Source organism: Gorilla gorilla, chromosome 21 (assembly GCF_029281585.2).
Source record: "Gorilla gorilla gorilla isolate KB3781 chromosome 21, NHGRI_mGorGor1-v2.1_pri, whole genome shotgun sequence".
In the NCBI taxonomy this organism is placed as follows: Eukaryota; Metazoa; Chordata; class Mammalia; order Primates; family Hominidae; genus Gorilla; species Gorilla gorilla.
The window spans coordinates 15,326,155-15,398,243 of NC_073245.2; the positions used below are offsets into that span (position 1 = coordinate 15,326,155).

Below are 72,089 nucleotides of genomic sequence, written 5' to 3' on the forward strand. Positions count from 1 at the left end.
TAAAACAACCACTTTTTAAAACTTTTGATATTAAAAAAATTGTTTGGACAGATGAAGACTCATTAGTTATGTATCTCTATGGGAAAGAAATTGAGCCAAAAGCATTGGTTTGAACCATCCTGGAGTTCTGCCTTTTGAGATTGACTAGATACTCAAGCATGTCCCTTTCTCCTTGCGCCAGGCCAAAGCAGCAGGGATAATGCAACCCCAAAGCCTATCTGCAGCACAGGAGGCAAGGGAGGAGACGTTTGCTTGCTATTGGTTTTGTTTGAAAAGAGAAAAATTCCTCTATCAATTAGAACCCTGCCAACTTACATTTATCTTACTGAATACAGAGAGGTCAGAGGCTTGTAGGTCCTAGAATAGGAACAAAGTCAAGCCATCCTCTGCCCACATCCTTTCCTCCCATATGAGCATCTTTTTACAGGGCATAGAAGACTCGGCAAGAGTTAAAGGATCTTCACTCCAGCATTGAGGGCCAAGGGTCCTCATTGCTCTGGGTATGGTTCAAATTTTTTGCAAGGCCAGTCCCATCCTAGCCATCGCTTTGGCCTCTCTGGCCACTCCTAGCCACTGGTGGGACACAACGGCTCCCCAATTATGGGATTCTTGGCTTAGAAAATCAAAGTAGTGGAATCTCTAAACCTGACCAAACAAACTCTAAAACCCAGACAGTGGTGTCCTCTGTTCTTATGGAGTCTCCCCACTCAACCCCGCCACCCCAAGACAGAACTGCCTTAGATAATAGGCCATTCTCCCAATCAAAAATACTTAATTCCGTAGCTTACCTCCTAAGTTTTATTTCTGAATGTTTTGATCAGAATAACTGCTCAGCATGACAGTGATAATCAGGATCACTGATTATGACTTTTGTGGGCCCTAGGCACTTTTGCCTTCATAGGTCCCTTCCTTAATAAAAAGACACATAGATAGATAGATAGATAGATAGATAGATAGATAGATAGATAGATAGATGGATAGATAGATTTTATGACCATATTAGTATAAAGACAAATACACTCCAAGCTGGATTTACTTTTTCTTCTAAATTAAATTGAAAACATTTTCATGGCCCTGAAAACTCTTGCGAGCCATAGATACTGTGCCTCCTATGCCTAATACATAAGTTGACCCCAGTAGCAATAAAATGTCTAAACAGTGGAATGGGTTAGCAAGGCAGATATTGGACTTTCACAGACAAGATTAGTGTTAGCTGAAGACCAGAAAGCTCTGGGGAGTTGAAGATGTTAAAGTACATATCTTGAGGTCCATCGTAGACCTACTGAATCAGAAAGTTTGGGAATTGTGGAAGACTGTGTCCCAATTCTCCTCTCCCTATGGTAGAATTTTACAGTCACACCCCTGTTGGCTTAATGTGGCTCAGCCATGAGACTTGCTTTGGCCAATAGGAAGTGAGCAAACATGTCACAGACAGAGCTTGCAATGTGCCTGTAGGGTTGGCCTCGCACCTTACATGGTGCTTCTGTCATCACCATGAGAAAACCCTGCCCTACATACGTGCTGCTCCCCCAGGCCAGGTCCCAGAATAAAAGTGACCTGCAGCCTATAACCATGCCCATCTGAACCCTACTGAGATCAGCAAACCCCGACAGACCCCTGGACTTGTGAGAAAAATAAGTATTTGTTGCAAGCCACCAAGATTTTGAGATTGTTATGCAGCATTATTACAACAATAGCTAACTGATACAGGATTGGGGGCAGGGCATGGATATATTTTTAAACTCCTCTGAGTAAAGCTGATATACTGCCCAATTTGGGAAACAGGAAGCCAGAACTTGCTGTACTTACAAAGTAATATCAAATAAATACTAGGGTTTTTTTTTTGCAGTATTGGTATTCTATATACATCTTCTCCCTATAAGAAAATGGTGTGTAAAGGTAAAATTTTTGTTATTCACTCCCATAAGCATAAACAGAGGATCACATCATTAATCAGATAGTTTGGATAGTCCCTTACTGGCAGTATTCTGACTTTGATTTTTATTTCATTGCATAAATCAAGTTTATTCTGGAAAAGATTCCCCAAAACATATTTTATTCAGTGCTCAGATGATCCAGAAAACATCTAAAAAATTTTTTTCTTGACACAGTTCTTGAAAACCAATAAGCACGGGAAGTCTTCCCCAGGTTCAGTAGGGCTTCATTATGGAGCCTCTTCTACTTTCTTTCAGGTTCAGTTTGGCTGATTTCACACATCAGAACTCCATCATTCTCTGAATCTTTTGATTTCTGCTTGGTGGGTAAAGTGGGGCCTTTCGAAACTGCGAATAACCATCTGTCTGCCATTACAGTGCATGAGGGTGATCAGCTTTTTCTGGGACTAAATGGCTCATGCTATACTATTTCTGAAATACCAGCATGTGTTAGGGTCAGTGGACTGCTCTGGCAGCCAAGAGATTAGGTGTTAGCCTTGACTGTGCCCTAAGCAGCTGGGGTGGACTGTTCTATGGCTGCTTTACATGCATATTCCGCCTTATTTTGGTTAATACTGGAGTCTGGTGAGACCAATAATCAAGGGACCTCACTCTTCACAGGGCAGGGGCAGCAACCTGACCTAAATTAGGACCCTGAGATGCTCCTTCCATGAAATGTTAATCTTTAAAGAATGAAAATTATTGGGGCACATCTTTCTAGCAATGCCCCGGCAAGACTACCGACTAGCTCTTTTTACATAGCTTCCCTGGAGCTTGCTGTCCCCCGTTAACTGCTCTGTGGCCTCCTAATAAGTTTCTTGGAGTTAGCCAGAGTCAGTTTCTATTGCTTGCAACCAAAAACCTGTAACTGGTTCACTAGCTATTTAGAAACCTGAGTGGTTATATGGCCAATTTGGTGAAATGCCCATTTTATACTTTGGAAAACCAAAGTGCAGAGCAGTAGAGTGACCCAATCAAGGTCATGCGGTCAGTTAGTTGCAGTGAAGAGGTGGAAGCCCAGGTGTTTTGTTTCCCACAGAACTATCAAAGAGAAATCTTGCAAAGCTGTATTCTAGACTCTGGCCACCCACCCATACCACCTCCCATAGCACCTGCCAGAATAATTACTGATGAGGAGCAAAACTCCTGCCAACCAATCAGTGAGAAGCAAGAGTTTTAAAAACAGAAAGTAAAAAACATTGAATATGATCATGAGGTTAACAAAGTCAAGCATACTGGGATGCTGGCCAGTGCTCTCTTTAATTCCCCATCTGGATAAAATATGATAACTCTTTTCTAGCCACAATGAGACATTGCTCCACAATCAGAAAATATGATCTAAGGTCAAGGCAAGTGGATGGCTTGAGCTCAGGAGTTCAAGACCAGCCTGGGAAACATGGCAAAACCCCATCTCTACAAAAAATACAAAAATTAGTCAGGCATGGTAGCATGTGCCAGCTACTCAGGAGGCTGAAATGGGAGGACGACTTGAGACCAGAAGGTGGAGGTTGCAATGAGCTGAGATTGTGTCACTGTACTCCAGCCTGAACAACAGAGCCAGAGTGTCACATGCACACAAACACACATACACACATACACACCACACAAATACATATATATGCAAATACATATATTTAAATATCTAGATTCAATTATCCCAAGTAAGTAAAAAAGAGAGGAGAGAGGATATTTGCCAATAACTGCCACAGACTAGAGAACTTGAAGTCTGTTGCTGTGAAAAGCATACTAGGCATCCAGTCATCCTCAAAGCAGGAAATGTAACATCTGGAGAAAGGAGGCCTTGAAGAATCCAGTAGCATTACATATTAAGTCATTTGGCCTCACCTAAAGAGAGCTCTGGTGTTAATACTGGCTCCTGGGAGGGACCCTCTAAACCCATGGAATTCCCCAAGTGATAGGAGCATCTTTGTTATTCAGGGTGGGCTGTTGGACCACTCCTGAGTTTATGCTAAAGTGAGGATTCAGGGTGGGGGCTGACCAGCCAGAAAGACCAACTAGGTGATTACAGAGTTGGGCCTTTGGCCCACTGGAAATGATTTGGATTTCTGGGGAGGTGGGAGGCTAGAAATTGAATTCAACTATGTGGACAGTAACTCAATCAATTCTGCCTACCTAATGAAGCTTCAACAAAAACTCTAGACACAGATGTTCACGTGCACTTCTTGGGTGGCAATAGTTTACATGCATAATGCCATGCATCAGTGTCAGGGGGATCATGCATCCCTGAGGACATGGAAACTTCACATTTGGAACCCTTTCAGATCAGAATTCTCCCTATGCATCTCTTCCTTTGCCTGCTTCTGATTTGCACCCTTTTGCTGTAATAAAACTGTAACAGTGAGTATTGTGCTTTCCTGAGTCCTAAGACTCATTGTAATGAATTATCAAATGTAAAGGCATCTATGGGGACCTCTAACTTTGTATCCAGCTGGTCTGAAGTAAGGGGGCTCTGTGGCTGCCATCAGAATTCTTGGGCTGACTTGGCGGTCTGGAGGACTGTGCCCTTAGCCTCAAGTTTGGTTAACTCCTCATAGGGATCTTTTCAGCATGCCAATCTGATTTCACTAAAAACACTTTGTTGGTGTCTGGTGGCTCACAGGAAAAAGGCCCAATTTCCTAACCCAGTCTTCAGTTTCCAACTAGCCTGTCCTACAAGCCTGTCCCCTTGGCCTTGTTTCACACTACCCTCGCCAGTGTTCTCTGCATTCTGGCTGTTGGGGGTCTTCTTCTGGTTCTTTGAATATACTATGACCCTGCCCAGTGCAGGAACTGTGCACATGCTGTTCCCTCACCTGGGATGCTGTTCCCCACCCTCTCCACTGATTATGTTATATTCATTTTTCAGATCTAAACTCAAATGTCATTTTACCCTGTTAATGTTGCCAGAGCACTACGGGTCTCTCCTTCATAGCATTTATCACAGCTGTAATAATTTCTTCATGTTCATGGTTATTTGTGAACGACTAGACTGTTATCTCTGTGAGGGCAGGGACCACATCTTGTTTGGGCTTAGCTTTGTATTGTGCAGTCAGAAACAGGGATTCTGTGGTCACACTACCTGCATTAGAATATGGCTCAGCACTCTCTGACTCAGATTCCTCATTTATAAAATGAGGGGAACGACAGTATCTGCTTCATATGGGAGTTTTGAGGATTTGATGAGTTAATCCAGGAAAAGGGCTTAGAGCAGAGACTAGCACAGAGTAAACTCTGTGGTTTTTTTTTTGTTTGTTTGTTTTTTTGAGATGGAGTCTTGCTCTGTCACCCAGGCTGGAGTACAGTGGCGCAATTTCGGCTCACTGCAACCTCCGCCTCCTGGGTTCAAGTCATTCTCCTGGCTCAGCTGCCCCAGTAGCTGGGATTACAGGTGTGCACCACCATGCCCAGCAAATTTTTGTATTTTTAGTAGAGACGGAGTTTCACCATGTTGGCCAGGCTGGTCTCAAACTCCTGACCTTGTGATCTGCCTGCCTCTAACTCTTAACAAATGTCAGATGTTATTATTGCTACTACTACTACTACTGTTTAGCTCAGTGCCTGGCACACAGGAAGCACAGGCACAGGAAACACTGAAAAAATATGTGTTGAATGAATGAGAACACATATTACATGGGCCTTATAGGTATAAGGACCCCCAAAGGAAGGGAAAGAACAGAACAGGAGGAGCTGGAGACAGATCACCACGTCACTAGGTTTACCCTAAGACTGCTTTGGGTACAAGCTCAGCTCACTAAACTTTCTGTCTTTTCCACTTTCCCCAGGAGTCTCCTGGCCCCTCCAACAAAACTCTGAGTTTCCAGCTAACTTATTTTTATCTCCAGGTGTAGAGTCACTGTCTCAGGACTTTGGGCCTCCCCCAGTGCTTCTGCCCTTTGGGTCATGTTGTGATTCTACAGCTACCCATCCCAGGAACAAAGATGGCCAGTGTAATCCCCACTGGCAAGAAGTTGGAAAGGCCCTGCCAGGGTCGAGTGTCCCACAGAGCTTGCTTGGGAAGATATCATTGCATAGGAATACTATCAGGAAGAGGCATAAAATGGGCCATCTTGTCTTCTTGAATAAAGGAGGGGAAATTTGGTGCTGCTAATCGCCACCTAGGTGCCAGGTATCTGAAAGGAGCCCAGACACCAGAACTATGCCAACAGCATCGTTTTACTTATGACTGGGGAGGACGTCCTTTTCTTCCTAAATGACTTTCTACCATACCAACTTCATCATATAAAAGTGCTAGTGGGCCGGGCATGGTGGCTCACACCTCGAATCCCAGTGTTTTTGGGGGGGCAGAGACAGGAGGATTATTTGAGGCCAGAAGTTTAAGACCAGCCTGGACAACATAGCAAAACCCCACTCCTAAAAATAAAAAATAAAATAAAATAAAATAAAGGTGCTAGCCATGTAGTTTTAAAAAAATCTATTCAGGTTGCATCATTCACATTTGGGGTGGGGGGTTGGGAGAAGTGGGAATGGAAAACAATGGACCAATGTCCCAGTGGTCAAGAAATCTCAATGTGGTAGCTGCTGAAATGCCCTAGACTCGTGCTTTGGCAACATTCAGCATAGAAGATGCACAAAGCAAATTTCATGGAAACTCTTAAGAAGTTACCATGTTCCATAATTGAAATTGCTACAGATCCACCAGGACACAATAAAATAGCCTAATCAGAATCAGTTATCAAATGTTTGCTCAGCACCGTCTCAGTGCCACTGAGTACTGGGAGTGGAGCCGTGAGTCGATGTCCTCTGCCTCATGGAGCTGACCACCCTGCAAATCTTTATTCCTGTCCCTGAACACCTTCTCCTATGGGAAGTGCTCAAATGATGGGTGGCAACTATAATTAGGTTATGTCTCCTAGACCTTCCTGGACTCTGGGGAATCAGCGTTGGTGGCCAGGGCCATTCCACCCCCAACCTCTTTACCACTAAAGAAAGAATCTCAGTGAATTGAAAGTTGGTGACTTTTTCTAACGATCACTCTTTTTAAAATGAAAGATAGTATTCCATGGTGTATATGTGCCACATTTTCTTAATCCAGTCTATTATACTTTAAGTTTTAGGGTACATGTGCACAACGTAACAAACCTGCACCTTGTGCACAAGTACCCTAAAACTTAAAGTATAATAAAAACAAAAGAAAGATAACTACGTAGTGTTGCTGCTTGATAAGTAGCTGATGATCACCTGAAGAAAACATCTGAACCAGACATGAAAATCTACACTTAATATGCAAAATGCTAGCTTCATAAACACTCACTATGTACTTCATCATAGTAAGGCTACAGATTACAAGAAAATCTATAAAAACCCAAAATACCTGGTGTCCTGCAAGAGAGTTAATGGTCTTTCCATGATGGCATCTTAACTTATGTAGAAAGAGGAACTCACAGGAGATCTCTGGCCCAACCCAATAACAAAAGGCAACAGAGACTAGTCATTCCTTGACTATCAGAAAGTAGGGCCGGGCGCGGTGGCTCACGCCTGTAATCCCAGCACTTTGGGAGGCCGAGGTGGGCGGATCATGAGGTCAGGAGATCAAGACCATCCTGGCTAACACGGTGAAACCCCGTCTCTACTAAAAAAAATACAAAAAATTAGCAGGGCGTGGTGGCGGGCGCCTGTAGTCCCAGCTACTCGGAAGGCAGGAGAATGGCGTGAACCCGGGAGGCGGAGCTTGCAGTGAGCCGAGATCACGCCACTGCGCTCCAGCCTGGGAGAGACTCCGTCTCAAGAAAAAAAAAAAAAAAAGTAATTCAAATTGATTTTCATAAACATATTCTGCCCGAATGGACCAAAGTGTTGATAAAACAGAAAAATTTCACCAAATGTTTGCAATCAGAGCTAAAAAGCCATTTCCAAGAAACTCTGAGAGGATACTCCTATGACTATCCTCACATCTCTACCTGGATAAAGTCTCTGCTTAGCAAACTATACCCTTCGCCCAACACAGCACTTCTCATTTATTTAAAATGTCACAGTCACCATTAGTTAGAGTGCTAGATGATAGCTGCCTCAACTTGAAGGTGATTTTTTAATTAAAGATTTCAGCAGACAGCCAAACTAAAGGGAGGCAGCATGAGAAACTGATGCAAACTAAAAAAAGGAGAAACTGAGGAATTAGCTTAATAGTTTGAAAAAGAATTCAACTGCTTGCCTAAAAGAGCCCAGCGAGGTGCTTGAAGCAGGATTAATACTGCACAATTTTAGAAAAGGTGACAGTTTGGGTACAGTGCACCTGTCTCATCTCCTTTCTTCTCTAATTCTCACCTCGGAGAAACAGACAGACAGACCCTCTGAAGCTCATGGACACTCACAATTTAAGTATATTATTCTCCTTGTAGTAGTCCCATCCCATGTCCTCCATGTAAGTTCATTTTAACGAAAAGGAAAACGAACTGTCCAGAAATTTCAAGAATACACAACTTATTAGCATCCATTACCAATCCCATTTTGCTGGTTTTGCTGATTTTCTTCTGAAGCATTTAAAAATCTAGTGGTGAGGTTACTTCTTGCAATGGGAAATAGTGTTTTTAACTTTTACTATTTCAAAAACTATTTCCCACTTTGATTTTTCGTTCCTCATAAGGACACAAACATGAAATGTCTTCCTCTGGAGGCAAGTAATTTCACATATAAAGTTAAAAATTCACCTTGCCAAAATAGACACCTTCCATCTTTAAAGATGCATTAACTACTGGAGATTTTTAGTTTATTTTTCTTAACTTATCCCCAGAAAAATTTTATTTCCCCTAAAATGCAGTGAAGTAACAAAGGTACTGTCATGGTCTGTAAGTTTCCATCCTTCATGACCAAATAATTGTAATAGTAGAAGTAATGTCCGTTTATCTGCCATATGTGCCCAAGTGGAAAATGTTACAAGAGCAATACTTTGTAAATTGCCAAGTTGAGCCACTTGTCTCTGATGCTGCCAAGGAAATAGGACTGTGTGTGGTGAGATTTGCTGTTCCCAGAAATTGTGGGGTAGGGGTGTGAAAAGCATCATAATTAACTTCATGAGCACTTAGGGGACCAGAAAGAGATCATTTATGTGTACAAAGCATTCCATTTCAGTCCACCCGAGAAGAAGAAATTGGTCTCTCCAAATCTGGCCTGTCTTTCATGACCAAATTGGGTTCCCAATAAATTCCTCCAGCCATATTTATCTTTCCCATCTCTGAATTCCACAAACTCTTTGGTTCACCGATCATGGGCTCCTCAAGCTGGAAGCATTTGAGAAAACATTGCTTTTACTAGGCCCAAAGCTCCTGAAGAACCAAATGTACCATTACCCATCTTTGGACCTCCAGGATCCACATGATTTAGTCTTGACTCTCAGCTAAAAGAACATAGTCAAAGCAACCAAAACAAATACTCAAATTTTTTTCTCTCTTTTTTTTTTTATTATACTTTAAGTTCTAGGGTATGTGTGCACAATGTGCAGGTTTGTTACATATGTATACATGTGCCATGTTGGTGTGCTGCACCCATTAACTCATCATTTGAATGAGGTATATCTCCTAATGCTATCCCTCCCCCCTCCCCCCTCCCCCTCCCCTCACCCCACAACAGGCCCCAGTGTGCGATGTTCCCCTTCCTGTGTCCATGTGTTCTCATTGTTCAATTCCCACCTATGAGTGAGAACATCTGGTGTTTGGTTTTTTGTCCTTGCGATATTTTGCTGAGAATGATGGTTTCCAGCTTCATCCATGTCCCTACAAAGGACATGAACTCATCCTTTTTTATGGCTGCATAGTACAAATACTCAAATATTTAAGTGCTCCCCTGGTGAACACATAAAAGAGATTGAAGTATTCAGCAGTTCTTCTTCCAATCTCTTTTCTCCCTCCTGTGGGCTGCCCCTCTGCATATGGCAGCTACTGATACTCTATTTAACAACACTCTCCCAAATAGGTGGTCCTGCTTTCACTCCCATAGTCCCCCTACTTCCTCCTCTCCTTGCCTACCCTCATCTTCAAAACCAGTCGGCCAACCCTTGGAGGATGGGGTTGAAGGAGAGGAAAAATAAGCTTTTTTTCAACCCCCATAAATTCTTATTTGGGGCTGGGCACAGTGGTTCACACTTTTAATTCCAGCATGCTGGGAGGCCAAGGCTGAAGGATTGCTTGAGCCCGGGAGTTTGAGACCAGCCTGGGAAACACAGTGATACCCTACTCTACAAAAAAATAAAAAAGAATTAGCCAGGTGTGGTGGCAAGCAGCTATGATAGTTCCAGCTACTGGTGGTGGGGGCAGGGGTGGGGGTGTGCTGACATGGGAGGATCACTTGACCCCAAGAGGTTGAGGCTGCAGTGGGCCGTGATCACATCATTGCCCTCCAGCGTGGGCAACAGAGCTGAGTGTTTATTTGATGAATAAAAATAAATAAATAAATAATTATTTGGAGCTAACCCTGTAATAAAAGACAGATTAGTAAGAGAAAAACAAACAGAAGTTCATCATCATGTATATTTCATATATACATGGGAGAAACCCAAGGTATAAGTAATACTCAAAAAAGTGATTTTGTGTTTTTTTTCTTTTTTTTTTAAATTATACTTTAAGTTCTAGGGTACATGTGCACATCATGCAGGTTTGTTTCATATGTATACATGTACCATGTATACATATGTGCTGCACCCATTAACTCATCATTTACATTAGGTATATCTCCTAATGCTATCCCTCCCCACTCCCTTCACCCCACGACAGGCCCCGGTGTGTGATGTTCCTCACCCTGTGTCCAAATGTTCTCATTGTTCAATTCCCACTTATGAGTGAGAACATGCGGTGTTTGGTTTTCTGTCCTTGTGATAGTTTGCTGAGAATGATGGTTTTCAGCTTCATCCATGTCCCTAGGACATGAACACATCCTTTTTTATGGCTGCATAGTATTCCATGGTGTATATGTGCCACATTTTCTTAATGCAGTCTATCATTGATGGACATTTGGGTTGCTTCCAGGTCTTTGCTATTGCGAATAGTGCCACAATAAACATACGTGTGCATGTGTCTTTATAGTAGCATGATTTATAATCCTTTGGGTATATACCCAGTAATGGGATCACTGGGTCAAATGGTATTTCTAGTTCTAGATCCTTGAGGAATTGCCACACTGTCTTCCACAATGGTTGAACTAGTTTACAGTCCCACCAACAGTGTAAAAGTGTTCCTATTTCTCCACATCCTCTCCAGCACCTGTTGTTTCCTGACTTTTTAATGATTGCCATTCTAACTGGTGTGAGATGGTATCTCATTGTGGTTTTGATTTGCATTTCTCTGATGGCCAGTGATGATGAGCATTTTTTCATGTGTCTGTTGGCTGCATAAATGTCTTCTTTTGAGAAGCGTTTGTTCATATCCTTTGCCCACTTTTTGATGGGGTTGTTAGATTTTTTCTTGTAAATTTGTTTAAGTTCTTTGTAGATTCTGGATATTAGCCCTTTGTCAGGTGGGTAGATGGCAAAAATTTTCTCCCATTCTGTAGGATGCCTGTTCACTCTGATGGTAGTTTCTTTTGCTGTGCAGAAGCTCTTTAGTTTAATTAGATCCCATTTGTCTATTTTGGCTTTTGTTGCCCTTGCTTTTGGTGTTTTAGTCATGAAGTCTTTGCCCATGCCTATATCCTGAATGGTATTGCCTAGGTTTTCTTCTAGGGTTTTTATGATTTTAGGTCTAATATTTAAGTCTTTAATCCATCTTGAATTAATTTTTGTACGAGATGTAAGGAAGGGATCCAGTTTCAGGTTTCTACGTATGGCTAGCCAGTTTTCCCAGCACCATTTATTCAATAGGGAATCCTTTCGTTATTTCTTGTTTTTGTCAGATTTTTCAAAGATCAGATGGTTGTAGATGTGTGGTATTATTTCTGAGGGCTCTGTTCTGTTCCATTGGTCTATATCTCTGTTTTGGTACCAGTACCATGCTATTTTGGTTACTGTAGCCTTGTAGTATAGTCTGAAGTCAGGTAGCATGATGCCTCCAGCTTTGTTCTTTTGGCTTAGGATTGTCTTGGCAATGTGGGCTCTTTTTTTGGTTCCATATGTACTTTAAAGTACTTTTTTCCAATTCTGTGAAGAAAGTCATTGGTAGCTTGATGGGGATGGCATCGAATCTATAAATTACCTTGGGCAGTATGGCCATTTTCACCATATTGATTCTTCCTATCCATGAGCATGGAATGTTCTTCCATTTGTTTGTGTCCTCTTTTATTTCGTTGAGCAGTGGTTTGTAGTTCTCCTTGAAGAGGTCCCTCACATCCCTTGTAAGATGGATTCCTAGGTATCTTATTCTCTGTGAAGCAATTGTGAGTGAGAGTTCACTCATAATTTGGCTCTCTGTTTGTCTGTTATTGGTGTATAGGAATGCTTGTGATTTCTGCACACCGATTTTGTATCCTGAGACTTTGCTGAAGTTGCTTATCAGCTTAAGGAGATTTTGGGCTGAGACGATGGGGTTTTCTAAATATACAACCATGTCATCTGCAAACAGGGACAATTTGACTTCCTCTTTTCCTAATTGAATACCCGAAAAGGTGACTTTGAATTCCAGCTTATGTAGCGTCTTCAACAAGGAATAGTCAATTTTTAGGGAAGAGACAAGACAAAAGAAAGACTTTAAGTCTCTAGGAGCTGCAAATTGTAGAAAGGCAAACAAATAGCAGATAAAGGCCAGTTGGTAAAGCTTGTTAGTGTAGATTCCTATGGTACCATCTCCAGACCAGTAAGTGTCTAAAGTTGTCTTCAGCAGTTAACCTCGTTTTCCCTGGTAAAGAGGGGGTGAGTGGTGAAGTATCTTCTGTCTTTGTAAATCTATATCTGGCTTTAGGAAACTAGAGGAAGGCCGGAGAGCTTTCGTTTATCTTCTTCTTCTTTTTTTTGTTTTTGAGGTGGAGTCTCGCTCTGTCACCCAGGCTGGAGTGCAGTGGCGCGATCTCGGCTCACTACAACCTCCGCCTCTTGGGCTCAGATGATTCTCCTGCCTCAGCCTCCTGAGTGGCTGGGAGTACAGGTGTGTGCCACCATGCCTGGCTAATTTCCGTGTGTGTTTTTAGTAGAGATGGGGTTTCACCATGTTGGTTAGGCTGGTCTCAAACTCCTGACATCAGGTGATCTGCTCGTCTTGGCTTCCCAAAGTGCTGGGATTACAGGCATGAGCCACAGTGCCTGGACTTATCTGCTTCTTCTTAATTGCCTGCAGCTCAACAATTCTTATGCAAAATAGGCACATTTTAGAGTGACATATTCTAGTTTTCCACAGGGGGAGGAATAGACCTAATGGACCAAGCCAGAATTCCGTTTAGCAGACAAAAGCAGGGAGAAGCTGGAACATTCTGTCATTAATATTGAAATCTGCCAAAATTATAACATCCAAAACATAGTAGGAAGCTCAAAAAGGATCTGTTGAATGAATAAATGATCTAGTGAATCAGGGAATGGCTCTGGTTCCAACCCCTCATTTCTGGATGAGGCCCAGAGAAGTGAAGGGACTCATCCAAAGTCTCCCCGGGTTGGTGGCCAAGTTAGAACAGCAGCCCTGTCTCCTGATACAGGATCTTTCCACCATGGTTCACTCTGAGCTGTTAAGAACTGTTTCCCATAGATGCAGGGTGAACACACAATTTATTATTCAGTCCTGGGTGCTTTTAAGAGAGAAAGAGAATGCTATTAATAATTGTGTCAGATACAGACCAATGGAACAGAATAGAGAATCCAGAAATAAAGCCAAAATGTGTACAGCCAACCAGTCTTCAACAAAGCATGCAAAAACATAAATTGAGAGGAATGGACATACTATTTATTTTTATTTTATTTTATTTTTTATTTTTTCTGGGATGGAATTTCACTCTTGTTGCCCAGGCTGGAGTGCAATGGGGCGATCTTGGCTCACCGCAAACTCTGCCTCCTGGGTTCAAGTGATTCTCCTGCCTCAGCCTCCTGACTAGCTGGGATTACAGGCATGTACCACCATGCCCAGCTAACTTTGTATTTTTAGTAGAGATGGGGTTTCTCCATGTTGATCAGGCTGGTCTTGAACTCCTGACCTCAGGTGACCCACCTGCCTTGGCCTCCCAAAGTGCTGGGATTACAGGCATGAGACACCGTGCCCAGCCTGGACATGCTATTTAATAAATGGTGTGGAAAAATTGGCAAGCCACATGTAGAAGAATAAAACTGAGTCCTTATCTCTCACCTTATACAAAAATCAACTCAAGATGGATCAAAGACTTAAATACAAGACCTGACACTAAAAATTCTAGAAGAGAACATAGGGAAAACTTTTCCAGACATCAACCTAGGCAAAGAATTCATGACTAAGACCCCAAAAGCAAATGCAACAAGAAGAAAAATAAACAGATGGGACCTAATTAAACTAAAAAGTATCTGCACAGCAAAAGAAATAATCAGCAGAGTAAACAGACAACCCATAGAATGGGAGAAAATATTTACAAACTATACATCTGACAAAGGACTAGTATCCAGAATCTACAAGGAACTCAAACAAATCAGCAAGAAAAAAAAATCCCATTAAAAAGTAGACAAAGGCCATGAATAGACATTTCTCAAAAGAAGATACACAGATGGTCAACAAACCTGAAAAAATGCTCAGCATCACTAATCATCAAAGAAATGCAAATTAAACCCACAATGAGATATCAACTTACTCCTGCAAGAATGGCCATTATTAAAAAGTCAAAAAACAATAGATGTTAGAGTGGCTGTGAGGAAAAAGGAATGCTTATACACTGCTAGCAGGAGTGTAAATTAGTACAACCTCTATGGAAAACAGTGTAGAAATTCCTCAAAGAGCTAAAAAGTAGATCTACCGTTCGATCCAGTGACACCACTACTGGATATGTACCCAAAGGAAAAGAAGTTATTATAGAGGAAGACACTGGTACATGTACTTTTGTAGCAGTACAATTCACAATTGCAAAGCTGTGGAACCAACCTAAGCCCCCATCAATTAATGAATGGATAAAGAAAATGTGGCATATATACACCCTGGAATACTACTCAGTCATCAAAAAGGAATGAAATATGTCTTTTGCAGCAACTTGAATGGAGCTGGATACCATTATTCTAAGTAAAGTAACACAGGAGTGGAAAACCAAAAAACATATGTTCTCACTTATAACTGGGAGCTAAGCTACGAGTACATAAAGGCATACAGAGTGATATGATGGACTTTAGAGACTCAGAAGCTGGAGGGTGGAAGGAGGGGCTAGGGATTAAAAAAACAACCTACACATTAGGTACAATGTACACTATTTGGGTGATGGGGGCACTAAAATCTCAGAATTCACCACTACGTAATTCATTCATGTAACAAAATAACTATTTGTACCCCAAAAGCTATTGAAATAAAAAATTTTTTAAAAATTGTACCACAGCAACAGGTGAAAACTAGCACTGCTGTGGGCAAATTGGAATGTGTGATCACCCTATTTGTAAGTCTTGGCTTATTGGACAGTGTTATGGGCTGAATTGTGACTCCCCCAAATCCTTATGTATGTTGAAACACCAATCTCAGTAACTCAGAATATGATTGTATTTAGAGGCAGGACCTTCAAAGAGGTAATTAAGTTAAAACCTTCAAAGAGGTAATTAAGTTAAAACAAGGGTGTTAGAGCTGACCCTAATCAAACCTGACTGACATCTTTATAAGATGAGGACATTCAGGATAGGGTGTGGTGGCTCATACCTGTAATCCCAGCACATTGGGAGGCCAAGTGGGTGAATTGCTTGAGCTCAGCCTGGGCAAAATGGCAAAACCCCATCTCTATAAAAAATACAAAAATTAGCTGAGCATGCTGGCCCATACTGTGGTCCCAGCTACTCAGGAGGCTGAAGTGGGAGGATTGCTTGTGCCTGGGAGGTCAAAGCTGCAAGGGAGCCATGATCACACCTCTGCACTACAGCTTGGGTGACACAGCTAGACCCTGTTTCAAAAAATAAGTAAATAAATAAAAGAAGAGGGCATTTAGACACACAGAGAGACATCAGAAACATACATAAAGGGACGACCATATGAAGACACAGCAAGAAGGCAGCCATCTGCAAGCCAAGGAGAGAGGCCCCAGAGAAACCAAACCTGCTGACACCTTGATCATGGACTTCCAGCCTCCAGAACTGTGAGGAAACAGATTTCTGTTGTTTAAGCCACCCAGTCTTTGGCATTTTGTTGTGGCAGCCGAGCAAACTAATACAGATGACAAGTGACAGTTTGAAAACAGAGGTCCTGTCTTAACTTCTTTCATGCTCTCCAGAACATGGAAGAACGGTTGCTGAGTACCACACTGCATCATGCTGAGAAGAATCCTGTACACAGGATGGGTAGATCTGGATTGTGTCAACCTAACCTAGCTGGAAGTAGGTTTTCCAGAATTACCTTCCTTGCACAGGTGTAAGTGAGCATGGCCACAGGAGATGTGCTGAGAGATTTGGAAGATGGAAGTGAAATGGCAGCCATATTCCCAGTACTCTTAGGGGATCAGTGTGCTGTTGCTGCTTGTGCACGGCATCACTCATCTGCTGGCTCACCTGTCCATAAGCTCAGCCTCCTGGTTGTGGCTGCTGCAGCTCCTGCTGGGTCACCCCTCAGCATCTCTGACTCCCAGACCAGCTGCATGTGCAGCTGTTTGGCAATGGACCTCAGTTTCTCAGGTTGGGCCCCTCATCATGGAAGGTGGAGGTTTAGGGCAGTGGGAGAGCAAGGGGTCAGTAGGGCTGTGTTCTTTCTAGTGGCTCTAAAAGATAATCCATTTTCTCACCTTTTCCAGCCTCTGGATGCTGCCTGCATTCCTTGGCTCTTCACTCCATTTTCAAAGTGTGTTACTCCAGTCTCTGATTCTGTCATCACATCTCCTCTGACTCTCTTGCCTCCCCCTTTTCCTTGGTCCTATAAAGATCCCACAAGGACCCTTGTGATTACATGGGACCTACCCAGATAACACAAGATAATCTCCCCATCTCCAGATCCTTAATTTAATGACATTTGCAAAGTCCCTTTTGCCAAGTAAGATAACATACTCACAGGTTCCAGGGACTGGGGCATGGACCACTTGCGGGGGTAAGTATTCTGCTTACCATGATAATTTAAACTCTGGTCTTCTTGACTCCAAAAGCCATGCTCATCCAAGGACATACACCCTGCTCCTGCAGCCTACATTTAAAGCATGGGACACGTGTACACAGAAAGCATTCCTTAGGTACAACTGACATACCAAGCCTCCTTTGAGTTATGCATGCAAACTACTGATCATAGCGACAGTGATAGGTCAGTGATAGGCCTTGGTGTACCAGCCCTAAGGCCTCTGCATGTCCGTAAGAGTTGAGGGGTTTTCTCTCTGGAGAAGGTGTCTATATCAGCAAGGGTCTTGATATCCCACTCAAAAAGATGATTACAACCACTTTTCTGAAGCTACCTAAGAAAGGAAATGCTTTCACAGTACACTGAGAACTTTGCCATAAACAATATTTTTCAAATCATAATAACATAAATATTGACAAATAATTTAAAAGAGGGTATTAATATAACTACCTTGAGAAGAAGGGATTGGGGGATTTATAAAGTTAACTCCTCACCTGGCATAGCAGGGAGCTAATAGACTTTAGCATGGATAAATCATAAAATTATGACTCAATTATGTTATTTTTTAAATGCGGGAAACAACCAGAAGAAATGATGAAAAAAGTTAAAAGTAAATGTTTCTGGGGAGCAGAACTTGGAGGCAGGAGACTGTGGTTTTTTATTATAAGCCTTTCAGGATATTTTAATTTAAAGCCAGACCTTAAGAAAAGTAAGATCCAGATCTATTCTTAGTATAGAATTGTGGAAATATGATGACTGGAAATTGGAAAGATCATTTAAGAGCTTCCTTCGCATCATTTGCAACTTGTTTGCAAAAGATGGGAAAGGAAAAAAAGAAGACAAATCCCAACCTTTTATTGTAATATGTAGAGACTAAAATCATATGCAGATGAAAATCCAAATTTTATTTCCCCTGCAATCCAGACTCAGCACAAATAACCAATTAAACCCACCTTCAAAGGCAGACAAAAATCATATCACTCTTTTATGCTTCTACCAGCATTTGAACCACCTCCATATAGACATAATTAGTTAGAAAAAGTCCGGTTAATATTTTTGTCAGTGTCTCTGTGTGTGTGTATTCAATAAGTTTGCAAATATACCTTTGGCTCCTGTTAAGGAGACCCAAACTATAATCCTGCTAAATGTCCAAGTTTCCTGTTTATGACTATGTAAAATCAGAGGCTACAGATGCCCTAAATACCCTCCTATGCCAAAATATCTCCACCATCACCCCTGCCTAGGCTGTCAGTTCCCAAACTGGAATTTCCCGCTTCACTCATTTTTCTGGGTTAAAGTCCAGCCTCCAGGAAGGCCCAAGTAAAATACCAGATTAATCTGAAAAGGACCAACTTGTTAATAACTCACTAACCCCTTGACATGCATTCATTCATCTCTTACAGAGAGTTGGGTCCTAAAGAATGGGACAGTAGAAAGATGGGTTTTCCTAGAGAGGGTCTGAAGTATGGGAAAGAGTAGGGGTAGGGGTCATGGAATCATCTTGGATGAGGATGGAAGGGCAGCATGGGGCTCTGGGAGATGTTTTGAGTGGCAAAGAGAAAGGAAAGTGTTTTCCTTGGTCAGGAATCCATGTTGGCACTGCCCAAAACAACACAGACTGCACCCTGGAGATGTGCAGCATGGCATTGGGGGTTGCAAATGGATGTCAGTCTTGCCTGTGTTACTGGGGAAATGAAGAGTCAAATGAACCAAAGCAGTGGTCCCCAATCTTTTTGGCACCAGGGACTGATTTTGTGGAAGACAGTTTTTCCATGGACTGGGATGGGGGTAGGAGGGATGGTTTGGGGATGAAATTGTTCCACCTCCGATCATCAGGCATTATTTAGGTTATCATAAGGAGCGTGCAACCTAGATCCCTCGCGTGCTCAGTTCACCATAGGGTTCGTGCTTCTGTGGGAATCTAATGCTGCTGCTGATCTGACAGGAGGAGGAGCTCAGGTGGTAATGCTTGCTCACCCACCACTCACATCCTGCTGTGTGGCCCAGTTCCTAACAGGCTACAGACCAGTACTGGTCCACAGCATGGGGGATGGGGAACCCTGAACTAATGGAAACCACTTTGACAGGTACAACGTAGGTAAAATAGAAGCCTCCGCGACCCACTGTGGTTTCCTGAAATGTTGGTTTTTCATTCAAATGCTTTGGCAGCCACAGAGTGTGGAGTGTTAATAGTTTATCTATAACTGGCTATCAGAAGACAAATGGAGTAGGACACAGGGCTGAGATGAAAGGTAAAGAGACATTAACAGCAGCTCTCCCCTACAACTTCCAGTGAAACACACCTATGGAGAGAAATGTTGGGATGTATCTATATCACCATCTATTTAGAAGCTACAAAAAGCTCTTACGGGCAAAGGCCTGCTCATCCTTAAAGACTTCCCTTGAAAAGTCTTTTCAGATGTTCCTAGATAAAGTATCCTCCCATAGCCCCTTTGTCATATTTCAGAACAGCATTTGTCACTTGGTCTTGTAATGATGAGTTAATACACTTGTTTATACCATCCAACTGTGAACTCCTAGACTGAGGAATATCTTTGGACTGAGGACATATCCCCACATGGGAGCACTGGGGAGAAAACGTAGGCATTTCCCATTGAACACTTTTTTGAAATAAGTAAATAAAAGGGTCACAGAAAATTGAAGCCCTTGTGATCTTTTAATTTCCTCAAAAGCATAACTTAATAAATGTGCAAAATGCACAAACTTGCTTGCATGATCAACCCTTGGCCTCCCTCCTCAAGTGTCAAGGGAACAAAAAGATAAGAGGTATCATATTTAAGAAAGATAATGCCATCTTCTATCCATCCAAGGGAGGTTCAGTAACTTCTATGGCCATTAAATGCTGGAAGATTGATGTGGGCATGCTCTGCTTGGCTCCTACCTCTTTTTCTGGAGGCTGGCTGCATCTGGGAGTACACATTCTCTGCCTCTCCTCCAGGGATGAGCTCCTGGTTAGCACTGCCTGAGACAGGAGATCAAGTCTGTCCAATTCTGAGGTCCTATTAAGCAGGCCCATGTAGTTCTTGCACTAAACTACACCCTCCATCTTAGTAATGAGGTAATATTTTGGTCTCCTCCTTCTGTTCCTTTTTCTTATTAAGCAACAGTGAGATGTGATGGTTTTTAAATTAATTGGATGATATATTTAAACCTATAAAATGCTAATATTTGACCTGTTGTTTGACCTGGTTGTTTTATGGAGCTTTATCAAGGGAAAAGAGAGCCTAAAGAGATTTCTTGGCTCCAGTAGAGAATCTAAGATTATCAGGGATTTATAAAGATGTAGTAGGCTAGGTATGGTGGCTCACACCTGTAATCCCAGCACTTTGGGAGGCCGAGGTGGGTGGATCACCTGAGGTCAGGAGTTCAAGACCAGCCTGGCCAACAGGGTGAAACCCTGTCTCTACTAAAAATACAAAAATTAGCTGGGCATGGTGGCAGGTGCCTGTAATTCCAGCTACTCAGGAGACTGAGGCAGGAAAATCCCTTGAACCTGGGAGGTGGAGGTTGCAGTGAGCCAAGATCATGCCACTGCACTCCAGCCTAGGTGACAGAGGGAGACTCTGTCTCAAAAACAAACAAACAAACAAAAAGATGGAGTAAGTAAACCATGGTTCAATCACCTGTGACCTTAGAAGGCCTTTTCACGGATGGTTATGAACCATGGTGACTACCCATGGTCCCTTCATGATGACAAGCATTGGGATGACAGTGGTAATTTGATGGATAGCTGCCCTTCTTTTATTTAGAGGTCACTATAGGTCAGGCCACATGCTAAGTGTTTTACATGCAATATCCCATTTATTCTAACAAGCCTGTGAAATAAGTATTTATCCTATGTTACAAATGAGCAATCCAAAGAAATCAGCTCAAATGACAGAAATCAGATTATTTGACAAAGATCACACAGTTAGTAATGGATGAGAAGGAACTTGAACCAAGGTCTCCTAGCTTCAAATCTCCTCTCAGAGTTGTGACTTTAGGAGGCCTTCACTAGAATCAAGGCACGCACTACAGTCCACAGTCTCTGTGCAGGGTGACTAATGCGAATGGACCTAAGACCATGTCTGTCTCCATACTGTCTGTGGGAAGTGGCAAAGATGCATTTGTGAGTAGTAAATGAATGGAGCTTTTCTTTTGGTTTTCAGCTCACTCCATATCCCCTAAAACCATAACACTCATGGATACCATAGTCTGCAAAATCAAACCAAAATTACTTACAAGCACTGGTAAAATCTAAGCAGTGGAGTGCCAGTAACTATTTAACAATTGGTTCTCTGAAACAAAAAAAAAAAAAGCCATAATATGTAGCACCTGCCAATTTTCATGCTGTAAATACTTCCAGCATGGCCAGTTTCAAGCTACCAACTTGACAACTCTGAACATGGAGTTGAGAAGAGATGTATTGAACTGGTTCTTTCTAGCTGGTAGGAGCCCGCTCCAGCACACCACCAAGTCTAAGCAACCCTGTAAAGTCAAATTTGGGGGAAGGAGATGAGAACTAAGCCTCTTCTTATTAATCTGAACTGGAAAATGTGTCTTACATTCATTTGTGTTTTTCTTTATTGTGTACATTTATTTCATTTCACGTGTGCCATCACAGAGCTAAAGTACAGTTCCACAAAAGCTGTGCTGGGAGGATGCAAAAGTCGTCGAGAACATGGTCCCTACCTTATACATACTCAGCCCCCTCTAAAGTCACATACCTGAACTCACTAAACTTCATAGCAACCCCGTAAGGTGAGAGAGACAGAATAGTGAGTATTAGGCCAGGCACAGTGGCTCATGCCTGTAATCTCGGCACTTTGCGGGGCTGAGGTGGGCAGATCACCTGAGGTCAGGAGTTTGAGACCCGCCTGGCCAACATGGTGAAATCCCATCTCTACTAAAAAATACAAAAATTAGCTGGGCATGGTGGCAGGTGAGTGTACTCCCAGCTACTCAGGAGGCTGAGGCAGGAGAACAGCTTGAGCCTCGGAGGTGAAGGTTGCAGTGAGCAGAGATCCCACCACTGCACTCTAGCCTGGGTGACAGAGTAAGATCCTGTCTCAAAAAAAAAAAGAATAGTGAATGTTTTAGAGATGAGGATACCAGGATAAGGGAGACTATGTCTTGAACCTGCCTCTTTCTCCCAGTCCAGGGACTGTCATTTGCCACTCATCACTCCTCATTGGGGAGTAATTGTAGGGTAAGGTCAATGCGGGTTCCTAAATTCAAGTGTCTCAGGGTTCTGTTTAATACTTGCTCTTCTCTTTACATAGCAGTTTAATAGCAGGTTGTAGCCTTTGAAATTCCTTTGGCCTCCATACCCAAAGAATGATTTCCCTTTTTCTATAGATCAAGTTCTGTCTCCTTTCAATAGTATCTTTTCAGTAGAAAGAATGCAATAGTTCCACAGTTGCTACTCTACTTGGTAAATGCAGTGGAGGCTGAACAAAAACTGGGTTGGGGAAAAAAAAAAAAAGTTAGGTTGAGAACCACCAAAGTTGATTCTTTTCTCCCATGAGATTTACTGAAAATTCAGGTGAATTACCTTTGTGTGACTAAAAGGGACTTAGGGAAAAATAGCTGAGTTTCCATTAACCAAATTCCCTGGAACCAAAGGAAAATTGTGCACTTTGTTGCACATTAAAAATAGGAACTGCAAGTATTAAAAGAGCAAAGTATCACATTTAATAATCACGAGGTGAGGCTTAATGATAAACTACTATATCTACATATGCACATCATATACTTGCAAAAAATAACAGACTATTAGAGCAAAACTTAAGGAACTATGAATGCTAATTAGCTAGCTTATCTAAAATGTCTACCTGTTCTTAATTACCTTTTTTTTTTTTTTCCTAAGAAGTAAGCTTGAATCTGGCCTTACTTTTTTTTTTTTTTTGTGAGACAGAGTCTGGCTCTGTCACCCAGGCTGGAGTGCAATGGCACGATCTCAACTCACTGCACCCTCTGCCTCCAGGGTTCAAATGATTCTCCTGCCTAAGCCTCCCAAGTAGCTGGGATTACAGGCATGCACCACCACGCCTGGCTAATTTTTGTATTTTTAGTAGAGGCATGGTTTCACCATGTTGGCCAGGCTGGTCTCGAACTCCTGACCTCAGGTGATTGGCCCGCCTCGGCCTCCCAAAGTGCTAGAATTGCAGGTGTGAGCCACTGCGCCCAGCCTCTTAATTACTTCTTAATCAACCTGGCTTTCTCTGAGTTCTCAGAGGAATGGGACATTCAAATTTACCTTAAACTCTTTGAAACAAAAACCATGAGAACATAAACCCAATACAAATGCTTTCAAGCTACAGAATATCAAAAGCCATTTTTATTGAATTCTATTTAATGATCTTCTCCTCAGTTTTTTTCTTTTTCAAAGCCTGTGTCCAACATAATTAGAGAGAAGGCATGATGCTAAGATTCCTTATTTGTTCTCAAAAATGCCCCTTCTTACTTTCTTGATGCTTTTTTGCATGGCAGAGAGAAAAGGGCCATGTTGTTGTAGGGTCCCTATGATATGAGTAGAAACATTTTACTTATTGTTAGAAAGCTGTGGTTACCTTGGCAGGGAGTAGCTACCTTGCTCAGGAAGCTCCCCCTGGTTGCGTCTCTGGGAATCAGCCCTCAGTTAACCAGCAGTTCTCCATTTATTGTATTTATGGCTTAAACTTTAACAGAGACTTCTTTTAAAGGGATCTGGAATAAACCAGTCTAACCCATTCTAGAATCTACTTTAAATTTCTTTTATTTACCAAGAGGGAAAGAAATAATCTCAGGTTGTTTGCAGATCAAAAATGTAGAACTGTTAGAAGAAAGGTGCTGGGAAAATTAGCAATGAAGTGAGAAAATGGTTTAAAGGAGACAACTGCACAGCAGCTGGTCCTCCAATGTGTGTTTTGCTGATGAAAATCTTTCTGAGGGGCTGTACTGGAACAAACCCATATTAGGAAATCCCAATTCTGTCTACAGCTAAGACATACACGAAGTCAGTAGCACCTCAGGGGGTTTTTTTTTTTTTTGAATATTTCTCTTTGCTGTCTCTGTAACTGAATATATTAGAAAATTACTCATATTTTCCTTCAGCTTCCACAAAGAAATTTAGGTTAAGCAAGAGGAGAAAAGCAATTTCTAATTTGTTTATGGGTCTGCAAGTTCTGCAGAATCTGAGGAGAGGAGGATAAACTTACTGGTAAATAATTCACCTTCCCACCTCTCAAATAGTGTTTCTCAAATAGAAACACTCCAGGCACACACAAAAATTCTCCATTTCGGAGAGCAGCCCAAACAGTGTCTCCTCCTTAACTGGCAAACTTTGCCCTAGAAGCTCCTTCACATCCACCCCAGAGAGCTTCAGGGGAACCAGGGCTAGTCCACTCCAACGCCTGTCCCTACCTGCCCACTTGGTTCCTAATGAACCCAGTCCTCTGTTGCAGAGCTCTCCAGTTACCAGGAAGAAAACAGACACTATTCTCTGCCACCAACTCCCCATCCCAGCCAGCCTCCCAGCACACAAGAGCCTCTGCAAAGAAACCATAGTGCAAGCACATTTTCTTATGGAACTATCCTGGATCCCTCCACTGTCCCATGCCTCAGGATTCTCTCATCCAAGCACCCTATTTCCCTTCCCAACATAGAGCCACGCCCTCATCCTTTTCAACATTTATTTTTTGGAGACAGATAGGTGTGTTCTTGGTTATTCAACAACTCCACGATCAATGTGGTACTTTATTTAATACGTCTGATTTCACTAATGCACAAACAACCTTGCCTGAGGCTGGTATGATCATTCTCATCTTATAAATGGAGAAGCTGAGACTGGGAGTTTCCAAGACACCCCAGGTCACAGTCACTGGCAAGGGCCGTCCCCAAATCTGAGCCTTCCCCGCAGCCCAGGCTGCTCCCAGCTGCACCATATTCCAGGTGCAACGAGAGAAGGGTCAGAAGTGAGCGAGCAGAGGACGCCGTCCCCTGCTGGCTGCTGGTGGCATTAGGGGCTCCTGGCAATGACGCCTGTCAGGGGTGCCTTTCCAGACGCATCAAACCCAGCTTTCAGACACTGAAGGTGACATCCTGTGAGGGCGACAGCAGCAGTTATTGGAAAGGGGCCGGGTGAAGTCCTGAAGTACTGATTGCTTAGGCTCCACGCACCATGCTGGGTACACCCTTTCTTCAAGGCAGCTTCTAAGTTGGACATGCCCATTTTGCAGATGGGAGATGAAGGCTTCTGAATGTTAACTAACCCACTAAGCTGAAGAGCCAGGAGGATTTGGACCCCGGGCTGCCTTCCCAAGCCCACCTTCTGCTGGTCCACCTCCTCATCCCAGGATCTAAGGAACCTGAGGGAAACAAGAGCCCTGTATTAGTAAAGGTTTCCCAGAGAATAAATAGTTATAGATCAATAGCTATGAGGAGATTTATTATAGGAATTGGCTCATGTGGTTATGGAGACTGAGAAGTACTCCCATCTGCTGGCTGCAAGCTGGAGAACCAGAAAAGCCAGTGGTGTAATTTGGTTCAAGTCCAACAGAGTGAGAATCGGACTAGCCTTGGGGGGACGGGGGGTGGGGGGTCTGTGTAAGTCCCAGGATTTGAAGGCCTGAGAAGCAGGGCACAGATGTCCAAGGAGAAGATGGATGTCCCAGCTCAAGTAGAGGTAGTGAATTCATCCTTCCTCCACCTTTTTATTCTATTCGGGCCCTCAGTGGATTGGACAGTGCCCACCCACACGGGTGAGAGCAGATCTTCACCCAATCCACTGAGTCCAATTCCAACCTCTAGGGGACAGCCTCACAGACACACCTAGGAATCATGTTCCACCCACTGTGTGAGTATCCCTTAGCCTAGTCAGGTTGACACATAAATTTAGCCACCACTAGCCCTCTGTACAAGGCCACTGGCCCACTCCCTGGGCTGGCTTCTGATGCTGCCTGCAGGCCAAAGCACCAAGATCTTGGCTAGGGTCCCCATCCTCTAAGCCATGCAAGGACATTCCTTCCCTCCTGTCTAAAGCCCTTCACCCTTCTAACCACTCCGCTCTGGTGGCCAACGCTTCGAGGGGGTAGCAGAGAAAGCTGTGTATTCAAACCCCTGAAAGAGGATGTCCTAAGTTTGTCTTGGATGGAACTAAACCATCCCACATCCATAACTGTGGGATCCCTGCCATCCCGGAATTATCATATTCACAACTCTGACTTAAGGCACAAACAGAAGCTACTGTCTGACACATTGGCCCTTGGCTGGTACACACAGAGTTGAACCATCTGTTGGGCAGTTTGCCCGAGGCTTGTCTTGCTTTTGGCAGCCCATATTTATCTACAATGGGTCTCTCTGATACGAGGGTGGACTTTGCTGGAGGCCAGGGTAACAGAGCATAGGAATTAGGCATGTGTCTCCTTCCTTGATTTTCCAAGATGCCTTTACAGAATCCTCAACCTGCTGACACTTGCTGACTCGTAAAGCACTTCCCTTTTCTACAATTGTACTTACGAATATCAGATAAAGGCAGGAAAGGTTGGGAACATGCAAAAGAGCCCCTAGCAGCTGTGTGGGGAAGCGGACAGCTCCCCTGTGGGGCCTGTGATGGTGCATTCGTATCACAGTCTTGTGTGCAAAGAGGCCCGGACTGTTCTTCCCACTTGCTGGAACAAAGAGGTGGCACACCTTGTTGAAGGTAAAAAGAGCCAAAGGCTTAGAAGGAACTTCCATGAGACTCTCCCTCTCCTCTATTGGTGCTCACTTAGCTGAGAATATGTACAATGATATCCTGGCCTGGGACAAAACAGACCAGGTGCTAAGAGAATCACGGCTGTCACCTGATATCATTGAAATGTTTGGGGCAGGGGCTCCTCCCTCCAGGCCTTGCCAGGTACCCCTCTACTGTGCTGCTCCATCTCACTCCTGCTGACTTGTCCACCATGGAACAATCCAGAAAAGCATGAGAAAAACACTTGGCACTTCTTGTGTGGGAAGACATCATGGTGGCCCCATCCCCCATGGGTGTTCCTATCTTCTGTGCCAGGGCTGCAGAGAACCCAAGCTGTGGCTGTGGCACTCACTGCCTACTCTGCCTCCTCCATTCACATCTTCACACAGATGCCAACTGTCTGCCAAAGGGAATAAAAAATAAAAGCAGAGTGAACTTGACATCCTATACCTTCCAGCATTATCCCTCTGAACAAAGTAGAAATGGTGCAACAGCTGAAGAAAAGGACTGAGAGAGGAGAGAACGGAAGAATGATGAGATGTGATGAGTTAGTGAAGTCAGGCCCCAGGAAATTCCACACCAGCAGCATCAATCTGCCTTCTGTACCCAATGCTGAGGAATCAAAACTTGGAGCCCAGGGCTAGAGCCTCAGGATTCCTCCCCAAATCACACTGGCATGACTGTGTGCAACCCCGGAGTTGGGCTCATGTTTCTTCTAGAATTGTAGAATATAAGAAGGCACAATTTATTGTATCCTTTCATCTTCCTGCTTTAAGTTTAGAAATTGCTGGTGGCTTTCCCTTAAAGGGAGTACATTTAAATTTTTTCTATTAAGTTCTTAAGTTTCTTAAGGCAAAATATTGATGGTACCATCGCCATCTTCATCTGAAAGTCATGTTCACATTATAGAAAAGACTTTGGCTAGACTGAGTCTTCCTTAGTCAAAGATTATATCTTGAAAGTGTATACTAGGTTAAGCAACATTTTTGAAATGTTATCATACTTTAATCAGAATTTCACACACAACACATTAAGAGTAGCCAACAGTGAGGTCAATGTCCTTATTTTCAAAAAAGCATTTTTCTCCAGTTTATTTTGATGAAAGATCAGTGCCTTGGACATAATGTTCACTTCCATTCAAGAACATTTCTTGATAAGTAGAAATAATTTTTCAGGCAAAAACCTGATGTTCTAAGTTCAATAATAACCTGTTTCTACACTATGCCAAATTCTGGTATGAAGAGAATTTTTACTGACATGGTAATTTTTTCACACATTTTATGATTTTTAAAAAATAGCCAGGTGTGGTAGCTAACACCTGTAATCCTAGCACTTTGGGAGGCTGAGGCGTGTGGATTGCGTCAGCCCAGGGGTTTAAGAACATCCTGGGCAACAAAGTGAGACCCCGTCTCTATTAAAAAAAATCATAGGATATCCAATAGTCAACAGTTCTCTGGTTTCAGATTTCTGCCAGAAAAATAATCTACAAACCAACTTGTCTAAAGCAAAAGTCCTTATTCATAATAGCTGCCATCAATTTCTAACTATTATGTTGCTGATAACAGCATATAGCAAGTCAGTCAGCTCAGTTATTGGGAATATTTTCAGCTGTTAATGTTGGTATGTGTGCAGCATAGGGTTAAGACTGTGGGTATAGAATTCACACTTCCCAAGTTCAAATCTTTGTTTATTGTTTACTAACTGTCCAAACTTGGGCAATCGACTAAACTGCAATTTCTTCATCTTTAAAATGGAGACAGCATATTCCTCCTAGAGTTATTGTAAGGATTAAACAGGCAAGTAAGAGCTAAGGCGATTATTGCAATGCTGAAAAAACCTTATCAGTTTCTCTTATTATATTTCTCAAACTGTGTAGATCATGCTTGGAGAATAAAGTGTTTAAGTTGGTCAATTGAAAATCTTTTCGGAAAATTAAATACCTTTGATGTTAATAAGTCAAATCAATGTTAATAATATTCTTCTGTGTATGTCCATAGCCTTGAATTGTAGTCCAGCCTATAGCCCGTATCATTTTGTTTGAGTTTTTAACAATAGACTGAATTTTTAAAGAACAGTTTTAGAGTTTCAGAAGAGTTGAGAAAACAGTAGTGTTCCCATATGCCTGTACCGAGTTTCCCCCATGGCTATCATCTTAAATTACTGTGGTACATTTGTTACAATTAATGAACCAATATTGATACGTTATTATTATTAGCTAATGTCCATGCTTTACTCAGATTTCCTTATTTTTACCTAATGTCCTATTTAGGTGTTAGAATCCCATCCAGAATATCACATAACACTTGGTCACCATGTTCCCTTAGGCTCCTCTTGGATGTGACAGTTTCTCAGACTTTCCTTTTTTTATGACCTTAATAATTTTGAGGTATATTGGTCAAGTAGTTTGTAGGATGCCCATCTGTTGGAATTTTACACTTTTCTCATGATTAGGCTGGTTTCTTGAGGAGGAGGACCCTGAAGGTAACGTGCCATTTTCATCACATATCAAGGGAACATACTAACAACATGACCTTTCACTGTTGATGTTGACCTTGATGGCTGAAGATGTGTTTGTCAGATTTCTCCACAGCAAGGTTACCCTTCACCCCGTCCCTTTACCACACTGTGCTCTCTGTAAGGAAGTCACTATGAGCAGCCCACACTTAGGAGTGAAAATTTATGCCCCCTCCTTGAGAGCACAGTATCTACATCAATTATTTGGAATTCTTCAACACGGGATATTTGCCTCATCTTCTCTATTTATTTATTTATTCAGTAATTTATTTATACAAGTATAGTTTGTTTTATAATCCACCATCATTTTATTTATTTTGTTGTTCAAGCTGTGTTCCTAGTGTAAAGAAAAGATAAATATTTAAGGTGATGGTATCTGATTATCCTGATTTGATTATATGGATGTATCAAATTATCACATGTACCCCCAAAATATGTATATCTAATATGTGTCAATTAAATAATCATTCCAGTTTTGTCATTGGGAGCTCTTTCACACAAACAGAGCTCTTCTGCGGTCCTTTTGACATATTCCCATCAATGCTTTTTAAAACAACAACAACAAAAACAACACTTCCTTACTTTCAAGCACTACAAGATGCTCCAATTTCATCTTGTATATTTTCTACCCCAGTCCTTGAAAGCAATTTCTCCAAGCAGCCTTGCTTCCTTTTACTGAAGAATGGCATCAAAAACTGAGATCTGGGAGCTAGGTGTGCTAGTGGCTACTGGGTGTTGTTTCATTCAGGTACTTTCACCTCACAAAGCAAGGAAATATATGAATGTATACTCACCTGTATATAAAACATATCTATAAATATTTCTATGAGTAACCATTTACATTTATATTAAGCTAGACATGAGTTCCTACTAATCTCTCCAACTGTAATCCTTTACCACATGGATCATTCTATTCTCCTGATTCCCTTGCTTATCTGTAAAGTTTCACCCCAAAAGAGAGAAATCTTGTTCCCAACACTTGCCATTCATTTACTCAATTATTTAATTCATATATATATATATATATATATATATATATATATATATATATGAGTATCAGAATTATTGACCCATGGGAAGCAATATTATCAACTACAGTACAGTGCTTAAATTCAGTTCTTTTCACCTTTAGTATTACACACTAAAACATTTCCAAAGTTACTGAGGTCAGCATCTTTCTGCCCCACCTCACTTCAATGGGGTTGAACATTATCATTTTTAACCAATAAACAAACAACTGGATGTTATATCAATACAAAAGGAACTTCATGTTCACACGTCTATACAAACAAACATTTCACTTGTTTAAAAAAAAGTTATAGAATAAAAGATAAAATATTAACATTTTATATAAGATCTGATGTAAATTGTCATCAACAAAGTGTTCATATCCCACATATTTTATAAAGCTTGCCAAATATTGTTCATGCAAACTATCAACTGTAATTCACCTTGGCTTTTGCTAATTGCAGAAATGTTCTGGCCGGGCTTGGTGGCTCACGCCTGTAATCCCAGCACTTTGGGAGGCTGAGGCAGGTGGATGACCTGAGATCAGGAGTTCGAGACCAGCCTGGCCAACATGGTGAAACCCCATCTCTACTAAAAACACAAAAATTAACTGGGTGCGGTGGCAGATGCCTGTAATCCCACCTTCTCGGGAGGCTGAGGCAGGAGAATTGCTTGAACCCGGGAGGCAGACGTTGCAGTGAGCTGAGATTATGCCATTGCACTCTAGCCTGGGTGACAGAGCAAGACTCTGTCTCAAAAGAAAAGAAAAAAAGTTATCCTTTCTGACCACTGCTTTTAAATCTCCACTTTATTTTTTCCTGGGAAATAAACTTTAGGCACTTGAACCACAGCAAACCTTGACCTCAGCCTGGAATAAACCACACTAATTTGTTGAACCCCAGGCTGAATCCTCTTTTCTGTGTATGTGTATTGCTTTTTAAATTTACAAATGAAACTAATATTTTCCTACCTTGCCACCCATATCAATATGTTTATATCATCTATACTTACATATTTATATCTATATCCATTCTTTTTAAATTTTAAGTTCTGGGGTACACATGCAAGATGTGCAGTTTTTTACATAGGTAAATGTGTGCCATGGTGGTTTGCTGTACCAATCAACCTATCACCTAGGTATTGAGCCCAGCTGCATCAGCTATTTTTCCCAATGCTCTCCCTTCCCACACCTAACCCCCCGACAGGCCCCTGTGTGTGTTGTTCCCCTCCCTGTGTCCCTGTGTTCTCATTGTTCAGCTCCCACTTGTAAGTGAGAACATATGGTGTTTGATTTTCTGTTCCTGCATTAGTTTGCTGAGGGTAATGGCTTCCAGTTCCACCCATATCCCTGCAAAGGACATGATTTCATTCCTTTTTATGGCTTCATAGTATTCCATGGTATAATGCATACCAGATTTTCTTTATCCAGTCTATCACTGATGGGCGTTTGGGTTGATTCCATGTCTTTGCTATTGTGAATAGTGCTGCTATGAACATATGTGTGCATGTATCTTTGTAACAGAATTATTTATATTCCTTTGGTTAGATACCCAGCAATGGGATTGCTGGGTCAAATGGTATTTCTGGTTCTAGATCTTTGAAGAATCACCACACTGTCTCCCACAATGGTTGAACTAATTTACATTCCCACCAACAGTGTAAAAGCGTTCCTATTTCTCCACAGCCTTGCCATCATCTGTTGTTTCTTGACTTTTTAATAAAAACCATTCTGACTGGCATGAGATGATATCTCATTGTGGTTTTGATCTGCATTTCTCTAATGATCAGTGATGTTGAGCTTTTTTCCATGTTTGTTGGCTGCATGAATGTATTCTTTGAGAAGTGTCTTTTTCATATACTTTGCCCACTTTTTAATGGAGTTGTTTGTTTTTTTCTTGTAAATGTGTTTAAGTTCCTTGTAGACTCTGGATATTAGACTTCTGTGAGATAAATACATTACAAAAATTTTCTCCCACTCTGTAGGTTGCCTGTTTGCTCTGATAATAGTTTCCTTTTTTCTTTTTTTGTTTTTTTGAGATGGGGTCTCACCCTGTTGCCCAAACTGGAGTACAATGGTGGAATCTTGGCTCACTGCAACCTCTGCCTCCCAGGTTCAAGTGATTCTCCTGCCTCAGCCTCCCGAGTAGCTGGGATTACAGGTGTGCACCACCATGCCCAGCTAATTTTTTGTATCTTTAATAGAGACGGGGTTTCACCACATTGGCCAGGCTGATCTCAAACTCCTGACCTCATGATCCACCCACCTTGGCCTCCCAAAGTGCTGGGATTACAGGTGTGAGCCACTGTGCCCGGCCTCTGATGATAGTTTCTTTTGCTGTGCAGAAACTCTTTAGTTTAATTAGGTCCCATTTGTCAATTCTTGCTTTTTTGGCAATTACTTTTGGTGATTTCGTCATGAAATATTTGCCCATGCCTATTCCCTGAATAGTACTGCCTAGATTTTCTTCTAGGGTTTTTATAGTTTTGGGCTTTAGATTTAGGTCTTTAATCCACCTTGAGTTAATTTTTGTATAAGGTGTAAGGAAGGGGTCCAGCTTCAATTTTCTGCATATGACTAGCCAGTTCTCCCAGCACCACTTATTAAATAGGGAATCCTTTCCCCATTGCTTGTTTTTGTCAGGTTTGTCAAAGATCAGATGGTTGTAGATATGCGGCCTTATTTCTGAGTTCTCTATTTTGTTCCATTGGTCTACGTGTTTGTTTTTGTACCAGTATCATGCTATTTTGGTTATTGTTCCCTTGTAGTATAGTTTGAAGTCTGGAGCATGATGTTTGCAGCTTTGTTCTTTTTCCTTAGGATTATCTTGGCTATATGAGATCTTTTTTGGTTCCATATGAATTTTAAAATAGTTTCTTCTAATTCTGTGAAGAACATCAATGGTAGTTTAATGGGAATAGCATTTAATCTATAAATTACTTTGGGCAGTATGGCCAATTTCATGACATTGATTCTTCCTATCCATAAGCATGGAATGTTTTTGCATTTGTTTGTGTTCTCTCTCATTTCCTTGAGTAGTGGTTCATAGCTCTCCTTGAAGAGGTCCTTCACTTCCCTTGTTAGCTGTATTCCTAGGTATTTTATTCTCTTTGTAGCAATTGTGAATGGGAGTTCATTCATGATTTGGCTCTCTACTTGCCTCTTGGTGGTTCATAGGAATGCTTATGACTTTTGCACATTGATTTTGTATCCTGAGACTTTGCTAAAGTTGCTTATCAGCTTAAGAAGCTTTGGGGCTGAGATGAAGGGATTTTCTAGATATAGGATCATGTCATCTGCAAACAAAGACAATTTTACTTCCTCTAAGAGAAAAGAATCAAATAGACACAATAAAAAAATGATAAAGGGGATATCACCACTGACCCCACAGAAATACAAACAACCATCAGAAAATACTATAAACATTTCTATACAAACAAACGGGAAAATCTAGAAGAAATGGATAAATTCCTGGACACACACACCCTTCCAAGACTAAAACTGAAAGAAGTTGAATCCCTGAATAGACAAATAACAAGTTCTGAAATTGAGGCAGTAATAAATAGCCTACCAACCAAAAAAAAGTTCAGGACCAGATGGATTTACAGCTGAATTCTACCAGAAATACAAAAAGGAGCTGGTACCCTTTCTTCTGAAACTATTCCAAATAATTGAAAAGGAGAGACTCCTCCCTAACTCATTCTATGAGGCCAGCATCATCCTGATACCAAAATCTGGCAGATATAAAACAAAAAAAGAAAACTTTAGGCCAATATCCCTGATGAACATTGATGTAAGAATTATCACTAAAATACTGGCAAACCAAATACGCAGAAAATCAAAAAGCTTATCCACCACGATCAAGTTGGCATCATCCCCGGGATACAAGGCTGGTTCAATATATGCAAATCAATTAACGTAATTCATCACATAAAGATATCTAAAAACAAAAACCAAATTATTATCTCAATAGACACAGAAAAGTTCTTCAATAAAATTCAAAATCCCTTCATGTTAAAATATTCTCAATAAAGTAGGTACTAAAGGAACATACTTTAAAATAATAAGAGCCATTTCTGACAAACTGACAGCCAATATCATACTGAATGGGCCAAAGCTGGAAACATTCTCCTTGAAAACTGGCACAAGACAAGGATGCTCTCTCTCACCACTCCCATCCAACACAGTATTGGAAGTTCTGGCCAGGGCAATAAGGCAAGAGAAAGAAAGAAATGGTATTCTATATCCATTTTTACTCAAATTCTTTTAAACCTCAAATTGTAAGAGACTACTGTCAAAGCTAAAACAAAATTATGTTGGGAATTTATGCCATATATCACTGCAATGAGGTCGAACTTCAGGAACTGTTAGCTCCTAACCGTTTAAACAAAGAGATATATTAAATATACTGATTTTAAAGTCATCCCTCTGACTTACTGAACCAATGAATATTTTTCCTGAAGGCATACAAAATTCAAGATTAAATAAAAAGGTATTTTTGAAAATAACTCCCACATTTCTGAAATGAGAACGGGGCAGCACAGATGCACGTTGACGGCTACCTCCATCGTTTAAAAGGGAGTTTCTGAGGCAGTTCTAATGAAGTGGCAATTTTGCAGATAATGTAAAATTCAAAAACACTACGGAGATGTTAGGCACAAACACGTCAAGCACATAAAGCAGCATCTGGCAGTTTCCCTTTGGAGGCCTCGTGTGCCAGCATTTCACTTAGATAAGAAAAAAGTCTCCTATTTTCAGCAATCTTCTTAAATGCTTTAATTTGACACTATCTGAAAGTGATACTTAAGTTGTGGTAAATCACATTTAATTGCAGCAGTCTACTCCCTATTATTTCACTATTGCTTCAATTTCTCTCTAAGCTCTCAAAGACCTCATGGAAAATAAAATATTCCTTAATGGAAGTGCTTTCATTCTTAGTGACTTTTTGCCCATCTTGGTCAATTATTTTGACGTATGCTAAAGCAGTAGCAGTCATATTAAAAGGCCAAGTAAAGCTGAAAAGTACAACTCATCTCTAAGAACATTTGGCTGTGTTTCTATATTACCTGCTTGAAGAGTCTAAATCTTGTTTTTAGCCACTCTCCTGGTTCTCTACCTCTAATGTTGGAGTAATGAGTTCGTGAAGTGCCTACTAGACATGAGGACTAGGGGCTCGGGGTACAGATAAAGAAGACACAGACCCTGCCCTCCAGGAGGCTGAAGGAAAGAAGGGCAGGCCAACAGTGCTCCTGAGACAGGGTGGCCCTCCTTCTGAGTCTTCTGTTTACTGAGGGCCTTTGTGCTGGATACTGGGCTGCTCCTCCATGTTCGTTACTATCTGATATGGTTTGGATCTGTGTGTCCACCCAAATCTCATGTTCAATTGTAATCCCCAATGTTGGAGGTGGGGCCTGGTGGGAGGTGATTGGACATAGGGGCACTTTCTAATGGTTTGGCACCATCCTTCTAGTGCTGTTCTCATGACAGACTTCTCATGAGACCTGGTTGTTTACAAGTGTGTAGCACCCTCCCTCTCTGTCTTCCTCCTGCTCCAGCCATGTAAGACAAGCCTGCTTCCCCTTCTCCATGCTTCCCTTTACACCATGATTGTAAGTTTCCTGAGGCTTCCCCAGCCATGTTTCCTGTACAGCCTGTGGATTCATGGACCAATTAAACGTCTTTATAAATTACCTGGGCTCAGGTATTTCTTTATAGCAGTGTGAAAAAAAACTAATACAGTCCCTCCCAACAGTAATGCCGTGATGCAGGAAGAGAGCCTTACATTTAGGTAAGGATGCTTGGTCCTCTGAACATGTTGGTCCTTTTTATAGGTCCATCGTTCAGGCCACCTTAAAGAGGCAACTTGGGTGTTCTCCATCCAAGCTTGGACATGAGAATTTTGAGAAATAAGACTCTGGGCTCTGGAGGTTCTAGTTCTCTGGTTATCCCATCTGAAGTCCAGCTACCTCTGGAGAACAGCAAGTGTATGTGGATGAATTTGTTCTCAGTGATTCCTAGAGCTGGGTCCGAGTCTTGGGATGCAATGGAAGCCTCTTTCCTCTTCATTAGGCCCATTTACTGAAGAGCCTGAATTTCAGAGGAGTTAGTGGACTTGCTCAGGTCTTGACAGATAGTTGGAATTGAAGGCTAAGTTTCTCCAGACCACGACAGAGGTTGCCATGGAGGTGCAGAGAAGATAATGAAAATCGTGGTGGTAGATGGAGGTGGAAGGGGTAGTTGGTAAAACAGAGTAGGCACCCCAGAAATTATACTAAATGATTTTTTAAATTATTTTTAGTAATTAATGCATTCCTCCCCCTATATGACCAGAGTTCTTAGAGTTGGGAGAAATCTTTGAAATTATGTGGATCATTCCTGCCTCCCAAGACTGGCAGAGAGGCACTGAGGCTCTCCTTGGTCATCTTTAGGGATAAAAGAGCTCATGCATGAATGGGGTTGGGGGTCCTTGGCAAATTCCGACCACTGGGGAATCTCTTATCAAAATGTACAAAGAGGAAGCAGGAAGCTCCTTGTTTCCAGTGTATATCACTCTTAACTAAAGCTCAGAGAAATTAAGATATTCTCTATGGCACTACTCAAAACCATGCACCATGATGAGCTGGCAGGATCAGAAGAAAGACCTTTTGTGGATGCCTACCTAGAAGGTTGCAGTGGATACTGGAATTTGGGTTTAGAAAGAAAAGGACAAGGGGATGCTACAAATAATGTCAAATTGAGGCTTTCAGTTTGTGTGAGTCAATATTAGCTTGTTGGGAAACAAGTGCCAGGTAGTCTGTGACATTCAAGGCCCTGATATCCTAAGAGTAAGGAAGAAATAGTGTTTAACAATATTCATCAGAGCAGTGGAGTGTAAGAAAAGTCCACATATGTTCTGTGAGTCAGCATGCTGGGACTGAATTTCTAACCTCCTGGTTCTTAATTTCCTCATCTGTATAATGAGAGACTTGTTGAAGATCTTGCTAATATTCTACAGTGGGTTTTAATTTTTTTACATACTTGGTGAAAAAAAAAACCTCATTTTTTTCCCCTCAATCTGATACTAGCTGGTCTAAGTCTCCATCCTTCAGGTTAGAGGAGCATTTTCCCTCAGTCATGTTTTCTATGAATCTCTAGGTGTCATGCAGTCTAGAACATTCAAGTAAGGATTCCTGGTCCTCTGAACACTTTGGTCCCTTTTAAAGGTCCATGGTGCCGGCTACCTTGAAGAGGCAACTTGGATGTTCTCCAGCCAAACTTGGACATGGGAATTTTCAGAAAAATGGGAGTTTGGGCTCTGGGGTTCCTGGTTCTCTGGTTAACCCATCTGAGGTCCAACTACCCTCTGGAGAACAGCAAGGAGACAGATTTGTTCTCTGTGATTCTTAGAGATGGGTCCCAGTCTTGGGAAGCAATGGAAGCCTCTTTCCTTTCCCATTAGGGCCATTTACACCTTTCCCAACTTTTGGTTTATTCCTCCGTGCCGTACACTGAATCCATTGTCATCATATGCTTAATTTTTCTATCACATAAGCCCTCAGTGAAGGATGTCTTCTGGGTGTCTAAAAACATTCTGTTTTTAAGCATATGTCAGTTTATCTTTGGTTGTGTGCTGAACATGGTATTTGTAAAATGCTTGTTGAAATAATTTGAGGGCAAGGATAATGTTACCTTCCTCTGAGGAGGATTTGATTTGTCTTTGCGAGGCACCTCAGGGAGCTTGCAATTCAAGACCAGGTTAATTCAAGCACAGGACTTTTTACCAAGCAACTTAGAAATATTTAAATAATTGAACAATTGATACAGCTGTACAGGTGCCTCCCAAATGAATATCAGCCCTAAATGCCCCCAATACTTAGAAAGGTTAAGTTCTTGTTAATATGGCTATATAACATATCACTCCCAAATTTAGGATTTGAAACAATAATGATTATTTCTCATGGTTTCAGTGGGTTAGCTCAGAAGCAGCTCAGCTGGGTGGTTCAAACTCAGGGTCTCTCATGATGTTGCAGTCAGATGTCAGTAGGAACTGGAGGCTCCAATTCCAAGGTGGCCCACTTACAAGGCTGGCAAAGTGGTGCTGGTGATGGGCAGGAACCCTTAATTCTTCTCCATGTGAATCTGTAGATGGAGCTGCTTGAGAGTCCTTGGAGAGCGGTGGCTGGCTTCCGCAGACAGAGAGATCTAAGAGGTGGAAGATACAATGCCTTTTGTGACCTAGCCTCGGAATTCATACCCCATCACTTCCTCCACATTCTATTGGTCACCCAGAGCCAGCCCTGATTCAATGCGCAAGGGAACTAAGAAGGACATGAATACGAGGAGGCAGGAACCATCACAGGCTGTCTTGCAGACTGGTTACCACACACAGAAATTGGGACTTGAATCCAGGCCTCTCTGATGTCAAAGTCCTTGTACTTCACTGTGCTGCCCTCCCCAAGCAGCGTCTTGAATCTGTGAATCCCTCTAAGTGTAATGTCACCTTCAGCCTGCAACAGTACAGAATGGATAAAGTAGTGATATTAAACATGCTGTAAGAGAAGAGGAGAAGCCTAGGTTCCTTGAGCATGGTTATAAAATGGGGACCAGTGAGCAGAGGTTAGCCTCAAGAAGAAGAATTCAGAGGGGCTTGGTTAACTATCCCCAACTGGACATTCTGCTTTTTGCTGTTCCTGGCATCAGCTATCAGAAAGTCTCTGTGGGTGAGTCTCTGAGCACTCTTTTATGCCATTAACTACACTCTTGCGAAGCTTCTGTTTGAAGGGTTTGGATTTTCTTAGGCAGTGCCAGGTTTTCAGAATAGAAATTGACTTGTTTCTCCCCCAGAAAGTCTATAGCCTACCGTGTTTAACCCCAACCTCTAGTAATAGCTCAATCCACGCTGATCCCCCAGGGTTTGCAGAACAGAGTCTCGGTTGGAAACACTGCAATGAACAGCTTGCTGTTTTTCTCTTTTTCTTCCACTTTATTTTATATTGATATTTAATGAATGTTTCTTTGGTGGTATTGCTATGTTCATTATTTAAACTCTGAAAATTGAAGCCATAGAAAATAATTGTTGATGTACCACAGGGAGCCATATAAATATTGTTCTAAATTCTAATGACTATGACCATGGTGATTATTTTTTGTGAAGCATAATTTCCATTATTTTGAAAGCCCTCAAGTCAGTATCTTAGAAGGGCGGCTGTTTTCTTGGCTATCTTCAATAGGTTTTTCTTCTTTCTTCATTTTTCCTTCCCTCCTTACCACATTACACACTCTCCTTTTATTTCTTCCCTTGCCATTGTATTGTTTTTGGTTTGTTTGTTTTTGAGACAGAGTCTCACTCTATCACCCAGGCTGGAGTGCAGTGGTGAGATCTCAGCTCACTGCAACCTCCATCTCCCGAGATCAAGCGATTCTTCTGCCTCAGCATCCCGAGTAGCTGGGACTACAGGCGCACGCCACCACGTCCGGCTAATTTTTGTATTTTTAGTAGAGACTGAGTTTCACCATATTGTCCAGGCTGGTCTCAAACTCCTGACCTCGTGATCCGCATGCTTTGGCCTCCCAAAGTGCTGGGATTACAGGTGTAAGCCACCACGCCCAGTCTGTATTGTTATTGTTATTGCTATTGTTAATATAAATGAGGCCTCAGGACTTAGAGCTTCACAACTAAATAATACCTGTGTACATCATTTTGTATTTTCAAGTTGTTTTTACAAATATCGTCTTATCTGATGCACATTATAACCGAGTGAGATAAATGGGACAAACTTCATCCCTATTTCCAGATAAGGACAAAATCCCAAAGATTTGCAGAGCTACAGGGCTGGTTAGAGCAGGTCCCTCCTCCGAGAGCAGATCTCCCTCCCTTAGTGTTATCTCACCCCTCCTGGGCCTGGGAAACCTAAAGATACTTTGTGAATGCGTGTCTGTATCTACAGAAAGCTCTGCTAGTTAAAGAAACTACCCTAGACCAAGCTGCGCTCTAAGGGGCTGGTGAGCTCTGTTATTTTTTAAATTACTTTAAATATTTTTTCTTTTTAATTAAAATAATGAGTCAAACATAGAGAGGATTACAGAAAATAATTTGGAACCAATCAAATTTATCTGAGGTGACCTTTTGCCACAGATGCTTGAAGTCCATCCATCTCTCTTATGAAATGAAATGTTAAAGGAACAGCTCATTCTCTCCCTCCTCACTACTCCTTGCCTCCCTCCCAAGGCTACTTCCATCCTGAGTAGTGCTTTCTTCAGTTGCATGTTGTTCTACTGTTATATACAAGAATGAGTTACAAGTCATATGCCATCAGCTTTGCATTTTGCAAGAATTTTCACAAATATTATGCTATTGCATGTACAGACTTTAGGCTCACTGCTGAACAATGCCCTGGGCTTCTTTCATTTTTCTGCATGTCTCACTCCTCTGGCTATGCCTGTTTGGGCTGGGAGAGAATACAGGGAATGTCCAAGATATTAGCAGTTCCTATGGCAGCAAGTGCTGGTTTCCGTGACTGTGGTTCCCTAAGAGAGGCAGAAAAGCAAGGGGACTAAGCTTCCACTGTGCATTTAATCGCAGGGCCATAGCCCAGGTAGGTTGTAAAGGCTGATGACATCCCAAGACAGGCTGGAACTTGAACTGACATTTTACAGGGGAAAACCAGGCCCAGAAAAGAGGATGGTTGCTTTAATGTTACACTTCCAGAAATTGGTAAAGCAGGAACCAGCTCAGAGCTTATGACACCTTTGTACTAAACACATTGCCTTTAGGCAGTCTTATTCTTCATCCAGTAAACAGCAGACCATGGATTTGATTGTTTTCTTTCTTTTTTTTTTTTTTGAGACGGAGTCTTGCTCTGTCGCCCAGGCTGGTGTGCAGTGGCGCAAACTTGGATTTGATTGTTTTCTTGCCTCTGCTCCCCTGAGGAAAATGCCAGCAAACTATAAAATTTCATTCCCTGAGATCCTGGCAAGCTACATTGGACTTAGGTGTCTGCTGTTTCTGGGAGGCAGCAAGGATCTGAGTTTGGGTGAAGATCAGGTCACCGCGCTGAAGAGTAGCCCGAAGATCTTTTTACCTGGATCGCCCTCTGGTGGCAGATTCGATAACAACCGCTCTAATTCATCATCTGAAATGCAAAGTGGTTGCAGCTCAAGTTTTCCTTGCTCCTCTTGGGACTTGCTCGTTCCTCATTAAAGCATCCCTATGCCCACTCTATACAAGACACATTTACTTTGAGCTGCATCCCTGAGATAATCGACTCCAAATCAATATTTCTGTGTGTCAGTCACAGTAACTGGAGCTGTGGCATGGAAAACAAGAAGAAAGCATTGTTCCTAACCCCAAGGAATTTAAGTTAACTGGGTGAGACAGGCATACAAGCAGCTGACCAGAGTCGGAGTCCGTGTGACCGAGAATGGACAGGCTGGGGGAATGCAGAGGGAGGAGGCCTTGGTGGGGAAGCTAGTGTCTGAGTTCTCAAGGAGCAATGGGAATTCTGAGGTTGGGGAGGGGCAGGGACGCTGGAGGAGGGGAGGACAGGGCATGGCCTCTTCCTCCCTCCCTGTTTCCCCTTCTCCTTGGGGCCTTGCTCTCTTTCTCTTCCTCTTTACTCACCCCAGTACCAATAGCCCTACAATTCATGACCACCCGAAGTGTCCATTTTCCGGGAGAAGATTGGGCTCCTTAGCCTCTTCCTACAGACCTTTCTCTCTGAGTCTTCCCGTGGGTCCTTCTGACATCTGAATAGAATGACCAAGGCATAAATCTCAATCATCGAGGTTTATTAAGTCAGCTTGAGGGTGCTTCCGGGAAAAATATAAGCCACAGGTACATCTGTGGCTGTTTTTCTCAAGACAGTTTCAGGGGATTTAGTATTTACACATTTCCTTAAATGGGGGAAAGGCTTTTAGGAAAAAGGGCAGATAGGTGGTAAGGCAAATGGCTACATTCCTGTGAGACTCTAGCTGCTGCCTGGCAAATCTACATTTTACATAAGACAAATTGGATGTTTGAAAAGAAAAAGAGAGTAAAGGAAGAGTCAAGTATGCAGATGTCTCTGGGTAGGTATAGGAATGAGTCTTGTCTTTATTCTGCACCTGCACTTCTATCTAAGCTTGCAATCAACATTATCAGCATGGAATCAACTTTAATTTTAGGAGCTAGGCTGGGCACGGTGGCTCACGCCTGTAATCCCAGCACTTTGGGAGGCTAAGGCGGGCAGATCACTTGAGGTCAGGAACTCGAGACCAGCCTGGATGAAATGGTGAAACTCCATCTCTACTAAAAATACAAAAATTAAGTCCGGGTACAATGGCTCATGCCTGTAATCCCAGCACTTTGGGAGGTCAAGGCAAGTGGATCACCTAAGGTCAGGAGTTCAAGACCAGCCTGACCAACATGGTGAAACTCTATCTCTACTAAAAATACAACAATTAGCTGGGTGTGGTGGTGCATGCCTGTCCCAGCTACTCAGGAGGCTGAGACAGGATAATCACTTGAACCCAGGAGGCGGAGGTTGCAGTGAGCTGAGATCACGCCATTGCACTCCAGCCCAGGCAATAAGAATGAAATTCCTTCTCAAAAAAAAAAAAAAAATTAGCCAGGCATGGTGGCATGCACCTGTAATCCCAGCTACTTGGAAGGCTGAGGCAGGAGAATCACATGAACCCAGGGGGCAGAGGTTGCAGCGAGCCGAGATCGCATCACTGCATTCCAGCCTGGGTGACAGAATGAGAGTTAGTCTCAAAAAAAAAAAAAAAAAAAAATTAAGAACTAGACTTAGTTTGTAGACCTAAAGTTACAATTGGCATGTCCTTGTGTTGCCAAAAAAAAAAGGGGGTCCCAATCCAGACCCTAAGAGAAAGTTCTTGGATCTCGTGCAGGAGGGAATTCCAGGCGAGTCACAGAGTTCAGTGGGGAGGGAAGGTTTATTGAAGGCTACTCAAATACAGGGTAGGGTGTCCTCAGAAAGCAAGCGGAGGAATGCCTCATCTTTACATTTTTCGTATATAGGAGTCTTGTCTATGTGGAGACTGAGCTAAGCTGTGTCTACCTGTGGGTGGGCTGGAAGCATGACCAAATTTATTACTCTGTTGATTTAAAGAAAACTACTGGTGGCACATGCCTGTAATCTAGCATTGGGAGGCCAAGGTGGGAGGACTGCTTGAGCCCAGGAATTCAACATCAGCCTGGACAACATAGCAAAACCTCGTCCCTATTTTTAAAATAAAATTTGTTCTACAAAAAAGTTAAAAAGAAAAAGAAGGCCGGGCGTGGTGGCTCACGCCTGTAATCCCAGCACTTTAGGAGGCCCAGGCGGGTGGATCATGAGGTCAGGAGAACGAGATCGTCCTGGCTAACACGGTGAAACCCCGTCTCTACTAAAAATACAAAAAATTATCCGGGCGTGGCCTTTAGTCCCAGCTTCTCGGGAGGCTGAGGCGGGAGAATGGTGTGAACCCAGAAGGCGGAGCTTGCAGTGAGCGGAGATCGCGCCACTGCACTCCAGCCTGGGCGACAGAGTGAGCCTCTGCCTCAAAAAAGAAAGAAAGAAAAAATAGAAAACTATTGGCTGGGTGCGGTGACTCATTCCTGTAATCTCAGCCCTTTGGGAGACTGGCCAGCAAATTGTTTGAGCTCAGGAGTTCGAGACCAGCCTGAGCAACAAGGCAAAACCCTATCTCTACTAAAAATACAAAAATTAGCCTGCGTGGTGGCACACGCCTGTGGCCCCAGCTACTCAGGAGGCTGAGGTGGAAGGATCTCTTGAGCCAGGGTGGTGGAGTTTGTGGGGAGGCAGAATTTGCAGTGAGCCAAGATCACACCATTTGCACTCCATCGCGGGCAACAGAGTGAGACTCTGTTGGAAAAAAAAAAAGAAAGAGAGAAAGAGAGAGAAGAAAGAAAGAGAAAGGAAGGAAGGAAGGAAAGAAAAACGAAAGGAAGAAAGAAAGAAAAGAAAAAAAAAGAAAAGAGAAGGAAAGGAATCTATCCTTGACACTTTAGTGTGTGAGTGCATCAAAGCATAATTATAATTATCTTGAAAGCATATACTGTTATGGGCATTGAGACATCTGGACTTTCTTTTGTTGTAGGATTGTGTCCTTGTAGGTATCTTTGGGCTGTTTCCTCAATTGTAAATATCTTATGACCATAGTTTGTGATTGGCAAAGAATGTGCCTTCCTGGTTTTCAAATGGAGTTCATTTTAAAATGGTGTCACCCTGGCTCTCCTATGTTCCTGTTTCCCTTGCTTATAGGAGGCCAGCAAAGAATTTACTTATGAATGATCTGTGGGGGCAGGCCTTTGTAGATGCTTGAGGCCTTTTACCTTTCCATGGGGCTCTGGCTAATGCATAATGCTAGTAACAGGTATTCATTTGAAAGTGGGTGTTGCATGACTCAGCATCTGGGCTTAAGTTTGGAGGTCCTGACATTTTTAAATTTCCTTTACATTTCCCCTATTCTTCAAAGCTTTTGGAGAAAGCGTTGAGGAAGACACGAGATTGTGGTTTATTGGTTTATCCAATCCTATGTCACCATGAAGGCTCCCTCTTAGGTGGTCACATCCTAGAGAGGGGGAAATTACATCAGAAAAGGACCAATGCCAAATTACAGCAACAAAGGGAAAGTAATCCTGGAAGCTGATTTAAGCTATGTGACTGTGTCTTCAATTAAAATATTCAGTCCCTCTCTCTCCCCCTCCCCCTCTCTTTCTTCGGTCTCCCTCTGTTGCTGAGGCTGGACTGTACTGCTGTGGTCTCGGCTCGCTGCAGCCTCCCTGTCCCGGGCTCCTGTGGTTCTCCTGCCTCGGCCTGCCGAGTGCCTGGGATTGCGGCCACGCGCCGCCACGCCTGACTGGTTTTTGGATTTTTGGAGGAGACGGGGTTTCGCCCTGTTGACCGGGCTGGTCTCCAGCTCCTGACCTCGAGTGTTCTGCCCGCCTCGGCCTCCCGAGGTGCTGGGATTGCAGACGGAGTCTCGCTGACTCAATGCTCAGTGTTGCCCAGGCTGGAGTGCAGTGGCGTGATCTCAGCTCGCTACAGCCTCCACCTTCCAGCCGCCTGCCTTGGCCTCCAAAAGTGCTAAGATTACAGCCTCTGCCCGGCCGCCACCCCGTCTGGGTGTACCCAACAGCTCATCGAGAACGGGCCATGATGACGATGGCGGTTTTGTCGAAAAGAAAAGGGGGAAATGTGGGGAAAAGAAAGAGAGATCAGACTGTTGCTGTGTCTGTGTAGAAAGAAGTAGACATAGGAGACTCCATTTTGTTCTGTACTAAGAAAAATTCTTCTGCCTTTGGATGCTGTTAATCTATAACCTTACCCCCAACCCCGTGCTCTCTGAAACATGTGCTGTGTCAACTCACGGTTAAATGGATTAAGGGCGGTGCAAGATGTGCTTTGTTAAACAGATGCTTGAAGGCAGCAGGCTCGTTAAGAGTCATCACCACTCCCTAATCTCAAGTACCCAGGGACACAAACACGGCAGAAGGCCGCAGGGACCTCTTCCTAGGAAAACCAGAGACCTTTGTTCACGTGTTTATCTGCTGACCTTCCCTCCACTATTATCCTATGACCCTGCCACATCCTCCTCTCTGAGAAACACCCAAGAATGATCAATAAATACTAAAATATATATATATTCTTTGGGCAATCATTATTCTAACCCTAGGTTAGTTTTTTATGAGTCTCTGAAGCACTTTCATTACAGCAGCAATCTGACAGGTTTTTCTGGACTGTAGTTTGAATCAAGTGTTCAAATGAACTTTCTGAAAAGTGCATACATCAGCAGCCAAAACAGTTGCTTATATGTAAGTTGCTGTTATTTCTCCCAAAGCTTAAGGTATATAGCATTAGTTTGCAGAGCTTTAAGAAAAGCACAGTTTTAATTTCTAGTAATTTCAAGTCAGGGAAAAAAAGGGGAGAAAAAGAAAAAAAATTTTTTAATGTTAGTTTAGAGGCGTATAGCCAGGAAAAAGTTCAGGATCCAGTCTAAACTGTAGACAAATAATAAGATCTTAAAAATAATGAACAAAGGCTGGGCACCGTGGCTCATGCCTGTAATCCCAGCACTTTGGGGGGCTGAGGTGGGTGGATCATCTGAGGTCAGGAGTTCGAGACCAGCCTGGCCAACATGGTGAAATCCTGTCTCTACTAAAACTACAAAAATTAGCCAGGTGTGGTGGCACGAACCTGTAATCCCAGCTACCTGGGAGGCTGCAACAGGAGAATCACTTGAACTCAGGAGGTGATGGTTGCATGAGCCAAGATCGTGCCATTGCACTCCAGCCTGGGCGACAGAGCAAGACTCCATCTCAATAATCATCATCATCATCATCATCCTTCTCAAAGGTAGAATCTAATAACAAGTGTACTATAGTTTCTTTTGAAACATATGTTTTTTTTTAATCTCCAGTCCCCCATTTCTACAAAAAACAAATCATGTTAGGACCAATTTATTTGCAAAATATGTTTTAGTCTCGTTATCCTTGGCCTGATTATTTGCATAAGGCACAGCAAGAATAATGATTGGGCTGTATAGGTTTCTTTTATTTTTTTAATTTTTAATTATCAGTCACCTAGGCAAGAGTGAAGTGGCACAACCATGGCTCACTGCAGCCTCAACATCCTGGGCTCAAGCAATCCTCCCACCTCAGCCTCGAGTAGCTAGGACTACAGGCATGCGTCACCAGGCCCGGTTAATTTATTTTTTGTCGAGATGGGGTCTTATTATATTACCCAGGCTGGTCTTGAACTCCTGGCCTCAGGCAGTCCTCCCATCTCAGCCTCCCAAAGCACTGGAATTAGAGGTGTTAGCCACCGTGACCAGACAAGGCCCCTTTTCAACTGGCTTTGCTGGAACTTTTCCTAAGGAATCTCAGATTAGACTTTTAAAAGCCTCTTGAGGTTAGCCAATCCAAGCTTCTATCTGTGCCCTCAGATACCTGTACAAATTGGGTACATTCCTCTCTTCTCAGGCCGGGCACAGTGGCTCACGCCTATAATCTCAGCAGTTTGGAAGCCCGAGGTGGGAGGATCACTTGAACCCAGGAGTTCAAGACCAGCATGGGCAACACAGGGAGACACCCTATCCACAAAAAAAAAAAAAAAAAAAAAAAAAAAAAAATTAGCCGGGTGTGGTGGCACATGCCTGTGGTCCTAGCTACTTGGGGAGCTGAGGTAGGAGGATCACTTGAGTCCTGGAGGTTGAAGCTACAAGAACTGTGATCATGCCACTGCACTCCAGCCTGGGAGAAAGAGTGAGACCCCAACTCAAAAAAAAAAAAATCTCTCTTCTCAAGGTCTCAAAATAACTCAAGTTTCCCAGGCTCATTAGAAAGTGACATGGGTCAGGAACTTTGTAAAGGAATTGCATAAACAAGGTAATAGGCCAGTGTTTCCAATGGATTTTTATCAGCTCTGTAGAGTCAACCTCCATTCCTCAAAGCTTTCTGATCATATCTGAATATATACCATTCCAATTAAAGCCTTGGAAAAATAACCAGTGTCTCTAATTGTGTCCTGTTACACAAGAAAACAGATTCTTATTGAACTTATGCAAATAACCATGTTGCCATAAATTAATAATACTCACAATAGTTTCCAAATTCTGAAGAAATCAGCTAGAGGGAAAGAAATACGCTTTAAATATTGCTCAAAACAGTATACTTTACTTAATTTGTTGTGTGCTGTAAACAGTTCAAAAGAAAAAAGTTGGCTGGGTGCGGTGGCTCACATCTGTAATCCTAGCACTTTGAGAGGCCAAGGTAGGTGGATCACCTGAGGTCAGGAGTTCAAGACCAGCCTGGCCAACATGGTGAAACCCCATCTCTACTAAAAAATACAAAAATTAGCTGGGTGTGGTGGCACGCTGCTGTAATCTCAACTACTTTGGAGGCTGAGGCTGGAGAATCATTTGAACCTGGGAGGTGGAGGTTGCAGTGAGCTGAGATTGTGCCACTACACTCCAGCCTGGGCAACAGAGCAAGACTCTGTCTCAAAAAAAAAAAAAGTTTTCTTGACTGGAAAACAAAAGAATCAGCAATGTTTCAAACCCAAAAGTAAAAAAAATTATTTCAGTCCTCTATTAGTTTAGTCCCATGTAATTAACTCTTGTTCTGCTTGATATTGAGTTAGCAATCCTCATGAATGCATCAGCTTTTTTTGTTTGTTTGTTTTGATACAAGGTCTTGCTGTCGCCCTGGCTGCAGTGCAGTGGCATGAACACAGCTCACTGCAGCCTTGAACTCTCAGACTCAATGGATCCTTTCGCCTCAGTTCCCCAAGTAGCTTGGACCACAGACACATGCCACCATGCCTGGCTAATTTTTGTATTTTTTTTAGAGACAGGGTTTCACCATGTTGCCCAGGCTGGTCTTGAACTCCTGTGGCTCAAGCAATCCACTGACCTTGGTCTCCCGAAGTGCTGGACTTATAGATGTTAACCACTGCTCCTCAGCCTTGGCTTTTTAATTACAGCCCTGGAAGTTTTTTCTAATCCAATGGTATGCTCTCTAAAGTTATTGGAAACCTGTATTTTTCTTTTTAATTTTACTTTAAGTTCTAGGATACATGTACAGAATCTGCAGGTTTGTTACATAGGTATATGTGTGCCATGGTGATTTGCTGCACTTATCAACCTGTCATCTAGGCTTTAAGCCTCACATGCATTATGTATTTTTTCTAAAGCTCTCCCTCCCCTTGCCCCCCACCCCCCAACAGGCCCCACCTGGTGTGATGTTCCCCTCCCTGTGTCCATGTGTTCTCATTGTTCAATTCCCACCTATGAGTGAGAATATGTGGTGTTTGGTTTTCTGTCCTTGTGATAGTTTGCTGAGAATGATGGCTTCCAGCTTCATCCACGTCCCTGCAAAGGACATGAACTCATTCTTTTTTATGGCTGCATAGTGGTTCCATGGTATATATGTGCCACATTTTCTTTATCCAGTCTATCATTGATGGGCATTTGGGTTGGTTCCAAGTCTTTGTTATTGTAAATACTGCTGCAATAAACATACGTGTGCATGTGTCTTTACAGTAGAATGATTTATAATCCTTTGAGTATGTATCTACCCAGTAATGGGACTGCTGGGTCAAATGGTATTTTTGGTTCTAGATCCTTGAGGAATTGCCACATTGTCTTCCACAATGGTTGAACTAATTTACACTTCCACCAACAGTGTAAAAGCATTCCTATTTCTCCACAGCCTCACCAGCATCTGTTGTTTCCTGACTTTTTATTAATCGCCATTCTGACTGGCGTGAGATGGTATCTCATTGTGGTTTTGATTTGTATTTCTCTGATGGCCAGTGATGGTGAGCATTTTTTCATGTGTCTGTTGGCTGCATAAATGTCTTCTTTTGAGAAGTGTCTGTTCATATCTTTTGCCCACTTATTGATGGGGTTGTTTAATTTTTTTCTTGTAAATTTGTTTAAGTTCTTTGTAGATTCTGGATATTAGCCCTTTGTCAGATGGGTAGCTTGCAAAAATTTTCTCCCATTCTGTAGGTCTCCTGTTCACTCTGATGATAGTTTCTTTTGCTGTGCAGAAGCTCTTTAGTTTAATTAGATCCCATTTGTCAATTTTGGCTTTTGTTGCAATTACTTTTGGTGTTTTAGTCATGAAGTCTTTGCCCATGCCTATGTCCTGAATGGTATTGCCTAGGTTATCTTCTAAGGTTTTTCTGTTGTGTTTTGAGATGGAGTTTCACTCTTGTTGCCCAGGCTGGAGTGCAATGGTGCAGTCTCAGCTCACTGCAACCTCCGCCTCCTGGGTTCAAGTAATTCTCATGCCTCAGCCTCCCAAGTAGCTGGGGCTACAGGCGCATGCCACCATACCCAGCTAATTTTTGTATTTGTAGTAGAGACGGGGTTTCACCATGTTGGCCAGGCCGGTCTTGAACTCTTGACCTCAGGTGATCCACCCACCTCAGCCTCCCAAAATGCTGGGATTACAGGCGTGAACCACTGCGCCTGACCTCTTCTAGGGTTTTTATGGTTTGGGGTTTTACATTTAAGTCTTTAATCCATCTTGAGTTAATTTTTGTATAAGGTGTAAGGAAGGGGTCCAATTTCTGTTTTCTGCATATGGCTAGCCAGTTTTCCCAGCATCATTTATTAAATAGGGAATCCTTTCCCCATTGCTTGTTTTTGTCAGGTTTGTCAAAGATCAGATGGTTGTAGATGTGTGGTGCTATTTCTGAGGTCTCTGTTCTGTTCTGTTGGTCTATTTATCTGTTTTAGTACCAGTACCATACTGTTTTGGTTACTGTAGCCTTATAGTATAGTTTGAAGTCAGGTAGTGTGATGCCTCCAGCTTTGTTCTTTTTGCTTAGGATTATCTTGGCTATGTGGGCTCTTTTTTGGTTCCATATGAAGTTTAAAGTAGTTTTTTCTAGTTCTGCAAAGAAAGTCAATGATAGCTTGATGGGAATAGCATTGAATCTATAAATTATTTGGGGCAGTATGGCCATTTTCATGATATCGATTCTTCCTATCCATGAGCATGGAATGTTTTTCTGTTTGTTTGTGTCCTCTCTTATTTCCTTGAGCAGTTCTTTGTAGTTCTCCTTGAAGAGGTCCTTCATTTCCTTTGTAAGTTGTATTCTTAGGTATTTTATTTTCTTTGTAGCAGCTGTGAATGGGAGTTCACTCATGATTTGGCTCTCTGCTTGTCTATTATTGGTGTATAGGAATGCTTGTGATTTTTTCACATTGATTTTGTATCCTGAGACTGCTGAAGTTGCTTATCAGCTTAAGGAGTTTTTGAGCTGAGAGACGATGGGGTTTTCTAAATATACAATCATGTTGTGTGCAAACATAAAAAATTGTACTTCCTTTCTTCCTATTTGAATACCCATTATTTCTTTCTCTTGCCTGATTGCACTGGCCAGAACTTCCAATACTATGTTGAATAGGAGTGGTGATAGAGGGCATCCTTATCTTGTGCCGGTTTTCAAACGGAATGCTTCCAGCTTTTGCCCATTCAGCATGATATTGACTATGGGTTTGTCATAAATAGTTCCTATTATTTTGAGATATGTTCCATCAAAATCCTAGTTTATTGAGAGTTTTTAGCATGAAGGGATGTTGAATTTTATTGAAGGTCTTTTCTGCATCTATTTAGATAATCATGTGGTTTTTGTCATTGGTTCTGTTTATATGATGAATTATGTTTATTGATTTGTGTATGTTGAACCAGCCTTGCATCCCAGGGATGAAGCTGACTTGATTATGTTGGATAAGCTTTTTGATGTGGTGCTGGACTCGGTTTACCAGTATTTTATTGAGGATTTTCTCATCAATGTTCATCAGGAATATTGGCCTGAAATTTTCTTTTTTTTGTTGTGTCTTTGCCAGGTTTTGGTATAAGGATGATGCTGGCCTCACAAAATGAGCTAGGGAGGAGTCCGTCTTTTTCTGTGGTTTGGAATAGTTTCAGAAGGAATGGTACCAGCTCCTCTTTATACCTCTGGTAGAATTCGGCTGTGAATCCATCTGGTCCTGGGCTTTTTTTCATTGGTAGGCTACTAATTACTGCCTCAATTTCAGAACTTGTTATTGGTCTATTCAGGGACTCAACTTCTTGCTGGTCTAGTCTTGGGAGGGTGTATGCGTCCAGGAATTTATCCATTTCTTCTACATTTTCTAGTTTACTGGCTTAGAGGTGTTTATAGTATTCTCTGATGGTAGTTTGTATTTCTGTGGGATCAGTGGTGATATCCCCTTTATCATTTTTTATTGTGTCTATTTGATTTTCTCTCTTTTCTTCTTTACTAGTCTAGCTAGCGGTTCATCTATTTTGTTAATCTTCTCATAAAACCAGCCCCTGGATTGACTGATTTTTTGAAGGGTTTTTTGTGTCTCTATCTCCTTCAGTTCTGCTCTGATCTTAGTTTTTCTAGTCTTCTGCTAGCTTTTGAATTTGTTTGCTCTTGCTTCTCTAGTTCTTTTAATTGTGATGTTAGGGTATCGATTCTAGATCTTTCCAGCTTTCTGATGTGGGCATTTAGTGCTATAAATTTCCCTCTTAACACTGCTTTAGCTGTGTCCTAGAGATTCTGGTATGTTGTCTCTTTGTTCTCATTGGTTTCAAAGAACTTCTTTATTTCTGCCTTCATTTCATTATTATCCAGTAGTCATTCAGGAGCAGTTGTTCAATTTCCATGTAGTAGTGCGGTTTTGAATGTGTTTCTTAATCCTGAGTTCTAATTTGATGCACTGTGGTCAGACAGACTGTTATGATTTCTGTTCTTTTGCAATTGCTGAGGAGTGTTTTCCTTCCAATTATGTGGTCATTTTAGAATAAATGCTATGTGGCACTGAGAAGAATGTATATTCTGTTGATTTGGGGTGGAGAGTTCTGTAGATGTCTATTAGGTCCACTTGGTCCACAACTGAGTTCAAGTCCTGAATATCCTTGTCAATTTTCTGTCTTGTTGATCTGTCTAACATATTGGCAGTGGGATGTCAAAGTCTTCCACTATTATTGTGCGGAAGTCTAAGTCTCTTTGTAGGTCTCTGAAAACTTGTTTTATGAATCTGGTTGCATATATATTTAGGATAGTTAGCTCTTGTTGCATTGATCCCTTTACCGTTATGTAATGCCCTTCTTTATCTTTTTTGATCCTTGTTGGTTTAAAGTCCATTTTATCAGAGACTAGGATTGCAACTCCTGCTTTTTTTTTTATTTTCATTTGCTTGGTAAATATTCTCCATCCCTTTATTTTGAGCCTATGTGTGTCTTTGTATATGAGATGGGTCTCCTAAATACAGCCCACCATGGGTCTTGACTCTTTATCCAATTTGCCAGTCTGCATCTTTTAATTGGGGCATTTAGCCCATTTACATTTAAGGTTAATATTGTTATGTGTAAATTTGATCCTGTCATCATGACGCTAGCTGATTATTTTGCACATTCATTGATGCAGTTTCTTCATAGTGTCATTGGTCTTTATATTTTGGTGTGTTTTTGCAGTGGCTGGCACCAGTTTTTTCTTTCCGTATTTAGTGCTTCCTTCAGGAGCTCTTGTAAGGCAGGCCTGGTGGTGACAAAATCCCGCAGCATTTGCTTGTCTGGAAAGGGTTTTAGTTCTCCTTTGCTTATAAAGCTTAGTTTGGCTGGATATGAAATTCTGGGTTGAAAATTCTTTTCTTTAAGAATGTTGAATATTGCCCCCAACTTTCTTCTGGCTTGTAGGGTTTCTGCAGAGAGATCCACTGTTAGTCTGATAGGCTTCCCTTTGTAGGTAACCTGACCTTTCTCTCTGGCTGCCCTTAACATTTTTTCCTTCATTTCAACCTTGGAGAATCTGACGATTATGTGTCTTGGGGTTGCTCTTCTCGAGGATTGTCCTAGTAGTATTCTTTGTATTTCCTGAATTTGAATGTTGGCCTGTCTTCCTAGGTTGGGGAAATTCTCCTGGATAATATCCTGAAGTGTGTTTTCCAACTTGGTTCCATTCTCCCTGTCACTTTCAGGAAATCCAAACAATCGTAGGTTTGGTCTTTTCACATAGTACTATATTTCTTGGAGGCTTTGTTTGTTTCTTTTCATTCCTTTTTCTCTAATCATGTCTTTATGCCTTATTTCAGTAAGTTGATCTTTGGTCTCTGATATCCTTTCTTCTGCTTGATCTATTTGGCTATTGATAATTGTGTATGCTTCACAAAGTTCTCATGCCGTGTTTTTCAGCTCCATCAGGTCATTAATGTTCCTCTCTAACATGGTTATTCTACTTAGCAGTTCCGTTTACCAAGGTTCTTAGCTTCCTTGCATTGGTTAAGACATGCTGCTTTAGCTCTGAGGGGTTTGTTATTACCCACCTTCTGAAGCCTGCTTCTGTCAGTTCATCAATCTCATTCTCCATCCGGTTTTGTGCCCCTGCTGGACAGGAGTTGCAATCATTTGAAGGATAATAAACATTGTGATTTTTGGAATTTTCAGCATTTTTGCACTGGTTTTTCCTCATCTTTCTAGATTTATCTACCTTTGATCTTTGAGACTGATGACCTTTTGATGGGGTTTTTGTGTGGGGGTCCCTTAGGTTGATGTTGATGTTGTTGCTTTCTGTTTGTTAGTTTTTCTTCTAACAGTCAGGCCCCTCTTCTGCAGGTCTGCTGCAGTTTGCTAGAGGTCCACTCCAGACCCTGTTTGCCTGGGTATCACCAGTGGAGGCTGCAGAACAGCAAAAATAGCTGCCTGCTCCTTCCTCTGGAAGCTTTGTCCCACAGGGGCACCAGCCTGATGCCGGCTGTAGCTCTTCTGTATGAGGTGTCTGTCAACCCCTGTTGGGAGGTCTCTCTCAGTCAGTAGGCACCGGGGGTCAGGGACCCACTTGAGGAGGCAGTCTGTCCCCTAGCAGAGCTGGTGCACTGTGCTGGGAGAATCCCTCTCATCAGGATCAGCTGCTCTCCTCAGAACTGGCAGGCAGGAACGATTAAATCCGCTGAAGCTGCACCCACAGCTGCCCGTTCCCTCAGGTGCTCTGTCCCAGGGAGATGGAGGTTTTGTCTGTAAGCCCCTGACTGGGGTTGTTACCTTTCCTCCTGAGATGCCCTACCTAGTGAGGAGGAATCTAGAGAAGCAGTCTGGCCACAGCTGCTTTGCTGCAACCAGCCCAGACCTCCCAGCCTCCTTAGCACTCTCAGGGGAAAACCGCCTACTAAAGCCTCAGTAATGGCAGGTGCCCCTCCCCACAGCAAGCTCAATCGTCCCAGGTCGACCTCAGACTGCTGTGCTGGGAGCGAGAATTTCAAGCCAGTGGTTCTTAGCTTGCTGGGCTCCGTGGGAGTGGGACCCACTGAGCGAGACCACATGGCTCCCTGGCTTCAGCCCCCTTTCCAGAGCAGCGGACAGTTGTGTCTTGCTGGGGTTCCAGGTGCCACTGGGATAAGAAAAAAAAAAAAAAAACTCCTGCAGCTAGCTTGATGTCTGCCCAAACAGCCACTTGGGTTTTCTGCTTGAAATCCAAGGCCCTGTTGGTGTAGGCACACGAAGGAGTCTCCTGATCTGCAGATTATAAAAACTGTGGGAAAAGCGTAGTAACCTGTCCCAGGTAGCACAGTCCCTCATGGCTTCCATTGGCTTGAGGAGGGAGGTCCCCCAGCTCCTTGCACTTCCTGGGCGAAGTGACACCCCACCCTGCTTCTGCTCGCCCTCTGTGGGTTGGACCCACTGCCTAACCAGTCCCAGTGAGATGAACTGGGTACCTCAGTTGGAAATGCAGAAATCACCTGCCTTCTGTGTTGGTCTTTCTGGGAGCTGCAGACTGGAGCTGTTCCTATTGGGCCATCTTGGCCCCCTTCAGAAACCTGTATTTAAGAATACTTGTCAGAGTCTTTTCCATGAATTTCCATATAGAAGCAAATTTTGGTCTACAGCTGATTATGAACCTCTTTTTGAGAAGAATCAAAAAGTAAAACAATAATTGTCCGTGGATGGCAAAAGTCTTAGATCAGCCATGGTTAAAGACACAATTGGCAAGAAAATTTGATTACTTCTGTAACAGAAAAAAATTTAACATAATTATAATTATTACTAATAACATACATTAAGACATCAGAATTATATGTATCTCATACAATTTTGGAAGACATATTAATAACACCCATAAAATATAATCCAAGGAAAGGCAAACACTGTTTCATATTTGACAAGGCTTTCTCTAGGATTTTAACATACCAAATAAACCCAATACGTCTCTCTTGGACTTTCAGGGACATTAATATCTAAAAGGTTAGTTTAAGGTCAAAAAGACTAAATTTAGAACTTGAAGCTTTGATTTAGAAAAGTTTGTCTAATATCAAAGGTTCAAAACACTTGATATCATAAAATAGGATCACAGATTACTGTAAACTAAGTCATTCACTTAGCCAAAGTGATAATTCACAAATTTACACTTCCCATTGCCCACCTCTCATGCCTTCCACCCTGAGATTTAACAATAGTGATGGTGGCAGGAGGCAGACAGGTACCTAGGTGGGAAGGGGTGGGTCCCTGGTGAGGCCCAACCTTCAAACCAGGGATGGCCTGAAGCCTGGAGGCCAAGCTGCCAGTTCCAGTTGGAGTCCCTGACTGGGAGTAAGAATTTCCTTGATGCCTTTCAGCCAGTTGGTGGTGACTGGTTTTTTGGACCTACCCTTGGACCAATCAGCATGCACTTCCTCCCACTCATGGACCAATCAGCATGCACTTCCTCCATTCTGCACCTATAAAAACCCCTAGACTCAGCAGGACTCAGACACACATTGGGATTACCTTCCTGCAGGTAGGAGCTACCCACTTTGGGTCTCCTCTCTGCTGAGAGCTGTTCTGTTGCTCAATAAAGCTCTTCTCCATCCTCACCCTCCAGTTGCCTGAGTAACCTCATTCTTCCTGGACTTGCGATAACAACTCAGGACCTGCGAACAGGGGGCACAAAAAGGGCTGTAACACTTTCCTGGCCAGCTCACTGAGCTGCAGGTCGTGATATGCTTCCCTGTTCCCCAAACTGTGGGAGTGAAGAGTGGTGACCCTTCTGGGGACCCAGACCTCAGAATTCCCAAGCCAGAGCTGTAACACTATAGCCCTCCCGCCCTCCACCAGTGCTGGGCGGCTGCCAGATGTGACAGGAAGCAGTGGCGGGGCAGGCCAGCCCAGGAGCTGTGGGCTGGAGTTGGGGTGATGGGATTGAACAAGCTGTAACACAAATGGGCTGAAACACATTGCCTCCCACCGCTGTTTGCCATGCTGTCACGCTGTGGGTGGCGGGAATGAGAGAGCTGTAACATGCACCCCCAACCCATAGAGGATCTGCAGTTGCTGGCACCTCCAGGTTTTCAGGAGCCACCACATTCCTTTCATCCAGATGCTGGCAACTGCAGGAGAAGCCGCTTGTAGTATGCCTGGTCCAGCCGCAGCCTTGCATGGAGCCAGTGCCTATGCCGGTGCCTGGAGCCGCCCGCCCTGCTGCGGCAGTTGGCGTGCCTGGCTGTGTGCAGGGGCCACACTCCGCACTTGCTCACTCACACACCCTTCGCCTTTCTGCATCTGGCTTGCCCTCAGCAGGCACGGGATCTGGGCTGGTAGTGCAAGCTGGTTACAGCCTGCCAGGCTGAATGGGTGGAATGAACCCAGTGGGTGTGAGCAAAATTCAAGTAGAGGCGCTGCCGGCCGTGAGGTTTCCAGCTGGTGAAGCGACACCCAGAGGATCCTGTGACAATAGGATTTCTGAAATCTGCATTGGCTTGTGTACAATTTGGGCACTGTATGAGTCAATTGGGGGAAACAGTTTTTGAACAGGAGCTGCAGGGAATTAGAAAAATCTAAGGCAGACTGACAGAAGAGTCTTCAAAGGGAGACAAAAACAGACTTTTCCTACTGATGAAATGGGACCTACTGTTGATGACTGCTACAGAGTTACTCTAGAAGAATTCAGAGGAAGATGTGAGGAGTTCACTCTGGAGCCACAGTGGCCGGTAGAGGCTGGAAAGAAGAGAGAAAGGAACTTACTGTCATTGCAATGACAATGACAATAAGATCTGAGCAAGAAGGACAGTAGGGAGAAGCTGGGAACAAAGAAGGAGGGCTTGGGATGTGCTTAAAGGAGAGTACTTGGTTTATTTTCCCTGGGTTGGAGGGCTTAGGTATATTTTTGTCTTATAAGGTCCACAGTTAGATTTTCTTAAGGCACAGGGGAGCCACTGAGGGTTAGGGAGCTGGAGAGTGGTGTGATGAAAGGTATGTTTGCATAGCTTCTATAAGTAAATGTTTCTTTCCACTGGTTTCAGTGACAAGGCACCAGCTCTCCCGATACTGTGGTTCCCGCAGGAGTCCCCTATGCCTATGTAGGCACCACCCACTGTGACAGGAGATGCCCTTCCTGCCCTCAGTGCCTGCCTGCATTTTGAGACTTTCTGCTTCCCCAGGGTGAGTGAGGAAGCTGGCAACAAGCCTCACTCAACGAGAGGAAACTTGAGGCCAGCTGGGCACTTGAGGGAAGGAGACCAGCAGTGGAACACAAGTCGGGGTCCCAGGATCCCTGGGCTTTACCAGACACTTCCACATTCCAACTGTGGGGTCCATAAGCAAGCCCTGCACCTTCTCAGTCTCAAGACCCACTGACAGCCATGCCATCCTCTCCCTGTCACCAAAGCAGTTTGGCCTTCCAGCTGGCCTCCAGATGCGAAGGCAGAGTCTGATGGAGACTTGGTGTCCTGAGAACTCCAGAATGGGCTGTCAGTGCTCTAATTTTTCAGGTATGTCTATTCCCATAATTTGAAAACAGTGATAACAATAATAATACCATCTGTGGAGCATTTTCTACATGCAAGGCACTCCACTAAGCCCATTAAGAATGCTATTTCAATCCTTATGATACACCTATGGTGTAGGAACCGTGATGCCAGTTTTGTGGCTGAGGAAGCTGAGAGTAATAAAAGTTAATGGACTTGTCCAAGAGAATTCCTCTAACTCTAGAATTCAAACCCTCAATTCATGTGGCAGTAATTCTAAAGGGTCACCCACTGCATTTGCATGTCAGCCCCATCCTGTGAAAGTACAGATTCCCACGGCTTCCCTGCAGACAGACTGAATTGGGCTGTCTCGGGCTGGGGACTGAGAGAGCCTGCACTTTTAGCTACCGCACTACCACTTTCCACCTCCCCTACACTGCCGGGACAGATCGTATTTTCCCAAGATGGACACATCTATACATTTATTCCATGCCACCTGCTCTTCTTGCAATGTGATTAACGTTCCTCTTCCTGAAAGGTGGGGTCTAGTTTCCCTCCCCATCAATCTGGATGGAAGCTTGTGGCTTCTCCAAGCAGTGAAGTGTGGTGGGACTGATTCTAGGTGACTTCTAAGGTTAGCTCAAGAGGATACAGCTTCTGCCTGGTGTTTCCTCCCTCTTTCCCTCAATTTCTCTCTCCCTCCCACCCTCCCATTTCTTATTTTTTAATGTATTAATTTAACTTTTATTGGAGTATCATATATGTGTATTACATGTAATAGTATATACACACACACAGAAAAACGTGCAAATGTCACAAGGGTACATCTTGATAAATTTTCTTTTCTTTTCCTTTTTTTTTTTTTTTTGAGACAGAGTTTTGCTCTTGTTGCCCAGGCTGGAGTGCACTGGTGCGTTCTTGGCTCATTGCAACCTCTGCCTCCTGGGTTCAAGCGATCCTCTTGCCTCAGCCTCCTGAGTAACTGGGATTACAGGTGCCTGCCACCACACCTGGCTAATTTTTTGTAATTTTAGTAGAGATGTGGCTTTACCATGTTGGCCAGGCTGGTCTCAAACTCCTGACTTCAGGTAATCCACCCACCTTGGCCTCCCAAAGTGCTGGAATTACAGGCATGAGCCACTGCACCTGGCCCTTGAAAAATGTTCACAACCTCAACTCACTTGTGTAACCAGCACCAAATCAAGAAATATACAAAAAAGCCAGCATCGCAAACTCAACAACAACAAAAAACCTGATTCGAAAATGAGCGAAGGACTTTTGTAGACATTTCTCCAAAGAAGGTATACAAATGGCCAATAAGCATTTGAAAAGATGCTCTGCATCACTAGTCATTAGGGAAATGCAAATCAAAACTATAGCAAGATACCACTTCACACTCATTAGGATGGCTACTTTAAAAAAAAAAAGCGCGCGCACACACAGACACACACACACACACAGAAAATAACACATCTTGTGAGGATATGGAGAAATTGGAACCTTTGTGCACTGTTTGTGGGAATGTAAAATGGCATAGCTGTGGAGGAAAGCAGTATAATGGTTCCTTAAAACATTAAAAATAGAATTACCATATAAGCTAGTAATTATACTTCTGGGTATATACTCAAAAGAATTGAAAGCAGGGTTTCAAAGAGATATTTGTACACTTTTGTTCATAGCAATAGCTAAAACATGGAAAAATCGAATTATCCATCAGTGGATGAATGGATAAGCAAAATGTGGTGTATCTATACAATGGGATATTACTCACCTTAGAAATTCTGTAATATGCTATGCTAAAACTTGAAGATATTATGCTAAGTGAAATAAGCCAGTCACAAAAAGAAAAATACCAGATGATTCCACTTATATGGAATCTACGTACTTAGTCAAAATAAAGACAAAAAGTAGAATGCTGGTTGTTAGGGACTGAGGGAAGAAGGGAATGGAGAGTTAATGTGGCTGGCACAGGAGCCTGCCATCAGGAGCTCTGGGTTCTGGGAACTGCTCTGCTCAGACTGTTTGAGACTTCAAGACCCTTCCGCAATCTGGACCTAGTTCCTTCAGGGGAATGCAGCCTGTTTCAGAATATGCAGTATTGCACAGAATCACCTGGGTTATGGCCCCTTCATGGCGTCTCTACAAAAATATCTATATATATAAAAATCACTCAAGCATGGTGGTGCACCTCTGTGGTCCCAGCTACTCAGGAGGCTGAGGTGGGAGGATAGCTTGAGCCAAGGAAGTCGAGGCTGCGCTGAGCCAAAATCGCATCACCACACTCCAGCGTGGTTAACAGAGTGAGACCCTGTCTCAAAAAATAAAAATAAATCACTATTGCAATCACAGTTTTGTAGATGGCAGCATAGGGCATGACTCATCCCTGTGTGCTCAGGGTCTCAGGAGCTCCAAACCCCAAGGAAGTGCAGCCATTCTGCTAAATCACTCCAGGAATCAACCCCTGGGCCTCTTCTGAAGCACATGTCTACACCGGGGAAGAAAACCTCCTCCATAACACTAAATGCTGAAGGTAACATGAGAAGGACTTGGATAAATTTATTGCACTTCAACTACTGGAGAGCTATTTAGGCAGCACAGCTGCCATGGGCTGCAGCCTACCCGTGCCCCACAGCTTAGCCAAAAGAACCTGGCATCAAGGATAAATGCCATGTAGCAAAGGAGCCTCTGTGGAGTTGGACATCACAATTTCCAGTCATGCTTTCTGCCCTCACTGTGGGGAGTTAAAGCAAAGAACTTGTGAGCTAGATTGAAAGCTCCATCCTTGGTAGGAAACTGGAAGGCCAGGTTAGAGTGTGGGTCCCGATTTCCCAGAACTGAGCTGGTGTTTCCAAGGGACCTCCCTCATCCCTGGGCAACAGGACAGCTGGTCAGCATAGTGGCTATAGGTGCTTGGGTGAGAGAGGTGGCAAGTGGTGAGGAGGTGGCTGCTAGAAGAATGAAGGATTGGGGCAGACAGCTAGCTGCTCATCACAATAATCTGAGGGCCGTAAAACTGCTGATATTCACTCAGCCCCACAAAACAGTAGCAAGAGCTGGGGAAGTGAGGTCCAAGAGGCAGTAACTTTGATGAAACTACCAATGAGTGTCATGTGCAGCCAGGATGACAGCACATGGTAAGAACAGCACCAGTGGCCATCAACACCAGTGACCATCAGCACCAGCGGCCATCAGCACCAGCGATCATCAGCACCAGTGGCCATCAACACCAGTGGTCGTCAGCACCAGTGACCATCAGCACCAGTGGCCATCAGCACCAGTGACCATCAGCACCAGTGGCCATCAACACCAGTGGTCGTCAGCACCAGTGGCCGTCAGCACCAGTGGCCATCAGCACCAGTGATCGACAGCCCCAGTGATCGTCAGCACCAGTGGCCATCAGCACCAGCGATCGTCAGCACCAGTGGCCATCAGCACCAGTGGCCATCAGCACCAGCGATCATCAGCACCAGTGGCCATCAACACCAGTGGTCGTCAGCACCAGTGACCATCAGCACCAGTGGCCATCAGCACCAGTGGCCGTCAGCACCAGTGGCCATCAGCACCAGTGATCGTCAGCACCAGTGATTGTCAGCACCAGTGGCCATCAGCACCAGTGATCGTCAGCACCAGTGGCCATCAGCACCAGTGGCCATCAGCACCAGTGATTATCAGTACCAGTGGCCGTCAGCACCATGGCCATCAGCACCAGTGGGTCATCAGTACCATGGCCATCAGCACCAGTGGCCCGCATGGGAGGGGTTCTCACGTGGGGCTTCTGCCTGGCCACCTGGTGAGATTCTCCAGGGCTGAGTGTTTTCAGAGGACCTAGTTGTTACGGATCATCCTGCATCTGCCCTTCCTGGCACATTAATGATCACAGTCAGCATGCAGCACAAAGCCAGGTGGAGCTTTCCAGTAAGGAGGGTCGCAGGCAGCCAGTGGCTCCACCTTCGTGTGCAGACAACACGTGTTCTCAATGATCAACACACAGTCACCAGGGACATGAACACGTTGTGGCATAAACCGTGTCCGGGTGTGAATGTCCACAGACTCCAGTGTCCCTATATACACTCAGGTGCACAGCCCCTTCCATCTCCAAGTGGCAGGTGCCAGGAATCTCAGGTAAAAATGTGGGCCTTTGGTGCTGAGCTGAGGCAGGAATTCTCCACTGTTCTGGGTGTCCTAGACCAGAAGTAAAGGGAGACTTCCACCTTACACCAGTGCGCCTTGCATATGGCAACTGCTCTTCAAGGGACAACTGAGTGAAGGGCTCAGAGCCCCAGTTGGAACTCAGAGGGCACCCAGGGCCTCGACCCTCCTCCCTGACAACCTCACCCCCAGCTCAGTCCTTGGCATCCCGCCAAGGTGCCTCCATGATACCTTGGACTTCTAGGAGCAAGAGTGAAATGGGATTTAGTGAGTTTTATTCTGGGACCTTCCTGACCTTCTGGAGGGTCTCCGTGGAGAAGTGACTCCTAATATCTTTGAATTCTAAGATAGTCATTTTTGAGAGCTAGGTAAGTACTATGACCTCTCCTTACACAAAGATGAATACGCTTTCAGGAACTCAGTGGTCTCTATGGAGCCCATCTGTGGGTCTCACATCAAGAAACTTCCAGAGACAGATCTGACTCTGAAGACTGCAGGGCACTGCAAGAACTCGATGGGGACCTGAGGCCAGAAACTGGCAGAGCTCGTGGAGGAAGCCGCCAGGCCCTGGCCCGGCCTCCCTCTCGGCTGTTCCTCCCCCGGGCCCTACCGGGCTGCGCGTTTGATAGGCAGCTGGAAGACCCAGGTGGGCGGTTCAATCGGTCACGTGGACACGCAGCTCAGCCAATTAGAATCTCGCGGCAGTTGATTCCTAGAGGTGGAATCCATTAAACTGACAAAGCCCCAGTCCCGGGGTCCTAATAGTCGGGACTATTAGGTCATCCTGGGTACTCAGGCTTCTAGACTCTAGACTGAGCTGCCTTGGTCACTCGGGGACAGTTGGCAGAGTATTCGTGGTCAGGGAGGTGACCCGTGGTCAGCAGGATCAGGCCACCCAGGGACAAAGGGTGCTTCTGCGCCAGGCCCTGGAGAAGGACAGAGCGGTGGGGACTCGGGGTCGGCGGCAGATAGGGGAGTCACCACCTGCTGGGTAAGAGGGGACTCATCACAGGGGCCGAGGCAGGATGAGTGCCTCCTCCCAGCTCAGGCCGGGTCCCAGGCTGGACTCCTCCCTGTCCCCCAGGGCCGGCCTCCTTCGGAGCTGGCTGGGGACAAGCCTGGGAGGGAAAGGGGAAGTAGAAAGAGCTTAGGGCACAGGGATTGGGGCCGATCCTGGGGTCTGAGCTGTGGGGTGAGGAGGGGATCGCCTGTCCCCTGGGGAGTGATGATGTCACCCAGCCGTGGCCGATGCTGGAGGTCATGATCTGAACCGTGACAGGTTACCCCAGGGCTGCCTTCCTGTTCTTCTCCTGGGCTGTCAGGGGACACCCTGCTCTGTTTTGTTTTTAAGTGACCAGAGACAGACATGTAACATAGAAAACGCTATCACTTTGATCATTTGTTTCAAATGGAAGAAAAACCGACACAAGTGGGTTTCTGGTGGGAAGCGCTTCCCTCCAATTCCAGGAACTCCATTAAGGAGTTAAGAAAGCACAGAGTCCTGTCAGCAGCCGGAGACATGCTGGGCAGTGGTGACCTCGGAGCCACCCTGGGACATGGAGATCTCGAGCTCTACCCTCCGTGCAGGGAGATTCCTTTCAGAAAAAATCTCTGGCAGAGTGGGAGAGTATAGGGGCCAGTCACATACAGGCTTGCTGCTAGGACCCCTTAGCCATGGGCAGGATGGGCACAGTGACCAGGGCCAGGAAACTTACAGGCCCACAAAAGAGTGTCAATTTCAAAGTCAGGAGAAAAAAAATTGAACTATATGATATTAATATATTTATCATTATACCAGTAACTCATAAAATCAAATTTCAAACTTTTTTTTTTTTTTTTTTTGAGACAGAGTCTTGCTGTGTTGCCAGGCTGGAGTGCAGTGGCACCATCTCGGCTAACTGCAACCTCCTCCTCCCAGGTTCAAGCCATTCTTCTGCCTCAGCCTCCCGAGTAGCTGGGACTACAGCCACCCACCACCATGCCTGGCTACTTTTTTGTATTTTAGTAGAAACGGGGTTTCACCATGTTGGTCAAGATGGTCTCGATCTCCTGACCTCGTAATCTGCCCGCCTTGGCCTCCCGAAGTGCTGGGATTACAGGTGTGAGCCACCGCACCCAGCAAACTTCAAACTTTTTTATGGAACAAGGACACACAGGCATTAATCCCCAGTGTCCATCAAAGTTGCAATGCAGCCCTACCGGCCTGGCATCCTTGAAAGGGACGTGCATTTAGTAATGAGATATGCTCAGCAGCGTAGTCAGTGGTGTGGTGCATTCTCAGCTGTGCCTCATCAGCCCTGATGCAAACACCCAGAAGGAGCACAGCCACTTTATCCAGAGGTGAAGTTTTGCAGTAAGACAGCATTCATAGGGGGAGTTCTCAACCAATGTCAGTCCCCAAAAAGGGAACTGGCTTTATTATGGTCATTAGGATATTCACTCGTAGAAAACAGGACCTGACAGACAAAGCAAAGAATGAATACCAAGATTAGAAGTATTTGGCACATTTGGGATGAGAGGGAGGCACAATGGGAAAGTGTTGAGTTGAAATCAAACTTGGGTTAAATGTGCTCAGTTTTGCCCAGGACCATTCTTGGCCACAGGACTCAGTTTGCTGAGCAGGTGCACAACACACAAGGATACAAGCAGCCATTGCACACAGACACACCCACATCAGACACAACCTGCTCTCCTCTCCTCCCTGCACCAAGAGGTGCATGTGGCAGGGGTCCTGGTGGAGCACTTCCAGGAGGAATGTCTGGGGACCCTCATGTGAAGGGAACTCCGTGTCAAGGCACCTCCTTTCCTCAGCCACAGTGAGCTCTTGGGAGCTGGGCAATGGTGTGGGAGAGGTTGTAGGGGGTAGCAAAGCAGGGGAACCAGCCTGGAATTGTCTGAGAGAAAGACCAGGCCACTAAGAGTGCAGATGGAGACATGAGACATCCGAGGGAGGGAGGAGAGGGGACCCCCTCGTGAACTGGGGCTCACGTGAACCTGCATCAAGCACTGCAGCAGTGTTCAATCAGAAATGCTGCCCAGTACCCAGGTGGGGCACATACATGCTCAACACCTGAAAAATATCTGTTCTGATTTGGGCTTCAGGAGAAGAGTTAATGTCTCATCTTTCCCTCTAGCAATCAGCCATGACTGCCTTTGTACTGTCCATGCTCTCAGCCCACCACCTCGTCCCCCTGCCATTGCAGTGGCTAACACTGGAGACAAAGACCAAGACACCACCGCCTTTCTCCAGTACCTCTCAAATCAGCACAGACAAGGACAAAGGCCTCAATCCACAACTGCTGATGATGGACCCTGGCCACATGGGATGGTCAGACGCGCCTGCCCAGCTATCTGCAGGCGAAGAGGCTCAGAAGAGGTTTGGGGGCCTGAAGGACATCTTGCTCCCATGTGCATATGGGCAGGCTATTTCTGCTCCATGAGTCAATTTTGCCATATAAAATACTTAATTTCAGCCATTCCAGGGTGCTATAGGATGCACAGCTTCCCATCAGCCCACCTGAACTCCAGCCATGCCATTTTAATACCAGGAATGAGGTCACCTGCTTTCCTGCCCCTTAAGAGGCCAGAGCCATGAAAGCAAAATGGCACTTCTGTTTACCTGTTATATTATTTTTTGTAATCCTCATATGTTTGGAAAATGCAATTATATGAAAAAAGTTTAGTAATTACAGACATAACAGCAGAAAGACCTTGGAACCAAGCTTATTCTCATGGCCGATTCTGCTCCACCTGGGACTCTGCTGTGCTGCGGGCATCCTGTGGTCAGAATCGCAGAGGGACCATCAGGGAGGGTCTTCCCAGAGGATGGACCTCACGTGACTGCTGCCTGAGCAAGTGGCACTGGCCACTCTGCCTGGAGAGAGGAGTAAATACAGGGCTGGCCAGGAGACCTGCACACTCTGCTACCGGCCTTGTCCATCTTTAGCCTCTAATTTGAAAATGAGGAACACAGAGACCAAGAGTATCTTTGAGGGTTAGTACGGACCACAGAAATGCCCTGGGCCTTTCACTCTCTCCTTTTGCAAATTCCCAGGTGTGGAAATGCCGTTTGGATAATGAGGGAGCCTGAAGGAGGTGGACACATGAGCAGCCCCGACACGCCTGGCTCCATCCTCTGAAAATGGGGCCCCGTGCCCGGCGTGTGGCCTTACTGGTTCAGTCTTCTGTGCAAAGGGAGGCTGTGAGCGTCCAGATGCCCAGTGCCTCCTACCTGGAACAGCACAGGATCTGGCAGACCCCTGGAAGAATCTCATGCACACTTGAATATTCAGGGAGTTCCCGCCCAGCAGAGCTCGCCTCTGTGGCTACCTTGGTCTTGCTGCTGATATCTGCCAGAAAAGGCCTGGACTTGGAGACAAGCCTGGGATTTACACTCAGTCCTTCCCCATCTGGCTGGTTCCATTTCCTTGGCTCTCTCTGCTGGAAGTCTGTGCTCCTGAACATCAAGTCAGAGGAGGCATCTGAGTGCAGGGCAGGGAGCCTCAGATGGGAAGAAGTCAGAGGAACCAGAATGTGTCAGAAAATGCCAAGTCATGTGCCTGAGCTCAAAAGTCAGCTGGGCCACAGGCTGGCTGTGTGATCTTGGGCAAGTTCAACCAGCTTCTTTATACCTCTTTTCTCACCTCAAAATGATAAGAGAAACCACTTCACTAATACACTGAGGGCTGCTATTAAGTTCTATGTACAAAGACCCATGGCAGGCCCTATGCCCTTCGGTGAGCACTACTCCTCCTTACAATTTACTGCCAGGAACACTGGGCGAGAGAACTTCAGTGGAGCAGGGATTGGCTGAGCATGAGCCAGGGTTGGGGGAAGTAAATAATGGGCTGTTGCCAGGGCCTGAGCCCAACAGAGAAGGGCTGTGTGCAGAGGGAGGGCCTCAGGTCCTGGGGCTCCTCCTGGCCTCTTTCATCCCGACTACTTCACACCCTCCTCTAACAACGACTCCCACCTCCTTTTCCAGCTCTCCTTGATCCTGCTCAGGGTGGCGCCTGCTGTCCCTGGTCCCTTGGTCCCCACCTGCCTCAGTGCCCCCCAGTCACATCTGCTGTTTCTGCCATGGGTCAGTAGACAGGGTAGGGGTAACTGGTGGTGCAGAAGAAACCACCTGAGAGGGGGACCCCAACGCGGACAGGGCACAGACGGGGCTTCCACCAGTCTCAGTGGATGAAGATTCTGTCCCTGCCATCCCCGCATTCTCTCCCTGGTCTCAGAGGCCCTCCTGGGTCTCCAGTTGTCCTCTCTCCCACCTCCACACTTTCTTGTTCCAGTCCTGCTCTTGGATTTCTTTAATAATTTTCCTACTTCCAAGATCCCCTGATGATCAGTTTCTGCCTGGGGTCACCAGGCGACTGACCATGGTGGGGATGGTGACTTGAGACTCCTGGACCACAGTGCAGGTGACATATGCAACCTACAGAGTGAAAAGGAACAGTGCCACTGCTGGGTCATTTTGAAGATGAGGCTTAGGTAATGGATTAAAGACTTAAATGTTAGACCTAAAACCATAAAAACCCTAGAAGAAAACCTAGGCAATACCATTCAGGCCATAGGCATGGGCAAGGACTTCATGACTAAAACACCAAAAGCAATGGCAACAAAAGACAAAATTGACAAATGGCATCTAATTAAACTAAAGAGCTTCTGCACAGCAAAAGAAACTACCATCAGAATAAACAGGCAACCTACAGAATGGGAGAAAATTTTTACAATCTACCCATCTGACAAAGGGCTAATATCCAGAATCTACAAAGAACTTAAACAAATTTACAAGAAAAAATCTAACAACCCCATCAATAAGTGGGCAAAGGATATGAACAGACACTTCTCAAAAGAAGACATTTATGCAGCCAAAAGACACATGAAAGAATGTTCATCATCACTGGCCATCAGAGAAATGCAAATCAAAACCACAATGAGATACCATCTCACACCAGTTAGAATGGCAATCATTAAAAAGTCAGGAAACAACAGGTGCTGGAAAGGATATGGAGAAATAGGAACACTTTTACACTGTTGGTGGGACTGTAAACTAGTTCAACCATTGTGGGAGTCAGTGTGGCAATTCCTCAGGGATCTAGAACTAGAAATACCATTTGACCTAGCCATCCCATTACTGGGTATATACCCAAAGGAATATAAATCATGCTGCTATAAAGACACATGCTCACGTATGTTTATTTTGGCACTACTCACAATAGCAAAGACTTGGAACCAACCCAAATGTCCATCAATGATAGACTGGATTAAGAAAATGTGGCACATATACACCATAGAATACTATGCAGCCATAAAAAAGAATGAGTTCATGTCCTTTGCAGGGACATGGATGAGGCTGGAAACTATAATTCTGAGCAAACTATCACAAGGACAGAAAACCAAACACCACATGTTCTCACTCATAGGTGGGAATTGAACAATGGGAACACTTGGACACAGGGTGGGGAACATCACGCACTGGGGCCTGTCATGGGGTGGGGGGAGGGGGGAGGGATAGCATTAGGAGATATACCTAATGTAAATGATGAGTTAATGGGTGCAGCACACCAACATGGCACATGTATACATATGTAACAAACCTGCACGTTGTGCACATGTACCCTAGAACTTAAAGTAAAATAATTAAAAAAAAAAAAAGATGAGGCTCAGGCAACACATGTCCCTTAAATCCAGTCTATGAGGGCACCACAAAGTCCTTATTCTTTGCAAATTCTAGCAGAGAGGTTGTACTAGTTTTGGAGAGAGTCCTCAAAAGCAAGATCCTGTTTCTTGACACAGCTTACCCTGGTGAAGCTCCCTGGCCAAGCACAAACTCCCAGGTCAAGCACAAACAGCCTTCACCAATGGCAACATCACCCCTCAAAGAGGAGGTGGCACTAACACTGTAAGTGGGCAGCTGCTATGGTCTTCTGCTGCCTGGAGAGCTTTGCCTCCATCACTGCTGACCACCTGGGGAATTCCCAGGAACTACTCTTCAAAGGTACACTCGGATGCCCCCTCTGCAAAGACATTTTGTTCCCTTACTGTACCTCTGAAATCATTTGTTATCCAAGCATTTGCAAATCCACCTGTCTTCTGTGTGTGGCTTTCTATGTGGCATATCTATGGACATTGAGGGTGAAAAACAAGAGGAAGACTCTGTTCCTTTTCTTAGGGAGCTCACAGTTCACTGGATAAGACAGAAGGAAGCCATTGACTCTGAAAGGGAACAGGATGTGGCAAAGATGGGGCAGAGGGGTGAGCACAGAGGGGATCAAGAGAAGGGGGAGAAAGACCATTGTCATCAGTGCAGCCATTCTGGGGAGCAATGTGTGAGCTGAGCTTTGAAAAAGAAATGAGATTTTAAAAGAGTGTGGGAGGAGAGCCCTCCTGAGATGTATGGAGAGACCAGTGCCCCTCCTCCCTGCCACTCCCACTCCTGCAGCTGTTCCCTTCTTCCCTCTGTCCCAGCTCAGCACAGTCACAACTCTCCAAATCATGACACTCAAAATGCCACATCTAAAAAGAACATCATGGCTGGGTGCAGTGGCTCACACCTGTAATCCCAGTACTTTAGGAGGCCGAAGTGGGTGACTCACCTGAGGTCAGGAGTTTGAGACCAGCTTGACCAACATGGTGAAACCCTGTCTCTACTAAAAAAAAATAAAGTTAGCCGGGCATGGTGGTGCATACCTGTAATCCCAGCTACTTTGGATGCTGAGGCAGGAGAATCACTTGAACCTGGTGGGAGGAGGTTGCAGTGAGCCGAGATCACACCACTGCACTCCAGCCTGGGTGACAGAGCAAGGCTCCATCAAAAAAAAAAAAATCTGAGTTCTGGGTAGGTGCCTCTGCTTCTTCTGACTTGACCCCCCCCCTCCCTTCCCTGCCCTCTTTGTGTCTCATGTAGTTGTTTCCACTCACTCAACCTCCATACTCCCTGGACAGCACATGAAAAAAATTGCAACTCTGAATCCCCATCTGCCTGTGTGTGATTTGTATCCTCTGTGAGTCAACAAGGTGAATATATTCCTCATTTGGTTGCGGGATTTTTTAAAACGTCTCAAACAGTCTCTGCCCCCTGAGAAAGTAAATTCATTCACCTACAAAGAGAAAGGAAAGGGACAGCCATCCACCAATTGACTCCTGAGTTTCCCTCTGCATCCTTCAACACTTATTGGGACTTACATGAAACAATGTGACAACTTTTTATTTCTATCAAACTACAGCTTTCTTCCTTGTATCTGAAGAAGTTGGCACCCTCTACACAGAATAGGAGAGCACAGTTTCAACAGTTATTGCATACATCACTGACCATTCTTACTACTCCTCAAAATTCATTGCAGGTCCACCAAATGTTCTGTTTGTTGAAGATTAAATTATAAAATTAAATTTCAACAATATGCATATATAATTAACGAACCCAGAGAAAAGATCAAAATGGTGAGCATATAATATAAATGTGTACATATTACAAAGAAAAAATATGGAAAGCTACCATCATACTTGTTTTTCTAATCTGTCATGAGACCATTTTTTTTTTTTTAAGACAAGGTTTCACTCTATCATCCAGGCTAGAGTGGAGTGGCCCCATCATGGCTCACTCCAGCCTGGGTTTCCTGGGCTCAGCTGATCCTCCCACCTTAGTATCCAGAGAAGTTGGGACTCACAGCATACATAAAAATTAATTTCAAAATGGATCAAAGACCTAAATATAAGAACTAAACTATAAAACTTTTTGAAAAAAACATAGGGGTAAATGTGTGTAACTTTGGATCAGAAAAATAATTTTTTAAATATGACACCAAAGGTAAAAGTGGCCGAACATGGTGGCTCACACCTGTAATCCCAGCACTTTGGGAGGCCAAAGCGGGAGGATCTCTTGATCCCAGGAATTTGAAACGAGTCTAGGCCACATAAAGAGACCCCATCTGTACAAAACAAAATTTAAAAATTACCTGGGTATGGTGGCATGTGCTTGCAGGTCTACTCTAGCTACTCAGGAGGCTGAGGCAGGAGGATCACTTAAGCCAAGGAGTTTGAGGCCTAATTTGAGGCCGAAGTAAGCCATGATTGTACCATCATGCTCCAGCCTGGGTGGCAGAGTGAGACCCCTGTCTCAGAAAAAAAAGTACAAGTGACAAAAACAGAACTGGATTTCATCAAATTAAAAACTTATGACTTCAAAGACCACCAGCAAGAAACTAAAAAGACAATCCATAAGATGGGAGAAAAACTTGGCAACTTGTCTATCTGTTAAGGGACTTGTATCAGAATACATAGGGAACCCTTAACAACTCAACAAAAGGCAAGTAACCCAAGTGAAAAAATGAGTAAAGGATTTGCACAGACATGTCTCCAAGATGATACACAAATTGCCAATAATCACATAATTCGATGCTCAACAGCATTAGTCACTAGGGAAAGGCAATCAAAAGCAGAATGAGATGCCACTTTACACCCCCTAG

The 72,089-nt window shown here is 43.7% G+C and overlaps 3 long non-coding RNA genes across 3 annotated transcripts; 1 reads left to right on the plus strand and 2 right to left on the minus strand.

The window, feature by feature from the left end:
• Positions 1–24,697: 24,697 nt before the first annotated feature.
• LOC129529004 (uncharacterized) lies at positions 24,698–38,466 on the minus strand. The gene is made up of 2 exons (XR_008674374.2): positions 38,333–38,466; positions 24,698–25,386 (listed from the first exon to the last, which is right to left on the minus strand). It is a non-coding gene; the product is annotated as an uncharacterized lncRNA (long non-coding RNA).
• A 268-nt stretch (positions 38,467–38,734) lies between these two features.
• Positions 38,735–56,661, minus strand: LOC129529005 (uncharacterized). Its single transcript, XR_008674375.2, has 3 exons — positions 56,519–56,661; positions 55,495–55,572; positions 38,735–38,759 (listed from the first exon to the last, which is right to left on the minus strand). It is a non-coding gene; the product is annotated as an uncharacterized lncRNA (long non-coding RNA).
• A 6,653-nt stretch (positions 56,662–63,314) lies between these two features.
• On the plus strand, positions 63,315–66,098 carry LOC129529006 (uncharacterized). Its single transcript, XR_008674377.2, has 2 exons — positions 63,315–63,613; positions 65,757–66,098. It is a non-coding gene; the product is annotated as an uncharacterized lncRNA (long non-coding RNA).
• The last annotated feature ends 5,991 nt before the right edge of the window (positions 66,099–72,089 follow it).